Genomic DNA, 72,089 nt, shown 5'->3' on the forward strand with positions numbered 1-72,089 from the left:
TAACAATTTGGATACCCTTTACGTAAGGTTCCCATTCCCTGATTATCTTTTCTAGGACAATATTGAAAAGGATTGGGGATAGTCCGCCCCCCTGTCGGACTCCAGATTTGATTTCGAAGGGTTCTGATACTTCGCCCATGAATTTCACTTTGGCCGTTGTTCCTGTAAGTGTCCTGTGATTTTTCGTGTCTTTCGGTCGATCCCATATTCTTCCATGATTTTAAACAGGGTTCCACCGTCCACTGAATTATTTGCTTTCCTGAAGTCGATAAATGTAACTACTGTGTTTCTGCATTTCCTCATTTGTAATGTTGTCTTTAAGCACCAGATCTGTTCCGCACATGAGCGTCCTTTTCTGAATCCGGCCTGGTATTCACCAATTAGTGTATCTGCTTGGGATTCTATCCTGTTTAAAAACGCTTTGGAAAGGATTTTGTAAGCGACTGGGAGCAGGGAAATTCCTCTGTAATTGTTCATGTCTGTCTTGTCGCCCTTTTTGTGCAGACTGTGAATTAGAGAGCATTTCCATTCCTCTGGTATCTGCTTCGTTATCCATATGTCTGACATTATATGGTGTAATTTCTGCATAAGTATAGGATCGTTTAGTTTCCAGAACTCAGTAATGATGCCATCTTCTCCTGGCGCTTTGTTATTTTTCAACTGCTTGACTATCTCCACAATTTCTTCAAGATCCGGGACATGTGAGTCTGGGTGTGTGAATACTGGAGAAGAGAAGACAAGTTTTTCTTAGGGTGGTTCGCAGTTGAGGACGGAACTGAAATATTGGGCTAAGATTCTGCAGCTATTTTTCGTGTTGGTTTCCAAAGTGCCATCGGGTTTCTTGAAGCACAAACTAAGCGCTTGGTATCGCTGTAAGTTTTCTCTGAAAGTCTTACAAAAATTTCTTGTATTATTTTTGATGAAATCCTGCTGGATTTCAGAGAGTCTGTTGTTGTCACATCCCCGTTTTTCTTTTCTAATTATTTTTGAGGTCTGTTTTTGGGTTTTAAGAAAGTTCTCCCAGTTTTCTTCAGTTTTGTGACTGCTAAATTTTTTCCTTGCAGTTATTCGGTTGTCGACTGCCTCATCACAGGTTGCATTCCACCAGCGATGTTTCCTGTTGCGAGGGGGTGGTCCTAATTTGAGGGCTTCATGAATTTTCTCTGTTAGTTTCTTCCAGTCTGTTGATTTTTCCTGATTAATTTGCATGATGATTGTTTTTTTGTTGAGTTGCAGATATTCCGGATCTGGTTTGGTACTTTTGGGTGGCCTTTTTAGCATTCTGTTGGGCTGGAATTTTGTTTTTATTTGGAGAAGATGATGATCTGATTCAAAGACACCTTTGCGGGTTCTGATGTTTTGAATTTCTTTTCTGTTTTCTTTGGAAATTGCGACATGATCTATTTGGTATTCACCCTGTCTAAGACTGGGGTCCATGTGGTTAATTTATGTGCAGGTTTTTGAAACTGGGTACTCATTATTTTTAGTCCAAAGTTTCTGCAGAAGTCGATTAGTTTTTCACCATTCTTGTTGGTGTGTTTGTGTTTGGTGTGGGGTCCAGTGGTATCTCAGATTTTTTTTTCCTTCCCTAATTGAGCGTTAAAATCGCCTACTAAGATTTTCACATGGTGCCTAGGTACTTTATTTGTTGTTTCTTCTAGTGTTTCCCAGAAATTGTCCACTGTTTCAGGGTAGATTTTATTGTGGTGATTTGTGGGGGCGTGCACATTGATCAGAGTGCTTTATTTATACAAGCTTCCGTACACTATGGTGGATGAGCTCCGAAATTGCTTTAGAAAGCAGTTCTCCTTAACCCTCCCAATACACTCGAAATTACTGTCCTCAATAACTGATATCCATCACGGCCAATCTGATGCCATTATTAAACCGCACAATCCGGCTCCTTTAACAATTCTCCAATTATTACTTAATACGTTTATGAACAATCTAGTAAATGAACTAATTTTTAAAAATCCACTATATACACTGTGAGTTTTGAATAAACGAAACCCCGCCTGGTGTATTGTAGAAGTCGGGACCTAGAACTGAAGGTTCAAAAGGATCAAGTTGTGTAATATTTGAGAGAGCATTTGTCACAGATAATGCATTTTGTAATCTTTTGGTAAGTGACATGTGAACGCGATGTGTCGAACTCCACGCGAGCCGAAGTGGTATCTCATGGCCATTGATTGACAGCCAGCAGCTTTTCTCTTCGCATCTCCGTGTACTCACGGCTTTACTTGTAATGCGCATAGGAGCTTACATTGTATCCTGTCTACGGCTACGTGGCCTTTTCTACATTGGTGTTTCCGACGCTTCTGTTGGTGCCACCGGCGACAAAGCATCTCTCATGACACTGCACCCTTTAATTTCTAACAGTACAATCGCGCTTACGCCTTCATGGCATCCAAATACTAGAAAAATGCCCAGGAAATTATCTGTGGCTCCCAGTCACGACCCCTCGCCCTCTCCGGCCAGAATTTTTCACAGTGATATTTGTAACTGTCATAGGTTGATCTACAAAAACCGTTAACGAAACTAAAATTTTCTGACTAAGAATTACAATCGTGATGAAAAAGTACATAAGCCCAAATAATACAATTACGAAAGTGTTCACAAAAGGAGTAAATTGTTGTGCACAGACACACGTACATAGTAGCAAACATTAGTGTCCATGAAATTAAGATTAACGCATGTGGAAGTCTTTATGACATAGGAATGCTAGATTTACTCTTTTAACTTTTCTTGTCGTAAGTTCTTTCTAGTTTGTTTTCATAACGTGAGTTGCTGCAAGAAAAACACACAGCACATAGTCTGTGAAATTTCCTGTTAAAAAATTAATTTCGCCAGAAATATCAGATTTGCACTGCACTAATTGTTGTAGTGTCTTGAGTAAAGAGTACGGTCGGTAAAATTGTGCAATAGAATTCTTCAATAACAAGACTGTACACAATACAGCACCAAAGTCTTGCAGAATCTTTTATTGAAATGATAATTGTGGAAGACCCAGTGTGAGATACAAACTGTTCTCATTCACTGACATCGACAAAAAAATCGACATCGACACAAGCAGACTAGATCATATGTGAGTAGGCTAGAAGCAAACTCAGAGGAATCTGTGTCAATCTATTAAATTCTTCTCTGACAATTCAAAGCCAAAGATATACCAAAAACAAGCTGCTGAGTCTGAAGTCCTATATTTTACACAAAAGTATTCCTTTCACTGCAATTGAAGAGACCTACGGTCTCTCTGTTGTGAAACCGTGGATTTTGTTTTGTTTTAGCCCTACCACAGTGCATGTGTCCAAGCAGAAATTTTAATCATACGTACAATCAAGGAATTACGTAGAAGTAAATGTTGTAGCATGTTACATACGTGGGCAAACATAAAAGTTACAGAATCAGGTAACAGTGCTTAGTCAGAGTTTTACAAATCGTAATGCTTAACAAATGACATAATGCCACAAGCATTACACATAAAAACAAGTAAGATCATTCCTTATCAGAAAAATTAAATAATCTCAGTAAATAAGCACTTACAGATAATGACATCATCAGTGAAAGAACCATGCGATAAATCTCAGCTACAAAAGGATATATCTGCCTCATACAATCATGAATTAATGTTTTTTCTGCTTAAAACTATCTTACATACCGTGAAACACATCTACAATAATTGTATCAAACGAATGCTACTTTCTGCAAATTTTTCGACTCCTCTAACTACTGGGAAGGAAAGTAAATGAGAAAGGAGAGAAAGGGTTCATTTTGTTGTGCACACCATGCTATTTGTTCCTGTTGAAAAACATGTGTTTGTGAAACACACCATAAGTAAGATTTGTGGCCACGAGGGTATGTAATACACGTATGTACTAACTAAGAAATCTCATCTAATAAGTATTTGCTTTATGTACTCCAAAGACATATCAGGTGGAGGGTGAACAATACGGAGCTGGTGTTCAAGGATTACTGCTAAAATATCATGGAATAAACAGAAATAACGTGAAACAAAACGCTGTTGACCTGCTGAGAAAAACAACTGTAAAATTAGGAACATTAACACAAGTAGAATTTCTCATAACCAGAGTGAACAGTTGTCTACAACAAAAATAGAAAAAGAATCGTTCAAAACATCATGGCCGATTATATAAAACATCCTCTCCACAATCTTATCTACAGCCTCCTTTCTCATTACATGTGAAGTCCCTTTCTCAGGCAAAAAAGTTACTAATCTGAAAAACTACGATGTGTTTAAGTTACCCAAACATATTCGCATCTGCCTATACATCATCAATACATCGCTTAATAATATGTCACGTTCGTACCGTCATGTTGTATACACTACTATAGCTCCTCCAATACGTCAACATTCATCTTGAAATCAATATAAATGTACCTAACACGTTTCGTGACTTTGCTAAGAAACGGTGCTTTTGCCGTAATTCCAACTCAGTAGTCCTTGCTGAAAATATCGAATTCTTCTAACATTTTAACAACTACTTGAAAGAATTGTTACCTGATCTGTACAAGCGTCCAACCTCACTTACCTTTACCTGTAAATTCCACTGTATAACGCAGTTTTCCTGTAAGAAAAATTATTTGCGTGTTTTCGTATCTGTGAAACAATATTTTATTTGTTCATCATTTGTTTCATCTCCATTTCATTTTGTTTTCTTCTCCTTGTTTATCTCTAAAAAATAAATTAAATGACGCCCAATTTGTGAAATATAATCTGCAACATTGAAGCGAATTGTCTCAAGAGATGCTTGTGAGGCAGAAATACAATCATAAAACAAACCTAAATTTGTTCTCTAAGGCGGGCTCATCCAACAATTGCGCCCGGCGAGCGCGGCCGCGCTCCGCGGGCTCAAGGCAGTGTATGTTCAGTCCCCCATCCACGACCGTGTGTCGCTAGCGTCGGCATAGGAGCGAGAGAGATTGCTACGGAGCGAGTGAGACCGCACAGCGCTGCTCTGCGCTGGGCTGTCCCGCGGTCGGATCCAACGGAAGCAAAATAACAGAGGAAGCGCACCTTTGCAAAAGAGGCCGATGAGCGGTAAAACAAGCAAACCATTTACTGTTTAGGTAACAATTGGTGTTCGTGTGACAGAACAATATCCAAAGCAAGAACCAAAGAACAACTTAGTTGTGTTCAGACACACAGGTTGATTCTATTAGTATTGTACATGCACACTCGTCATATGTACAGCGGGCGTCCTCCGAATGATATATCAACTTCTTAAATGAACTAGTGTCATAAAGATTCTATTTTAGAAATAATTTTTCGTGAGGGATATAGAGTCTCATTCTCACTATTAGTACATACAGGTAAATATTTTTTGTTGTACTTCGTGCTACTCCTTTTCGTGTCCTTTTTCAGAGTTCAGACATCGGATCCTTACTTTGCTGTTTTGTACGCAATAATTTCAATTGACCAAGTTTGAAAACATTAACAAAGATAGAATTAAGGTTATAACGATCTTTAATTCTTACAGTCAACATTGTTAAAAAAGAAAATTAACCTTTTACACGTTTTTATTTTTCTAGGAAATAATTTTTCCTACGTTCGGTACAATATTCCGGGAGACTGTTAACCTCAAAGAATTATTGAAATTTTTACCGCTAAGTAGTGAACGGTTCTTAATTTAAGCAAGCTTGAAAAGGAAGGAAAAGCTCTCACAAATATGCGTGGAACCAAACATTGAGAGAACTTTGGCCACGTGCTAGCACAGAAGAGGATACTTCTGTAATGGGCAACAGCTGTTAAAGTCATCCAAAATTTTACAAATAAGAAAGCCGTCCTTCAGGCGGATATCGCACTGCAGGTCAATCACCTCTCATTGAAACATTTGTAAGAGGCCCTCTGCGCAAAGGGGAAACAGGAGGACAAATGTATCTAAGGGCCCTTGATGCTCAACTATCTCATAAATTTGTTTTCAAACTCTTGTTGTAATTCGCAAATGATTTAAATACAATATGAAAAATCTACAACTTCTTTAACGCTGTCTAACGAAAGCAAGAGTCCACAGTACTCCTCGCACTGCCGTTTTTCCCACAAAGTAAGGTTTTATTATTTTTTTGTAATTCTTGAATCGTCTGCACTACATCAACAACAGAGTGATTTTCGCTTTGGAGTGAAATGTTCAAAGAATTCAGACGGTCAGTTAGGTCTCTCAATAAAGCCAAATTCGCAACCCACTTAGGATCACGAAGTAATTCTTCTGGACGTCCCTTCATTTCCAAAAAGGTATTGAGTTCTTCCCTCAAGGAGAAAAACCGATGAAGTACCTTGCCTCTGCTCAGGCATCTTACTTCGGCGTGGTAGGGGATGGCCGGGTATTCCGCTTTGATATCAGCCAGAAACTCTATAAATTGGCGATGTGCGAGTCCATGCGAGCGAAGATCATTAACTGTTCGAACAACTGTGTCCATAACGTGTTTTATGTTGACAGTCTTCACATAAAGTTCCTCCTTGTACGAGTTTATCAGCCACGGACTTCCGCGAATAAAGAACAGTAGATTTCAGCCATTTTTGACTTGACCTAACGCAGGAATCAGGTGCGTATCCCTCGTAGCGCAAGGGCTCCATCCGTTGTTACACTGGTCAGCCATTCACATTTTAAATCCATTGACTCGACCACTTTTTCCACGGCTAGAAAAATATCCAAACCAATGGTTGTGTCTTTTAACGGAATAAAGTCGAGAAATTCTTTGGTGACACGCACATTGTCATCGACACCCTGATGAATATCACGAGCTGAGATTTGTTCACAACGTCTGTGGACTCGTCAAGAGCGATAGAAAATGAAACCAAGTTTTCCGCTCTCTCCCTTAACTACCGCTCATTATCTGAGGCCATGTCTTCGACCCGGCGAGCAACAATTTGAGGCGAAAGAGCTACTTTTTTCAAATTTTTCCTTGAGGTTTGCTGGACAAATACAAGCTGCCGAGTCGACCAGGCAATCCTCGATGAGATTCCCAGCCGCAAAGAGTTTCCCTGCTTTCGCAATTGCCAGCAAGCATTTGTAACTAGCGCGCAAACTTGGTCTACTTGCTTTCCTGCTCCTACCACGGCAAAAAAACTTACTATTAATTTTGTACAATCCCATTTTTAAAACACTTTTATCATTTTCACAATTAATAGTTTCATTCATTGACACCCAAATAAAAAAACTAACGAAAAAGATTGGGTTTAGGTGCATTTTCCCATAGTTCCTCTGAAAAGCGGTCATAGGCGCTAGTTAGGACAGCGAAATGTGGTCTCAAAATAAATTTTTATTTACTGGAATATTTGCGTTTTAATCAATTGAAAACACAAATCACAACATATATTTTCCCGTCCATCAAGACACAAATACGGAAAAACAAAGAATGTCTTTCCGAGAGAGCGTTTGTGACGGCTTTTCAGAAAGAGAATTTTTTCTTATGTCTGTGCGACGCGATTTAATGCAACCTAAATATAAAAATTGACCGAAAAGAAATGTCCCTTGTTGGTGACAATCTGATATTCGGTAACTGGCACATTCCTAAGTAATATATCAGATTGTAAAATATAGTTTTTTGTCATTTTCATAAATAATAGAGAGTCATACGATGCTGCTTGAAACTTTGTTACAGTTCTTCAAGCTCTGACTGGCGTTCCTCTTGCGTCAAATTTTCGAACTGGTCTTCGTGACAGATATTAAAGTGCCGTTCAATCGAGTACTTTTTGGAATACAAGAGTTTCCGATGACATACTGAACATTTGGCATGATTTTGCACAGCAGTACAAAAGAAATTAATTTATAGCTTGGGTTTAAATAGTGGGTTCGCGGCGCTCCTTTTCTTCGTCCGCCGCTGTTGACCCATCTCGATCCACTGTATCCTTAAGCTGGGATCGCGAGGGGCGTGAGCACGAATGTGTGCCACGCTTTCGTGCTTGATTTCGTGCCATCACAGGAGTGAAACCATCAGTCGTGGGGCGTGGACAGTTCACAGGGGTGGTGTGTCAACGAAAGCGTGATTCGGTTGATCACGCGAAGCCGGCCATGAACAAGTTCCTTATCGAGAGTAGTTCTGTGGTGAGTTCGGTCTTTGCCACTGTTTTGGCACAGAGAATGAATCGGTTGGTGGAACCACAAGAAATACGGAAGGAAAGACGATGGTGGGTCAGGAACTGGATACTTCAAAGAACATCGAGGGCATATTATTTGGTTGACATGGAACTAAGAAACCATTACCCTGAAGATTTCAAATACTTATTACGAATGTCTCAGGGGCAGTTTGACTACCTTTTACAACGCGTGTCGCCTCTGATTTCAAAATCAGATACTAATATGAGACAATCAGTAAAAGCAAAAAATAAACTACAAGTAACTTTACGCTATTTAGCCACAGAGGACTCTTTTAAAAGTCTGGAATATTTATTTCGTGTTCCAAAGAACACAATTAGTGAATTAATACCTGAAACCTGCGAAGCGGTCCACAAGGCACTTATGGAATACATACAGGTATTACAATAACATATAGTATACAACTTTTTCGTTTATTATTTTATTTGAATTGTCAGCATAGTAATGTACGAGTATTTAAGGAATAGAAAGAAACAATAATACGGAAATAGTTGATCAGCAGAATAATATTGATCATTAAAAATGTTACCAGCATAGAAAGAAAGTAATCGTTTGAGTAATAAAATAAGATCGACCTATACATTTGTAAATAAATGCTCATCTGAGAAATCAGCACTCGTATTTGATTCTCTCTCACTGGGTAGTGTTGATTGCCAGCCAGCTGCCGGTGGTGGCACATGTCGTCAATGATGATGTGTGTCGCTTTGGATCTGAGGAAATTCCCTCTGGATTCCAGCGGCTATCTGATTTGGTGAAGGCTGCCGGTCTTGCTTACGAAATGAAGGCAGAGCTCACCATCTGCAGCATCGTTGACACAACCGACAACCTTTGGTGTAGCGCCGGATAGAGGGTCTGAATCAGAGGCTCAGACGGTTTAGCGACCGTATTGGCTGCAGATTCTTTGACTTGCGCCTAGGGTGGTTGGGTTTCGGGTTCCGCTGAATAGGTCAGGAGTTCACTACAATCAACTGGCGGCTACACGGGTAGAGGAGGCTGTGTGGAGTGGACTGGGCGGTCTTTTAGGTTAGAAGGCCTCGGGAAAGTACGAGGTGAGCTGCAATCTTAAAGGGTGCATGGCAAAGTCAGGACGTGCTTGGATCAAGGAACATTCGGAATTGTAGTTGTAAATTGTTGTAGTTGTGGTGGGAAAGTCCCTGAGCTTCAAGCGCTAATAGAAAGCACAGAAGCTGAAATCGTTATACGTAAAGAAAGCTGGCTAAAGCCTGAAAAAAGTTCTGCAGAAATTTTTACGAAGTCTCAGACGGCGTTCAGGAAAGATAGATTAGGCAGAATTGGCGGTGGAATGTTTGTGTCTGTCAGTAGTGGTTTATCTTGTAGTGAAGTAGAAGTAGATACTCCGTGCGAATTGGTATGGATGGAGGTTTACTTAACAGCCGAAGTAAGTTAATAATTGGCCCCTTCTGCCGACCGCCAGACTCCGATGATATAGTTGCTGAACAGTTCAGAGAAAATTTGAGTCTCGTAACAAATAAATACCCCACTCATACGATTATAATTGGTGGGGACTTCAACCTTCTCTCGATATGTTGGCAAAAATACTTGTTCAAAACCGGTGGTAGGCAGAAAACATCTTCCGAGATTGTCCTACATGCTTTCTCCAAAAATTATTTCGAGCAGCGAATTGTGAATGGTTACGAAAACACACTTGACCTCTTAGCCACAAACAATCCAGAGCTAATAGAGAGCATCATGACTGACACAGGGATTAGTGATCACAATACGGACTCCTCAAGTTTTTAAATTTCGCAATTACTTCTTTCGGTCCGAATCCTGGAATTTGCAGCGCATCACTAATTCTTTTGGCATCTCGGTCTCTGTATTCTTGTCTGTTTACATCATACAAGACCTGCTCAGTAGCGTAAAGTTCCAGAAATTCTAAAGTTTCACTGTCTTGCAATTTGATCAGACGACCTTTATTGGCACTAGTTGCCATCTTTTTGTTCGTAGCACTAGATGTTGTAATCTGACACAGCCACAGACGAGGCAAACTCACGCCTGAAAATCAGACACGTTTGATAGGAAGCGTGAGAGCTCACTCTTGCCCGTGACGTCACAGTGAAACTCACATCTCTTCGTTCACACGGGTAGTGTTCCACGACAGCATGTCTCACTCTAGTGTGTCACGCCCCGTGGAAACCCGGCTTTATGTCTGTTGACTAACGGCTCTGTGTCGTATCAATGCTTTTGACCACCGTTGCTCGCGCGGCATGGCGAGGCGCGGCGGGCTGACCGCAGGCTCAGCTAAGCGACACGGCCCCGCCACTGCAACTAAACGAATTCACCCCGGGACGCTGGCCTTGGGCGATCGCGGGCGCTAGCGCCCCAAAAGCACTGTTTTCACGAGCCTGCTCTAAGGCTTCTGCTTACATCTAACAAGATAATTGAAAAGATGCATATGTACAGGTTGAAATAAAAATTTGTTTTGTTCTGTATACATACAAATCTTTCAAAATGTGATAGAAAAATGCTCTTATTGCCTGCATATCTAAAATATTTGTTGGATATTCGTCATCTTTATTTGAGTGAGAAAAGTCATTTAACTGTGTCGTGTATTAGTCAATGTCTTTGTTTGAAGTCAAGAAATGTATTCTGTTGATGTCCTGTTCTCCTCTCGACAAGCTTTGTTCGAAGTTAAATGAAATGTGAGCATCTTTATTGTACAGTAGTATGCAATAATTGTTGAAATCCAATATTGTTTAGTGTTTGTTCAGAAAATCGATACCCAATATTGCTTCTGTCTAAAGTAGGGATGCGATTAGAAAGTCTGCGAATAACGTGTGACCTTGTGACATGAATTCAAGGTGTGTTTGTCATATGACATCAACACCTCTTTCTGCAACAGGATAAAGTAGGACAAGTTTCTCCGAAATTACATACGTTGAAACCTGAACCGCTGAAAACTGTGACGGGAGAGCCTGAGTCTAAACTGCATTTAAAGTGTGTTTTTCTAATTGTATATTAATGAGAGGGTGGTAAAAGTGTTTCTGTGGCTCTTCTTTCTCGCGTAATAGCAGATCTCTATTATCGTCTTATCAGATCATGTTCTCAATAATGTTGTCTGAATGCGTAGTATCCTGTGTCGTCTCTGCGAGCGCATTTTCTGTCACTTGCACCTCTAGCTATTGTCGACCTCCGCTGTGGTGTCTCTGTGTGCCAGGTGATGAAACTTCAACCATGTGTACTGTTCTTCGTTATTCCGGATCATTCGGACAATGCTGCTGTGGATGGAAACGGCTGTCTTGTTCACTTAAGGAAAGATTTTGTTGGTTATTAAAATTTCTATTTCTCCAGTCTTGTTATTTCCCTTACGATAACTGATATTTTGATTCTAATATTGTCTCTGTTGTCGTGTGAGTTCTGATGGTATAATTGTTATCTGTGATTGAGTAAATAGCTATTCCTCTGTACGGAATAATATCCTGAATTATTATTATTGTGTGTGTGTGTATGATGACAACTGTTGATGTGAGGAATGGGTCAGGTTGCCTCCAGTGTTGAATGTCTCCTGATTGTTGCAATGAAAATTATAATTCTGCTGGTAAATATTCTGATATGATCCATTAAGTTCTCGTTGGTATAATTTTGTTTTCGATTCCGTCTGTCGTTGTCAAAATGGTTTCGTCTGTTGTTGAATGACCCTGAATGGCCTATGTTGTTCCTGTCCTCATAGTTGCGGATTTTACGTGAAAAAGTGTTATTCCCGTGTTGAGTTTATGACTCATAAATCTCTAGTAATTGTAAAACGTCTCTGAATGCGTGAATGTTGACTGTCTGGCGTCACGTCAGCAGCGAAATATGTAACGATCTTGGAAGTTTCAAAATACAGAGTTGGATTCACGCTGATGGGTTGTAGGGCTCTAACAGATATTATTTTATTGTAACATGTGTTAAAAAAATTGTGTGAGCGTTTGAAATTGCGAGTTTTCAAAGTTTGGTAAATTTAGAGATTTGTCCTTGACACTACACTGTGTTGTCTCGCGCCAGTACGTTGGAAGGAATGCACTCTGGAATTCTTCAACTGAAAAACACTGTCGTGAAATCGCTCTCATTTACATTGCTGGTTCTCCTTCCAAAAAACTGCCAATGAATTCTAATTTGCGTGTGATTGGGCAGGTAGGTGGCAATAAAAAACTAAATTGCTGGTCCCACTGTAATTGATGTAACTCGTTTGCTCCATTTCGACAAATTTTAAGTTCAAAAATGGCTCTGAGCACTATGCGACTTAACTTCTGAGGGCATCAGTCGCCTAGAATTTAGAACTACTTAAACGTAACTAACCTAAGGACATCACACACATCCATGCCCGAGGCAGGATTCGAACCTGCGACCGTAGCAGTCGCGCGGTGCCGGACTGAGCGCCTAGAACCGCTAGACAAAAATTTTAAGTATCCTTACTGATAAAAAATATTTGTAGTCAAAGCTGTCGTGTTTCTGCGTGTTTTATCTGTTGGAGGAAGTGCGACAATGTTCGTGTGTTTGTGCATAGTCTCTTTCTCTGAAAGGCTTGCTAAAACGTTACTGTGGAATACTTTCCATTCCGCGTTCGTTACAGGTTTCTGTGCAATTGTCAGTACAATACTGAGAAGTTAAGTTCTTCAGCAGTTCAGCAAGATGGCCCTGAATTTTTATCACTTCTTGCTTGTGTTAGGGCATAGATCACTTTTGTGTCCGTTTCTGTTTGTTGTATCTGTTCTGAATGTGTGCGTGACTTCTTTTGTAATTTGGTTACGACTCCGCTAGGAACTACGTTTTCGGTCTTAGCAATAATTAAAGCTTTGTCTTGGTGGTATGTGCCAGTGTTTGCTTCAAGTCTTTTGTCTACCTCAGCCTCTCATAGCGAAAAACGTTGTTCTCACTGTGTGTGTGTGTGTGTGTGTGTGTGTGTGTGTGTGTATGCGCGCGCGCGCGCGCGCGTCGCGCTTGTGTGTTGCTGCCGTTTCCTCGACCCTAGAAGTTACATTCTGAATTTCTATTTTAATTTTTCTGGTTCAATTCCTTTCAACTAAATCTGAGTTTCCTTTTTGTTGCTTCGCTAGTTTCTTTTGGCCAGATTTCAGTAAAGTGTGAAATTGTTTTGCCATTGTTTTGTTATTTTCTTTTAATAACTGCTGAAGCAATAGACCGAGGTCATTGTTCTGCATAGAGTTCTTAATGTCTGTTGAGTGATGAACCGCTGAACGACTGGTACTGTCTGAAAAATTTTGCATTGTTTGAGTGGTTGCGGTTTTCAACAGAGCTGAATTTGCAACATTTAATCTGGAGTTTTGGCTATTCTAAGAGAAAAGAATGTTCAAATTTGCAAAAATATCGTTACCTGGATTTTGAATTGTGTATGATTCATGAGTGTCGGTATTAATTGTACTCTGACTACCCGGATGGGACGTAACAGCGCCCTGTATTATTGCGTCTAAATTAAGCTCACCGTTTTTAGTAACTATATGATCCGAAATCACATTTTAGTTGTCTGCTGAATTTTGCAAATCAGTTTTCTGCGAGATGTTTGTGATACGATGCTTACTACTTCCAGTAAAAAAACAATAATAAAAAAAAAATTAATACAATGTTCAGATCAAATGATCAAAAACGTAAAAGTAGGTCTCCCTAATTGCTGGAAAGAAATATAGTTTGTTAGTAAGTGGCTCAGCCATGAGGCACAATTATGAATAATAATGTAAGACGAAAGCAGTGCACTTCACAGAAATTCCCTGACGCTCTATCCTTGCAGGAAGTTATCTTAATGAAAGCAATATGAATGTTGTTATTCATTAATTCTCGAACACTAACCGACTTCAAACGCTTTCATACATATACCTTCATCTTTTCGACTGCCACACCTACATTGACCAGTAAAATAGTTAGAAGCGATAAAACGCTAGCATTTTAAACCAGTTATTGAAGGAAAGTTAAAGGAAATAAGATTTCAAGATTTACACACTTTTACCATTGCAATAAATCACAAAAACTATCACCACACATGTTCACAAACAAAAAGGCGTTGTTACAAATTTTTCATCCAGCGGGAACACTATGGAATAAGTATCCAAAAGAAAATTCCATCAACTCTTGCACGATAATCTGAGTGATCGCTTGTCAAGAGTATTGAATACAAACAATAACTACACAAACAACAGAAGAAGGAAAGTACTTGATCAGTTTACCTAATGAATCAAAAGTAACTTGTCAAAAAATGTGGAAACTCAGAAATAATATATACCCAACGAAATAATCAGAATCGCCGACATGATAACAAATGCAACATCAGAAAGAGGTACAAAAAATTAAACAAAGCTGCCCTTGACAAAAGAAATGGCTACGTATCGAAAATGGTCTCTTAACTACAATTGTTGCGTTGAGGAACTGTAGAAAATTAACTTTAAAGGAAAAACCCTCTGGGAGACAGGTAACTCATCCCGACAATGCGAATTTCTTCAGGTCTCATGAGCGTTGCTGATGGCACGTATTGCACACAGTCTTGTTATGTTCCCAACACACACAGGTCCCTCACAGGTTCCGCAGTTGGTTTTCATCATTCTTCTCAGCTTATAGCTGCAGTCTCTGCAAATTCGGCAATTTTTAGGCTGAGAGGGCTGGCTTGGGATGCGGTCCTTTGACCTACGTTGGGAACTGCTGGAGGAGGGGTGAAGTTCCTTTTGTTTCGGGCTCTGTTCAAAGGTGTTTGTAGCTCAACACGTTTTCTATTCTCTGCTTCACGTGCCCTACAATATCTTTTCTTTCAATGAGCCATTTTCAGACTTAGATATTAGCCCACCTTTAAATGAGACCAAGATGTATTGGAAGTTGTCCCCAGAGGACCAAATTGTGGTTAACGAGTGCAAAGCTGCTGAGAAACTCTTCTTCCCATTACTCGTGTGCTGCGCATTTTTCACGCCAGTATATTTGGGATGGATAGTTGATTGTTTTCCCTTCTGCTTATTTTTCCCGAAAGACGTTTCCTTTTCAATTTGGGTCACCGTTGCCTTGAGTGTTTCTTCAACCAGTCTGGTGCTGAGTGGATAGTGTCATCGGAAACGATGTCTCCTTCGTCGATGAAGATATGTCAAGATCTGATTCTACTGCACCCATAACTCTTAGTACTGAGTAATTAGTCAGGATCTTAAAAAAAAATTAAAGTTAGGGAATAGGTCCCACAACCCAATTGACACCAAAACGTTCTTTTCAACAAACATCAATCGGAACCCTACTAAAATTTGGTCCCTCATTACTAACCGTTCGCTGTATCGACGAGTCCATTTTCTTCGTGAGTACTACACGTTAGTCTATTCGACGTATCAACATTTACGTGCACACCTATGCCTTCGTCCGCAGCTCGTGGTCGTGCGGTAGCGTTCTCGCTTCCCGCGCCCGGGTTCCCGGTTTCGATTCCCGGCGGGGTCAGGGATTTTCTCTGCCTCGTGATGACTGGGTGTTGTGTGCTCTCCTTAGGTTTAAGTAGTTCTAAGTTCTAGGGGACTGATGACCATCGATGTTAAGTCCCATAGTGCTCAGAGCCCAGCCACCTATCCCTTCGTCTATTCGACACTGTAACTTTGGGACGAAATGTGGTGTGCCTGATCGTAGAGCGGCTTGGGTCATTGTCATCGTCGGAATCACACAACCAACTGAGCCTCCCCCCCCCCCCCCCCCCCACGTACAGCTGCGGGGTCGGCGTGTCACCCCCGTTCGCAAAAAGGGAGAAACAATCTGCCCATCCAATCGACTACCAATAGTATTCTAGAGTTAAATGTTCTGCTTACTTAAAGTTTCAACATAGGAATTCGTAAACTTCGAACATACGAATTCAACTGCGAAAATGTGGTGCAAAATCGGACTGCGAGAAAGTAACTTGAAAGTATCTATCTCGCTACCGTTTTGTTTAAACATTCGTAATGGCCAGAATACAATCTGAATTCTACAAAGTGAGTAACTAAACTTTTAAACTAAATTGGCCCCAGAAAAACTCAATGTTGCCTTCTTTTTAAAGGCAGGGCAGAGATGGTCTAAGCAAGCCTCCAGGCGACACAGTATCTCTGATGACACTGCGCTCTTATAATTTCAAACAGTAGAAAGGCGCCGGCCCGAGAGGCCGAGCGTGTCTAGGCGCTACGGTCTGGAACCTCGCAACCGCTACGGTCGCAGGTTCGAATCCTGCCTCGGGCTTGGATGTGTGTGATGTACTTAGGTTAGATAGGTTTAAGTAGTTCTAAGTTCTGGGGGGACTGATGACCTCAGAAGTTAAGTCCCATAGTGCTCAGAGCCATTCGAACCAGTAGAAAGGCGCTTACGCGTTTATGGCATCGAAATGCTCACGAAATCATCTACAGCCCCCTTCTCAACATGCATGCCCATTTACCGAGTTGTATTTACGCCTCAGTCATAAATTTGTATTTCTGCTTTACGCTTGATTTTGAACTTTGTAGTTGTTAATGATAAAATCTTCGGTGTCTTTAAGCCGCCTCAATTCCTCTTCAAACTTCAATTTTCCATGTGCCGAATTCACTCCCTGGATCCACCGGTAGACGAAATTTATGGAGGAAATATGACCCGATCTAACCACTCATCATCATGCCATGCCTCTGGTGCACTTTTACTATGAGATTTCATCTTTCTGGATTGCAGAGCTTTTATTGTTATCCGTTTTCAACTATGAAGAATTTAGTTTCTCGAAAGGTGTTTGCATCTTATATAACTACATATTTTTAGTCCAAGCCATGATTAGCTCGATTAGATTAATATCGCCTGTGTACTGGAGGTACACTAGAGGTAACATGTTAATGACTGATGAAATCTTCTCCTGTTATCAGTCGAATAATAGCTTTATCTTGAAGCAACATTCCTGTATGTTTCCCATGAGTTATCCTTATGCGAAGTGCCAGTTTCCTGTAAAATGTGATACATAAATTCTGCATTACACACTCTTGCTCTCCTAAAGAAGCCATGATCGGTAAAATCAGTGTTTCGTGAGGTATTCATCCCAGCCAGTGACTGCGGATTTGGTAGCAGGAGAGAGAGGTTATCTGCAGATTGAGTGGTAGTTTTGCTCCATCTTCCGGTCAAATGACTGCATTGCTCTTACCAGAAAGTTCTCTTCGAGTTCTTCTTAATGCAGCACACCATAGACAGAACTTAGCTATAAATCTCTGACCCAGTTCCCAAGATCATCATTTACTCCTAGCTCCAGAACATAATGGCACTACACAGTACAGTTTTCGCTTCAAAGTCGATGTTCCTTAGATCACATAAGAACTTGTTCCGGGATTCCACATTCAGTCAGTGCAGACTAGGGATATCCGGTGTTAGAAAATCGTCGATGCTGATCTCGAAGTCATCATCGAAGCATAGACGACGATAGACGATATATCAGTCCAAAATATCGATGATTCTTCCATCGTTAAGTAATGAACTTATAGAAAGGTGGAAAAACTAACATGCAAATACATCTATCATCATACTTATTTGTTAGTAAATAGAGAAATTGTCGACTTATATGTCGTACAACTGTATGTGTCTCCGTCCGAACAGCTGTTAAGGCCCAATGCTACAGACAGATTTCCGTGTTAACTCTGCCGTAGACGTCTGTGGATGCAGATATGGGGGGACGTGTGGTCAACACACTGCTCTCCCAGCCTTTGTCATTCTTCGTGCCAGAGCTGATACATCATATCAAGTAGATCCCCGGTTGGCTTCAAAAAAGCTGGTTCAACACTCTTGCCAATAGCGCTCGGTCGGTCTTGACGGTCGCCCATCCAGGTGCTAGCAGGATCCGACAGCGCTTAACTTCGGTGATCCAACAGGAACCGGTATTACCACTGCAGCAAGGCCGTTGGCGACTGTTTGTCTGGAGCCTGTAAAAATTACATTTTAGAGACAAATTTCCACTACATTCTATTGCGTTGTTGACAGAGAATATAAGTTGCATTTGGGGCCTTTGAGCCAGCCACGGTGGTCTCGCGGTTCTAGGCGCGCAATCCGGAACCGTGCGACTGCTACGGTCGCAGGTTCGAATCCTGCCTCGGGCATGGATGTGTGTGATGTCCTTAGGTTAGTTAGGTTTAAGTAGTTCTAAGTTTTAGGCGACTAATGACCACAGCAGTTGAGTCCCATAGTGCTCAGAGCCATTTGAACAATTTTTTGGGGCCTTTGAAAAGCTAGCGATGTGGCTACAAATCTCAAATATTTAAGTACATTTTTTGTAACTTCGAGTAGGTAGTACCGGTGATGTGATTCAGTATTTCTAGAAAAGCTTATTTAAGAGTTAGAAGGCGAATTTTCAAATTGTAAGTGAACTTTGATGGCGGGCCGCTTCCATTCCTGCCTGAAAATTTTTTCTCCAGGTCTACTTTAAAACATTCACTTCATAGGATTCCTTTGGTTTCTCTTTTATCTCGTTTTACCCACACCACATGTCACCACGAAAGTATGAACTGAATGAACAATGAAGGACATGAGTCTATGCTTAGCTACAACGATGGCCAAAGATCCTGCCGTAGGTCGTTCAAAAATATCCCCCCCCCCCCCTCCTCTGTTCCGTCTCGGCCCGCTCGAGATGGGTTGTACTGATGACGTTATGTGACATGTTGAGAAAACAAATCATTTATATGACAAAAAATATTTACAATGGTACAAGTACCCCGTTATTTATTTATTGTTTTATCAGAATCAAAGGTTACTTTCACTGAAAGTTGCGGAACTTTGTTGTTTCACTCATACCAAATGTAGATTTTTTAAATATTCATTAACATGTGCAACCTTTATTCTCTGTTAGTTATTATGTTTCATAGATGCTTTAAGTTAATTATTCATGTAGTACTGTTTCTGCAATATATTCAATCCCATGATCGTGGTGTAAATAATGCAGGCATAGATGTGTTTGCAATAGAGTACACGTTGAAAGAATGAGTTGCAACTACAAACGGCCCAAATAAATCGGCAAGAAGGTTTTCACTGAGAACTGGTCTCAAAAGGGAAAGAGTGCGCAACATCCTGAGATAATGTTTGAACCTTCTGCCTTATAAGCTTCAGGTACTTGCAAAGTTGAAACCAGCTGACTTTCTAAGTTGTTTGGTGTTCTGCAGCACCATTATTGGAGTTCACTTAGCCAAGCACAATTTTGAAGAAAACTCGTAGTTACTGATGAAGCACAGTTCGATTTATCCCTTTACGTGAATAATCAGAATGTGAGATCATGGACTGAACAAAAACCATATGACATTCAACAAGTCCTTTACATAGCACAACTTACTGTATGGTGGACGATATGAATATAATGAATAATAGGACCTTTATCTTTTTTTTAAGTGTGAATGGTGTCACTTTGACTGTTAATGTCGATCGTTATATAAGTGCTACAAACATCCCGATCTTGTGGTATCGAGGTTTGGCGACACTGAATGACCTCCCAGTTCCCCGGGCTTAACTGCTCTAGACTGATTTATGCAGTAATTTACAATGTAAAGTCTTTGTCAACAAACCAACCACTTAGAAAATCTGAAAGCAGCCATAAGAAAAGAAATTCAGCTGATAATCAAATGTGCGACTTGCATAAGTTGTCGGCGAAGGTGTTAGTTCATAGGCAGGAGTGCATACAGGATTCAGCAGAGGGTTTCCACTACTCTACTGCTCCATCCGAACAGGCATCGGAAGGCCCATTGATACTGACCGACCGCCGTGTCATCCTCAGCCTATCGGCATCATTGGATGCGGATATGGAGGGGCATGTGGTCAGCACACCGCTCTCCTGACCTTTGTCGGTTTTCGTGACCGGAGGCGCCACTTCTCAGTGAGGTAGCTTCTCAATTCGAATCACAATGTCTGAGCGCAACCTGCTTGCCGACAGCGCTCGGCAGACCCTGACGGTCATCCATTCAAGTGCTAACCAGGCACGACAGCGCTTATCTTCGGTGATATGACGGGAACCGGTTTAACATTGCGGCTAGTCCATTGGCAGCAGAGGGTATCTAAAATTTGTAATTTTTAAAAAAGAGCAATGTTCGTCATTTTCTGATCTTAGAGCTGCAGTTTTGTTGCAGAAAGTTCAGTATGAATGAAATCACACTAAACAAAAATATGCACGTTTACCAATTGTCACTGAGTACAAGGAAAGGAAATGCATGTAAAATGACTGAACCGGTTATGGTATGCCCAATATAATATTTATTCAGTTTTATGACTAGCTGTTTCAGATTTTATAACAAATAAACACGTCATGCAAGATACATCTAGGTCTGAATAATTTTCTGCACCACCAAAACACGTCTCGAAAATCTGCTGTTACAAAACTTGCATTAAGTTACTACATTAGTCGCTGAGTCCGTGATACAGTTCTCCGGCCGTAGGAAGCACGTGTTTCTGCCGCGGTGGTGCTGGGTGGCGCCTCTCTTAGCAGATGGTGGTTGGTGACACGGTGGTGCCGCTGGTGCTACCGCTGGTGCTACCGCTCGTACTCGCAGTGGGGGCCACAGTGGTGCCGTTGTTGCTGCCGATCAGTGACTGCAAACACATACCGCGTATAGTGTAATATACACTGACTCATTTCCTTACCTATACAAATAAATAAATGAAATATATTTGGAACTTGAATTAATTCTAGCTTCTGGCGAAGAGAAGGCAGTAGCGGTACTAGGGCAGAATAGTGGATTGCTGTGTAAGACCTAGTTGACAGCATAAGCATCAGGCTCTCAGATTTGTGTGTGACCTTCGAGTGGAGTGAGAAGAACACATATATCTAGTGCCTTGTACATGACGGATTTTGTATGTACGAAACTGCATTCGCGGTTAGTACTAATCACCTGCTTTCGTCTGAATCAATATGCTGCGGAAAGCCACCGTTTTCTAATAGAAGTGTATGGGAGAACAGATTCTCTCGGAAACAACGCGCAGCGATTGGTGTATCAAAGACAACGATTTTGAGGTGAGTGACTAACTGCGTCCTGGTCGGTGCGGTGTGTCATCAGCTGCTGCCGTGGAGTCGGACAGTAAATGTTGAACGCTACTAAGCACAATTATTCAATCTGAATCGCGCACTAGACAAAGGTGCGAAATATGGTCAGACTCATGAAAAAGTCGTTCCACATGATGAGAATGCCATGCCGCTTGTTGCAATGCGAGCGAAGGCAATATTGAAGGGACTACAGTGGGATGTCTTAACCCTGAAGTCATATTCACCAGACATGGGCCCTTTATTTGTTTCCGTATATGCAGCGTGACATTTCTGAAAAACACTTTAATTTTTAACGAGATCGAAAACTACCTCATAAGAACCTGGAATCTTTATCCCGAAATCCACTGTGACTCAGAATGTGGGAAAAGTTGGAGCCGCCGAAGAACAGTACTTTCAGTAAATTATCATATACCCTACTATTAAAATAAACACAACAGCGAGAATAAATTCAAGTGCTCAATTTGTTACGAAGGTGAACCATTTCTTGCATCGCTTTCTTTCTGCTCTAAAAGGTCCCATTAACTCTCATTGAAAATTGCATCGATTGGAAAGGACAAATACGTATTATATAATGTGATTATTATTATTGTATATATCATGTACATCTACATCTACATCCATAGTCGGCAAGCCACCTGACGGTGTGTGGCGGAGCGTACCTTGAATACCTCTATCCGTTCTCCCTTCTATTCCATTCTCGTATTGTTCGTGGAAACAAGGATTGTCGGTATGCCTCTGTGTGGGCTCTAATCTCTCTGATTTTATCCTCATGGTCTCTTCGCGAGATATACGTAGGAGGGAGCAATATACTGCTTTACTCCTCGGTGAAGGTATGTTCTCGAAACTTCAACAAAAGTCCGTACCGAGCTACTGAGCGTCTCTCCTGCAGAGTCTTCCACTGCAGTTTATCTATCATCTCCGTAACGCTTTCGCAATTACTAAATGATCCTGTAACGAAGCACGCTGCTCTCCGATGGATCTTCTCTGTCTCCATTATCAACCCTATCTGGTACGGATCCCACACCGGAGAGCAGTATTCAAGCACTGGGCGAACAAGTGTACCGCAACCTACATCCTTTGTTTTCGGATTCCATTTCCTCAGGTTTCTTCTCAGTCTGGCATCTGCTTTATCGACAATAAACTTTATATTATCATTCCATTTTAAATCACTCCTAATGCGTACTCCCAGATAATTTATGGAATTAACTGCTTCCACTTGCTGACCTGCTATTTTGTAGCTAAATAATAACGGCTCTTTCTTTCTTTCGCAGCACATTACACTTGTCTACATTGAGATTCAATTGCCATTCCCTGCACTATGTGTCAATTCGCTGCAGATCCTCCTGCAATTCAGTACAATTTTCCATTGTTACAACCTCTCTATATACCACAGCGTCATCAGCAAAAAGCTTAAGTGAACTTCCGATGTCATCCACAAGGTCATTTATGTATATTGTGAATAGCAACGGTCCTACGACACTCCTCTGCGGCACACCTGAAATCACTCTTACTTCGGAAGACTTCTCTCCATTGAGAATGACATGCTGCGTTCTGTTATCTAGGAACTCTTCACAACAACAAATACAACACCAGTTTAAACAAAAAATTTACATGATAAACTATATACACTCCTGGAAATGGAAAAAAGAACACATTGACACCGGTGTGTCAGACCCACCATACTTGCTCCGGACACTGCGAGAGGGCTGTACGAGCAATGATCACACGCACGGCACAGCGGACGCACCAGGAACCGCGGTGTTGGCCGTCGAATGGCGCTAGCTGCGCAGCATTTGTGCACCGCGGCCGTCAGTGTTCCCCTGTTTACCGTGGCATACGGAGCTCCATCGCAGTCTTTAACAATGGTAGCATGCCGCGACAGCGTGGACGTGAACCGTATGTGCAGTTGACGGACTTTGAGCGAGGGCGTATAGTGGGCATGCGGGAGGCCGGGTGGACGTACCGCTGAATTGCTCAACACGTGGGGCGTGAGGTCACAGTACATTGATGTTGTCGCCAGTGGTCGGCGGAAGGTGCACGTGCCCGTCGACCTGGGACCGGACCGCAGCGAGGCACGGATGCACGCCAAGACCGTAGGATCCTACGCAGTGCCTTAGGGGACCGCACCTCCACTTCCCAGCAAATTAGGGACACTGTTGCTCCTGGGGTATCGGCGAGGACCATTCACAACCGTCTCCATGAAGCTGGGCTACGGTCCCGCACACCGTTAGGCCGTCTTCCGCTCACGCCCCAACATCGTGCAGCCCGCCTCCAGTGGTGTCGCGACAGGCGTGAATGGAGGGACGAATGGAGACGTGTCGTCTTCAGCGATGAGAGTCGCTTCTGCCTTGGTGCCAATGATGGTCGTATGCGTGTTTGGCGCCGTGCAGGTGAGCACCACAATCAGGACTGCATACGACCGAGGCACACAGGGCCAACACCCGGCATCGTGGTGTAGGGAGCGATCTTCTACACTGGCCGTACACCTCTGGTGATCGTCGAGGGCACACTGAATAGTGCACGGTACATCCAAACCGTCATCGAACCCATCGTTCTACCATTCCTAGACCGGCAAGGAAACTTGCTGTTCCAACAGGACAATGCACGTCCGCATGTATCCCGTGCCACCCAACGTGCTCTAGAAGGTGTAAGTCAACTACCCTGACCAGCAAGATCTCCGGATCTGTCTCCCATTGAGCATGTTTGGGACTGGATGAAGCGTCGTCTCACGCAGTCTGCATGTCCAGCACGAACGCTGGTCCAACTGAGGCGCACAGGTGGAAATGGCATGGCAAGCCGTTCCACAGGACTACATCCAACATCTCTACGATCGTCTCCATGGGAGAATAGCAGCCTGAATTGCTGCGAAAAGTGGATATACACTGTACTAGTGCCGACATTGTGCATGCAATGTTGCCTGTGTCTATGTGCCTGTGGTTCTATCAGTGTGATCATGTGATGTATCTGACCCCCGGAATGTGTCAATAAAGTTTCCCCTTCCTAGGACAATGAATTCACGGTGTTCTTATTTCAATTTCCAGGAGTGTAGATTGAACAAACATTAAACGGATAAGACTATGTAGGAATATCGGTAGACACAATCCAGTGGAGAGCCCTATCCAGAGCTTCATATAGATTGTTGACGCAACCAGGGAACACCTGTTCGGACACTCATTTACAATGTTGCCAATTGAGTAAGTGACACCACAGCCACAAGGAGAGTCAGTGTAAAAGCTCCAATTGGGCATGTTGCAGCTGCACATGCCTTCCTCAGTGATATTTCTGTTAAGCTGTACCCATATCTTCCTTGTATGATGAAACATTGGAACTTCAACAGACGGGTTGAAAATAACTCGCGGTTCTGGGTTTTCGTGTCATGCCATTCACGTTTCCATTCAGCGTTGAATCCAGTCGACAGCATTTGCATTTCCCCTTCATATTCTTGTCTTCTGAATTTGAATAGTTTCCTAGGCAGCGAGAGACACATTTTTACAAACTTCCCTGTGAATGTTGTGGAAAGCTGCCTTCGACGGAGGTTAGCGTGACAGATGTTCGACAGTATTGGCAGCTGGCAATGTGTTGCTATAGTTCTCATAGCTGAGTGCAAATGAACTTCAACTATCTTTACATGAGCGCTCCGGAGACAAATTCATGCGTAGTGTTTTGCAGAGTACACCAGCGCGTGTTTGTACCCTCTTAGAGGTGTTAGAAATATGTTTACGATATGTTAGCGTTCTGTCTTAAAGTGATGGAATGGTCTTTTGGCTTCTCGTTGCATTTACTATGACAGGAGGATAAAACTGTCGGCTGATCATTGTTAATGCTAGATCTCTAGAGAGGCGGAAAAGACATACTTCTGTTTAGAAACGTTAGCTGTAGATCGGTATGTCTTAAAATATTTATTGTGATGCTGTTTCTTAGGTGCTCTTCACATTCAAAAAGATCTTAACTCTGATTTCAAACTGCAACAACATCTGCGTATTGGAATTTCCGGGAGGTCAAGTTCGGTTAGTTTGTCGCGTAGAGGTTGAATAACACCAGAGCAAGAACAGAGCCTTGAGGCAATCCATCACTGGGCACAAGTCACCCGCTCTTCTTATCACCCTGATGTGCTTTAAACTGCAGATCGATCAACATGTTCCATAAGACGTCACCTAAAGATTTACAAGGTATTGTTTACAGCTATTTCAACACTAGGCTCTCGCGCCTTTATGTCGTAAGCTGGGGACAGGTCAATGAAAATAAGGCCAGTACTGAGTTTCTTTTGGTAGGCAGTTTCTGTGCGAATAGTCAAGGAGAGCATTTCTCGCGGTAGCATTTATGTGGTCTAAATCCGTCTTGTTCAAATGGCAGCACAGACAAAGTCATGATGAATACTGCTGTAGATTGTTTCCTGCATTCGCAAGGAAACAGCCACTGGATGCAATAGGTGCACACCGTAACCCGGAATATTCGCCATGCTGAGTAATATACTGCTCTCTGTTGATCAGCAAAACGAACACGTGTGTGCGACTTACCCCTTCATGGATCGCCAGGACACCGTCGTCCTCGGAAGCCAGGATCTCGATGGTGGCTGTACCGTCTTCGCCGACTGTCACACTCTTTCCGGTGCAGCTCATTCCATTCACGTCACCAGAAATAACGTCGCAGTAGGTACCAGCAGGCAGGCAAGTCTGCGCAGAAAGAAAATGAAGAACTTACTCACAGGATCCTGCATAATTACTATTTATTCGCAGTCACTCTTAATAGCAGATATAAAATATTGTAACACAGGTAGTTGACAGTGTACCCTCACGCATACATTAATTTTACCATATGGTGTAAGTGCATAAAAGAATGTTTCCAAACGTATTAATAATTCATCACATACATTTTCCGGGTGATTTGTAAAAGGGAATAGGGGAGTGTATTTTTGTGTTTCTAAACAGGTTAATCATCTTATTGTTCCTGCGTGAGTGGGATACACGAGAAATCTATTATTTTCCCCAAGGAAAATTGCATTCCCTAATGAATACATTTTATGGAAAGTCTGTGACAAACTGCTGTCAATGTTTCTGCAAGACAGTGCCAGTTTCGACAGAAAAAAATCCTGTTATAGTTTCACATCATTGTTTGTGGACTATTAACTGAAAGCATACGTTAGTTTATTATTTGAAAAAAGGGAGTAAATTACTGTGATTATCGATGTGCTACTCTTAAAAGTTCAAAGATAACACAACCTATTTACCTGTGTAATCGTAACTACAGCACACGAATGTCATTGAAAGACATCACGTATATAAATGAAATTTAATTAATGTGTAAATCGTTGTTTCGCAATGGTATATATTTCAGAGGTCCATCGCTGGTTTTTTGGTAGCTTAGTCTGAATGAGCTGCGTATTTATTAACAATATATATTCACGCATGCATATAGCAGCAAAAACAGGAATATTTTCTACAATAGGACCTCACCTGGATGGTCGCTTTCAGGTCGGAGGACTCCTCGTCATTGATGGCAATGAATCCCTTGGTACCTCTGCAGAAAGCGATCTGCCAGTCGCTGCCCGACCACCAGTTGGTCACCTCAGTTGCTGTGAAGGAACAAGCGAAACGTTACTATGACTATCAATCATATTCAAGCACATTTAGTGAATGCGGAATGAAATAGCAGAATATTTTGTTTGTTTATTTTACATCTCTATTTCTTGTATTTGCAGGCCGTATTCTTCCCAAACAGCGCGTACCACTCTTGGGCGTGCATTGCTGAAGACACTAGCACTGCATTCAGGAGGAACGTAAACAAATCCCCATTCCACATTCCTGTGTTATGTTGGCCGCAATTTCCTGAAATCATTTCAAGAATATGCAGGAACAGACGATCCATCGAAGTCCCATTCTGTTCGGTCCCTCGTTTGCAACTAACACAGTCCGTAGTCTTGGCGCAAAGTGTTTAACCAGCATAGTCATAATCATATTCACAGTCCCTAGGTACGTCAAAGTTCCTGGGTTTGTTTCCAATTACTGCGTAAATTTCGAATAAATATCAGCAACAGTGGGGCCGAAGACTTCTGGCATAAGAAATCACCCTCGATCTGCCAACGGCCTTGTCAAAGAGGGCACAGGAGTTGACAGAGGTTCAGGCCACACTCTTGTCCTTCGAGTGGGGAACTGCTACTAAAAGGATGAAGAATCAACAATGATCAATGGCAAGTAGAAGGAGAAGTCAATGGAAATCTCTGCATTAAAGACACATAATGTTTATGCACAGAACACGTGGTCTGTAATTGAAAAAGTGCCATCATGCTCTTTCCATTAGCAAAAGGTTCCAGGTAACTTCCCCATTCGGATCTCTGGAAGACGATTGCCTAGGTGGCGGTAACCACGAGAGAAAGATGGAATGGCTAATGCCGGATTCGGTACTTGGAGTGTATGAAGTTTCAACATGGAAGGGAAGTTAGAAAAGGTGAGCAGTGAAATCCACATTCTCAGTCCAGATGCTGTGACGGTTGATGAAATGAAGTGGAAAGAAGATGAAGAGTTCTGATAAGACGAATATGCGGGAATGTCAGCAGCAGCAGCAGCGGAAAATAGGAAAAAATGAGTAGGGTTTGTTACGAATCGAACATGGTAGAGAGCGAGTTACTGTAGGTAGGTCCAGTGGTATGGTTCTTCCCGACAGAATCGACACCAAACCAACGCCAACAACCATATTTTATATATAAGTTTTAGCACAAAGTGAAGATGAAAAATGGAGACATTATGTGAGGATATTGAATGGGTATTTCAGTATGTAAAGGGAGATGATAAAATAATAATCATGGAGGATTGGAATACGGTAGTAGGGGAACGAGTAGAAGGAATTACGGGAGAATACGAGCTTAGGTGAACAGTAATGGGAGAGGAGAAGGTTAACGGATTTCAGCGTTAAATTTCTGCTAGTAATAGCGAATAGACTGTTCAAAAATCACAAGAGTGGGAGGTGCTGTTGAATAACATTGGAGGAAGGAAGAAGGTCCAGATGCTTTACATCATGTTAAGGCAGCGATTCAGAAATCACATACTGGATAGTAATCCGTACCCAGGACCAGTATACACTGGCATCACAATTTAGTAATGACGAAGAGTAAAATGTAGTATTTTTTGCGTCCTTCAAAAAACTTTCACTCCACAATGGAGTGTAAACTGATACGGTACACGTGCAACATTTTTAGCAGCTCAGTCCGAGTATGCACCCTTGCAAAGAGATATGCCCTTTGTATATTAAGGTCTAAGTTCTTCTCACAGTCTATTATGAATTCTTATTCAGTGTGGTATTATTGCGCGACGTTATTGGAGATGGGAGACAACAATACCTCGACCTCGAACATGACAGTCTCTCCGCAAAAGACGTCAGGCATGTCACCTCCGAAATTAATATCAACCAAAACAGCCTCATGCTAAAACCCCATACCGTACCACAGAGCGTTCTGGTATTTGAACCAGACAGCGTGTGATCCAGAGGTCCAGTAGTATACTTTGCAATGCCACATCTCATTGTGAAACAAATTATGGAGATGGGAAGTTTCTCCTAAGTACGCGGCCCGAATAGCAGTCTCCATCTGGAGAATCTCAGTGCTAGAGCCTATTAACGTACTCTTCAACCGAGGGAGGTGTGAAGTGCCTAAACTAGCGAGTACTCAGCTAGCACTCCATGTTAATAGCACACAAGTCATCAAGTCGTACCTACACAGTAATGACGCACACAAGTCATCAAGTCTTAGCAACACAGTCATGAAAGACCTACGATTACCGTTACACCAAAGATACGTTTCAGTACAGCTGGTTGTGGATCAGCATCGTAGGAACAACTGAGAAACTACTGACTATTGGAAAAATATTTAACAGTTCCAGTTTGGAAAAGCCGTTATGAACTGGAGGGAGAGTGCGACGTTCACTACGTAACGTAGACTACCGAGACCAGCTGACGGCAAAAATATAAGGAAGCACAGCGACCGGTCAACATTGTGTTGCCCCCTTGGGTGTGTTTATGTAGTTCAGTTTTATTTAGTAGTTATCGACGTTGATATTTTCTTCGTAACGTACAAACTGTGCCTAGAACTGTGGCACTTGGCACTGAATTTTTAGGGAAAATTAACGTACGCTGTTTACTAGAAGGGCGAGACTTTCACGAGGAGTGCGAAACTGTGAAATATTTTTCGATCACGGTGGGCCACGTTCAAGCTTTAGACATTGGGTCCTTTGGAGTGGACGATCTTACCTCCAACGACGTTCCTGAACTCGGCCATGTTGTAGATCTGCCTCCACCGATGCTCACACACCCAGGGACTGGCGCACGAGCCGTCTTCGTTGAAGGTGGGCGAGATGATGTTCTGGTTGCTGTCCTGTGGGGGACCCTCGTCCGATGAGCTGAACTCGTAGCTGGACATCACTCGGGGCAGACCGTAGTTGTAGGCAAGCATAAAGGCCACCGCTATCTGCAAAATACCCGATATCATGGAATGCTGTCACTGGCCTTATATTTGGGAGGAATGGGATACAGAAAACCACCACAACATTCCGATTAGTATGTCTTATTGTTTCTACACTGCAAGCGTAGTTCCATCACCGACACCATTTTGTTGCTTCGCCATTGCTCTATTGAACTGATGCGACACGTATGGAATTCTCGATCTCGCTAACACAGGGCGATTCAAAAGATTGCGTACAAATGAAAGGAGCTAACAGACGAATCGATGTACAACGACTTTGGAATGGGAACTTACGGTCTTGGAAGTTTTGGAATATCACAAACAACAATGACAATCAATGACTTTCGCCTCAAGTTAAGGAAAGATAATGTGCTGTTTACTCGATAACATAGTCAAATAGAGGACATTTTCAAACCTGCGTCCATCACATCCAGTACAGACATAACATATTCGCAGAAAATTCTGGCGCACTCTTCCAAGTAAACCAGACAGCGTAAGAACGTTGTTGGACTTCGAAACTATACTGGCGAGAAGTGCTTTTTCGTCGGAGACGTGTCACATTCACAAGGCCTCCGATATGCTCCCACTGAAACTAAATAAATCAAAAGGCGTCACATTACGGGACCCAAGTGGCCATGCAATTGGACCACCCCTCGGCCCCCACATCTGGGTAGCGTGTATTAAGTACGTTACTTATTTGCACACAAAAGCGTGCAGATGCTCCGCCTAATTACAGCTGCTTACAAAAACAGTTCATTATCTTTACGAAATTTAAGATGCGTGTTCGTTTATTGCCCTTGTTGTTCCTAACATTACAAAAAATTCACTGGCTCAGGATTAGTTTTTATCACCATATCCTGTTCCAAAGCTGTTATATTTCGATTTCTTTCCCTGTTTCTTTAATTTGTGTGCAAGCTTTTGAGTGACCATGTATATTAAACCTCTGCCCCATTATAAGAACTAACGCAAGTAATTTCTCTCTCTGTGTTTCGCCCTCCAAAAGAAATTTTCAGAAATTAGTAGACCGAAACTAACTCAAATATTTGTCTACTTACGTATTATTCAGAGAATGTACATATTTCACGGCTGTTCTCGTAAAAACATTGTCAGTAAATCACTAGAGTGTCAGTCAGCTGTACTACTTTCACAAATCCTTATTCATACTTACCGAGGTTTCACTGACGTGTTTTTCAATAATGTGATGCACTATCATTTGTTAATGTAAGTTTTACATAAGTTTTCATCCTGTCCTACTAATTAAGCACTACTTGTGTGAATATCCCTTCAGTAACACTGGGATGCAGAGAGCACATCAAACAGGAAACACAATGGTGGACTTTCTTCCTCTGTTTGTGGAAATGGGGTCATTCTGGCACAGCAGTAAAGTGTGGGATTCTGAAGTAGAATCTACATCTACATCTACATCCATACTTCACAAGCCACCTGACGGTGTGTGGCGGAGGGTACCTTGAGTACCTCTATCGTTTATCTCTTCTATTCCAGTCTCGTATTGTTCGTGGAAAGAAGGACTGTCGGTATGCCTCTGTGTGGGCTCTAATCTCTCTGATTTTATCCTCATGGTCTCTTCGCGAAAATGACTTGTGATAACGAAGTGACCAGTGACTAGTTTTCTAAATATTACTAAACCACCAACAGGTTGCGTTAAAATGGCTTAAAATAATTATTTCCTGTAGTTATTCGTTACGTTTCATACCTTGTACATCTTGGGGCTCTGGAAGGTGAGAATATCACCGGCGCCTCCGTGACCTCTCTGGTTGTCATGATTATCCACAAAAGACAGAGCACTCATTCCAGCAACCATACCCCAAGGTTCACCTGCCAAGAGAAACAGTACCATGAAAGGCAAGTTCCTTAAGTTCAGCTAAATATTCAGTCTGAGACAACAGCGTCGTGAAACGTACCGAAGTTGCTGAGGTCCTTGAGAGGGCTGTTCCTCTTCACGGCAGCTGACAGCGCTTGCCCGAAATAGAACTCAGTGATTCTTCCAATGGACAGGTATTCATTCTTGGAAACAGCCTCAGTACCTGCAAGAAAATTGTGACTCGATTCAGCTACTTTTGAGTTCTATTGTCAAACCGTCTGTCAGTTTCACAATGATGTTCGTAAGTTACCTGGATCGATGACTTCCTGGTAGATGAAGGGACGCAGACCCTCCGCAAATCCGTGTTCGGTATTGAGGTTGTTCAATCTTCCATAGATGTTCTGCAGATCAGATGGCCACATGTGTTTGGCAGCGTCAATCCTGCGCAAACGCACAAAATAGCACGAGTTCTTCGCTCTGTTTGTAAGGTGGTAATCTAGTTTTGAGAAAGAGACCCTCACCTGAAGCCTGCGACACCGGCGTCGATGAGTGTGTTCAGGTAATCCACAATCTTGCCCCTCACGTACTCCTGGCTCTGGTCGAGGTCGTGCAGTCCAGTGAGTTCGCAGTTGCGGACCTGAGTGTGAAAGGAACGCAACAGTGGTAAGCAGAGCGCCTGTGATTTTTACACAGAATGACTACTTAAATGCGAGGGCTAACTGTGGTACTATTTCACTAAAATGTTCTTGAACTCGTTAACGTAAAAAATTATTAAAAATCGGTTACCAGTGCCGTATATTACTGTGTTATCACGAAGGCTGTAACACATGCAAGTGTAGATATTTTTATTGTTGACTGAGAACCATGTATTGAAGATCACTACGTCAGTAGTTACTTCATTTGCAGTTATAGCTGTTATGAGTAGCATGGTGTTAGGTTGGGTAGTACCTCCAAGTACAGGTGACAAGAACATGCCGTTAACGCTTATTTTCCCCTGGGCAGCAGGTCAGGAGTCGAAGCGTGGACAAAAAGGCAACCGATACTGACAGTCATAGGCCACTTAGTGGTGGAGTTATAGACATTGCAGAAAACATCAGGTAGTACATTATATGACCTGTTTGTGGGAAGAAGGTCGATGCAGGGAAAAAACAATCAACACACTGATGTGTGTATGTATTAAGGTAGCACGTTTTAAAAATATCTTTCCTTATACCTGTTACAGCCTTTACAGCACAGGACACAACGTTACCGTTTGCTTTGCAGACTTGGACTGTATGTATAATCAGTTATTATTCTAGTATAAAAGACCATATATAAACGTTATACTGGAATTTGTACAGTATTTCTGTTCCGTACTGCCGTTTTAGTGTTCAGGCCAAACAAGCCTGTTAAACAGAAGTTCCTTATATCCTTCAAAATGACAAAATTACTATAAAAATATAAACGTACCGGAATGTCAATTGCTCCCTTAAATTATCCATACCTCTTCATCCTCTTCCGTTAATGTTATGATTAAGGTTCGAGAGCATGAGCTCATTCTTGTTTTTCTAATGCGAAATATGACATATCAGGTTTGTAATTTTCAGTATGAGTACAATACTGATAGGAACGTGCGCAATCACCAATAATCCCACTATAATATGGATTAAATGACGCTTCTTAAAATAGAAAAGGATACCGAAAGCTAAGTCAGATTCGATACTGGCAAAAGTTTCCAGGACGCATTTAATATTATAGAAATCAAACCACTATCTTCTGTAGCTGTGTGGCGTATTATAACGACATTGCACTGAATTATACAAACTACATTGCAGGACATTTCACGTCTGTGTACGAGTATACAGCCGGCTAGCTACATTAAGGTGCTTCGGGAGTACAGCACTGTTATTCTGCTACCTCTCCTGTTCCGTCAGCATATGGTGCGTGCAAAGAGTGACTCTGATTTAGTTTCCCTGTTATCTCAAATTACTATGACGTTTCACCATTTTCTAACCGTAATGGCGTATTTTTCAGAGATGATGTTACGTTGCGTAAGACCTGCAGAGATGAAATAAATCATGTCGTGCTGCGGTGTATTTACTGGATTACATTTCATCTGTGGTCAACAATAAGGGCAGTGCCGAGCTAACACCTGCAGAGCACGACTGCATATCAGTCTTGCGGCGTGACGAGATTTAAACGCTCTTGAAGCTTTATACGTTGAAATAATAACTGTCATCATGCCGCTTCTTCGACGTTAGCTAACATTTGAGACATTCGATGCTTTTTTTGTATTAAAAGTAAAATTGTCTTCCGACTCGAACTCGGGACCTTTGCCTTTCGCGGGCAAGTAGATTAGATTAGATTAGATTAGATTAATACGTGTTCCATAGATCATGAATACGACACTTCGTAATGATGTGGAACGTGCTCTACGAACTGAGCAAGCAAGACTCACGCCCCGTCCTCATAGCTTTACTTCTGCCAGTACCTCGTCTCTTACCTTCCAAACTTTACAGAAGCTCTCCTGTGAACCTTGCAGAACTAGCACTCCTGAAAGAAAGGATATTGGGGAGATATTGCTTAGTCACAGCCTGGGTGATTTTTCCGGAATGAAATTTTCACTCTGCAGTGGAATGTGCGCTCATATGAAACTTCTTGGCAGATTAAAAGGCAAAGGTCCCGAGTTCGAGACTCGGTTCGGCACACAGTTTTAATCTGCCAGGAAGTTTCATATCATCTCACACTCCGCTGCAGAGTGAAAATCTCATTCTGAAAATTATCTTCAAATCACTAAAATTATATCAGCCAATACATAGGCACTGCACATACGACATTAAGCCGTTCTTTAACAGAGCATTTAGTCAATTTACGCATGAGAATTTATCTAAAATTTCGTTGGTGAAACCGTCTTGTGAAACCGGATGAATCTCTTTGACAATACCAAGTATTAATGAAGGCCGGTGAGACGACTGTGACACTTCGATTCTCAATATACTGCTAACGTGTTATAGTACGCTTGCTACATTTTTCTCCTGGATTCTGGAAGGAGAGGCGACTCACGTTGTTGGCGTCCTGGTAGTTGTTGACGGTGCACGGGGTGTGGAAGTGCTCCTTGGTGTAGGGCACCGCGGGGTAGTCGTAGTTGGCCGTGTCTACGCTGCTCCCACCAGTGGTGCCGACGCCGTCCCACGTTCCCGTCATGTGGTTAAACACGGCGTCCACGTAGATACTGCAAAAGCAACCGCATTCGCTCAACAACCACATCGTCACACTGCATACCACAGACTGTTTCAAAAGAAAATGTTGTTGTTGTTGTTGTCTTCAGTCCAGAAACTGGTTTGATGCAGCTCTCAATGCTACTCTATCCTGTGCAAGCTTCTTCATCTCGCAGTACTTACTGCAACCTACATCCTTCTGAATCTGCTTAGTGTATTCATCTCTTGGTCTCCCTCTACGATTTTTACCCTCCACGCTGCCCTCCAGTACCAAATTGGTGATCCCTTGATGCCTCAGAACATGTCCTACCAACCGATCCCTACTTCTGGTCAAGTTGTGCCACAAACTTCTCTTCTCCCCAATCCTATTCAATACTTCCTCATTAGTTATATGATCTACCCATCTAATCTTCAACATTCTTCTGTAGCGCCACATTTCGAAAGCTTCTATTCTCTTCTTGTCCAAACTATTTACCGTCCATGTTTCACTTCCATACATGGCTACACCCCATACCAATACTTTCAGAAATGACTTCCTGACACTTAAATCTATACTCGATGTTAACAAATTTCTCTTCTTCAGAAACGATTTCCTTGCCATTGCCAGTCTACATTTTATATCCTCTCTACTTCGACCACCATTAGTTATCTTGCTCCCCAAAAAGCAAAACTCCTTTACTACTTTAAGTGTCTCATTTCCTAATCTAATTCCCTCAGCATCACCCGACTTAATTCGACTACATTCCATTATCCTCGTTTTGCTTTTGTTGATGTTCATCTTATATCCTCCTTTCAAGACACTGTCCATTCCGTTCAACTGCTCTTCCATGTCCTTTTCTGTCCCTGATAGAATTACAATGTCATCGGCAAACCTCATCGTTTTTATTTCTTCTCCATGGATTTTAATACCTACTCCGAATTTTTCTTTTGTTTCCTTCACTGGTTGCTCAATACACAGATTGCATAACATCGGGGACAGGCTACAACCCTGTCTCACTCCCTTCCCAAACACTGCTTCCCTTTCATGCCCCTCAACTCTTATAACTGCCTTTTGGTTTCTATACAAATTGTATTCGTACCTCAGTTGCTTAAAATGCATAGAGCTATGTTCTTTACCTGCAGCTAAGTGAAAGGTTTCTCATCTTTTATTCTTGAAGCATCTTCAGTAGCCTGTAATTAATGAATTATACAGCAGTAACATACCTCTAACTACTACATAATTCATTTAACCCACATATAAAAACAGACATGTATTACAGGCCACTGACGATGCGCCATAAATAAAAAAACGCGTATGCTAAAAAACAAACTGACTCATTTAGTCGCAGAGAGGGGGCCGGCCATTGTGGCCGAGCGGTTATAGGCGCTTCAGTCTGGTACCGCGCGGCCGCTACGGTCGCAGGTTCGAATCCTGCCTTGGGCATGGACTTGTGTGATAGTGCTCAGAGCCATTTCAACCATTTTGCAAAGGCGGATCATCGGAACATATCTCCACTGACATATATGATCATGCACTTATAGTTTTTTGTGATGAGTAATTTAGACTTGTCCCTGCAAAACTGCTGGTTTCATTAAGAAAAATTACACTTCAAGACAGGTAAAGTCATTTATGTTTCAGCGGAAACACTCCATTTGTAACACAGAAATTTAGGTATTATCGTGTATGTAAGTTTCCTAGCATGATTTTTATCGATTCCGAAGTTAAATAATGTAATCCAAAGGGATGGACGATTATACGCTGTATCGACTGCCTGTAGCACAACGGTCAGCGTTCAGATTCAGCAACAAGCACTATTAATCACAAAAGGCGCAACAGAATGTGAATTGAGCGCACCATTCTAACTCTGCGAGTGGCACATATCAGATATTATTGCAAAGAATCCTAAGACAAAGCAACTCCCCTACGAAAGAAAGTTCTTACAGACCGTCGCTTCTGCTGCTGCTTGTCGGTTCTGGATTCTTACCAAACGCGATTACCGGAAGCTGACGAGAGGTTTCAAAGGAGAGTTATATGATCCATCACAGGTTGTTTAGACACCGAAGTATGAGTATAGAGGGAATAGCCTTAGTCAGAAAATTCCAAGAGCTGGCGTTTCAACAAGAGTCAGTACTTTTCGCTTAACAACACGGTTTTGGCTTAACCACAGTAGCTTGGGGTAATTTGGTCCGTTCCATCAGCGAATGAAATAGTAGGTGTGGGAGGCTGAGAAGGCGTTACTGTAGTGCACAAGCTACAACGTTTCATGGCTCCCTCATTACAAAAGTAGTTCGTTATATAGACCCCACTTTCGATTTCCAGCCCTGTGGCGCCTTGCCACACATCTCGAGCTTGTGAGGGCGTCCTCTTACCGGATTCCTGCGGCGTTGCAGCGCTTCACCATGTCCCTGAACTCCTCCTCGTTACCGGAGCGGGTGACGAGTTTGTACGACGCCGGCTGGTACCTCTCCCACCATGGTCGGTTGCTTGCGGTGATGGCCAGGTTCTCGCTGGGTGGTGACACCTGGAAAGAGAATTCCCTGTATTGTTATACTTGCGTTCAGAGCTTTCTAAGTTGGACCAGGAGGAGAGAGCAATACCTGAAAAACTGAAAATGCATTTACATTATCATACTGAAGTCGGCGGTGACAAATTATGTCCGTTGTACCTCTCAGTCCAGTTTCTAAACGATTAGAAACATACATGAGTCTCCTATTATGAAATTTAATTATGTCTGATGCTTCAGTTTATGAAAATATTTTCGAAGACTTTTCTTGCGGCACTTATTAAAATTTAGATAGTGTCGTAACTTTGTATCGTATCTTTGGTTCAAACACCTCACAGGTACTACGTATATTAAAATAATGGAAGGGCACTTAAAATACACTGAATAATTCGCTATTTGTTTTTTATTTTTCACTTTGTTTATTCTTCACTTTCCGTAATTCCTTGAAGTGAGAACAATTTTAGCGTTTCCAGTGCTGCTACGGGAAATGGTAATTAATCCGAAATTCCGGACTGTAAGATCAACACAGCCTGTATTCTGACAACAGTCATAGACAGTTTCGGTAAAATACATACTCAGTAAGGTATTTCCTTCCTTTACTTCACATTTTAGCACGTTTTTTTGTAGATTTTGTCATGAAAATATAGTAACTAAACAAAACGATAGGTACAGCTGTCCACAGCTCGTAGTCTAGCAGATAGCGTTGCTGCCCCTGAGTACCGGGTTCGATTCCCGCCCAGGTTGGGGATTTTCTGTGCCCGCGGACTGAGTGTTTGTGTTGTCCTCATCATTTTATCACCATCACTATGATGATGGGCTAGTGATAGCGGCTAGATTGGACTGCGTAAAAAAATGGAGTGTGAACAAATTGGGACTTTGTACGGTCGCTGGTGACCACGCAGTTGAGCGCCCCCCAAACCAAACATCATCACCATCATTGTAGTTATAGCTACTTGATCCCTGTAACAGACAGTAATTCCTAATATCGATTTACCGAACCTGATTTTTCCAGACTGATCATGATAAATGTCAGAGATTCATTACGGAACTCAAACAATCAAAAGGAGCAAGTTGTAAAACATCTCTTACCGAAATAAATTCTATATTATCGGTAGATAGAGCACGATGTGCCGTAGGTCAAAATGAGATGTGCGGGTTGTAATTATTCTGGGTGTATTTGAACGTCAATAGAGGCGACTCCCTCTACTTCCAATATTATATACAAAACAGAGCAGTAACAAACCTTGAAAAACTGTAATATTTATTTAGTTAGTGACGACAAACTAAACCTTGTGTGGCATTTACAGAGGCGCAAGTGTTTCAATTTCGTGATTCTGCGGAAGCCAGAGAGCCAGTTTCACTACTTTTCTACTGAAGGAACTTTTAATTTCCCCGTTCTGTCTGTCCCCTTTCCATAAATATAGCAAGAGACATGGAAACTGGTTCCTCTTTTTTAGTATGCGGAGGCGCTAATCAAGTAATGTCGAAGTCGGCCCGTAGCGATGATAGGTTGCCAGAATATACATATCACTGTTAACGATATGACTAGGAACAGTATGACTTTTTTGTTACAACTTTATGTTGGAAAGCCAGTTATTATATGGTTGAGAAATTTAACACAGTGAAAGAGCAGGAGAAACGAAGTCTGAAACAAAATTAATAGCTGAAGGAGTAAAGTGTGTGGGGAAATACAGTCTGCTTCTCCTAAATAAGACAAAGGATATCGAAACGGCTGCTTTGGTTAAAATAATAAGGAGGAAACGGTGCACGTAGGAAAACAGAATATTAAGTGCCACTGAAAAATATATAAAATGGAGTGACTGAATTACTCGAGAAGCGCGGCAAGGTTGAACAAACCTGGAAAAAAATGATGTAAGTGAAGAAGTAGGAGAGGGAAAGTAACGTGGGGCTCATGTTAACACATCCAGTACTAGGTACCCTCGTGGTGCATGTGACAACAGTTGTAAACTGTTGGTATAGACAAAAATAACTCTTCTCCTTCTTGTCAGTAGCGTTTACCACTTCTAAGTACGCCCCGGCAGCTGAGTGGTCAGCGCGACAGACTGTCAGTCTTAAGGGCCCAGGTTCGATTCCCTGCTGGGTCGGAGATTTTCTCCACTCAGGGACTGGGTGCTGTGCTGTCCTAATAATCATTATTCCATCCCCATCGACGCGCAAGTCGCCGAAGTGACGTCAAATCGAAAGACTTGCACCAGGCGGGCGGTCTATCCGACGGGAGGCCCTCGTCACACGCCTACCGCTTCTAACATGGGCTGCTCTGTACTCGCGTTCTGGGAAAGTTATGTTTATTTACCCTTTCGGCCGAATGCCTTCCCTGTCGCCCGTATAGAGAAAGTATGCTCATTCTTCTTCCCAATGCTTGTTGCCTCCTGCAGTGCTTGGTCAAAGTAGAGTTTGAAGGTTGTGCTCTACCATAGCAATGCGTGGGTGCGGTACTGATTTGCCTTCTTTAATAAAAACGGTTTAATTACACTGTAGCGGTCAACGTACAAGTAGCAGCGTGATAGGTCCAATATGATCGAGATTGGCTATAGTTTCACACGGGGTAAAGTCGTGTGCGTCCTCGTCTGCAAACTGTGTAAATTTGTCCTGTGTGTGATCGTATTTTGTTTCTGTATGGTATTTCCTGATGCGAAATACGGTAATCAACTCAGAAATTGCCTAAACGAGTGTGGAAAACAGCCTACAAATCATAGGCTGGGATGTGCTCCACTAACGGACTTAAATCCGCCACGCGCGTATTCTATCCGGAGCCGACTTAGCTTCTTGTTTCTCCAAATGTACCGCATTGCACTTAACGATATACGAGGTGGTAATAGCACGGATTACAGAAGACAAATTGTGGTGTGCGTACTGTAAGACCTTCGGTACACACACCATCAGATTTGACTTGTCGCTCTAACGAAGTAGGCGAGTGTCAGCAATATGTGTCGTGGTCTCATCGTGGCGTGTTTATCTTCTGCCGTTTAGAGTAGCAGATTGACGGTGACCAACTTTAAACAGAACTTGATTAATATTCGCACACATTTATTAAAATAATAAACAACATAGATATTACGTAACTTGATTCTGGATGCTATTTACAACTGACAATCTGAAGTTCCTTTGGTCTTGGTACATTCATCTTATTCTCAAATGTCTCTGATACTTGACAAAGTGTCTATTCATTTACGTTCATGGCTATGTACAGGAATATGGTAATCTTGTTAGCTGCAGACTGAAACTTGACTATAGACTGGTACAGACTAATGCAGACTGACTAATCGGCGGTCTGTACACTCGTTATAATATCTCGCGCGTTCATGTACCACTGCGCGAGTGTGATCCGCGAGGAGAAAAGGTTCTACGTTAGCAGCAATCTCATTGGCTGGGAGACATATTAATACGCGGATCGGCGGAAGCAGAATTTGGTCCATCTCTTAGGCAGCCCCATCTCGTAGTTCGGAGACGGACGAGCGCTGCGCCTGTACTTTTGTGCTTCGCGGGGCGCGCTCTATTGGGAAAGTTGTGTACGCGCTGACTACGCGGAACTATGTACATAACACAAATTAAGAGGGAGGGAGCATTTGGTTAGTGGGTTAGCTATTGACTGAACGATACTACCTCATCGTCAATACGGAGAGAGTGGTTTTGTAATCAGTTAGAGATAAAGTATCGACTGAAAATTGAAGGTATGATGTACTACGAATTCACAATACACATAGTTAACCCCTTCTCCATCAAACAAGCCCAGATGAACTCAGAGACCACGTTGGACAGCTAAAGCAAACTGAATATTTCCCTTGTGGGCCACGGTTCACTAACTCATTCATCCTTCCCTGTGTTTGCTCTCACCTGGACACCGCCGTAGTTCTTCGGCGACAGGAAAGTCTCGCACTCGTTGGCAATGTCGGTCCACTTCCACTCGAACAGGTGAACCATGACACTGCGGCCCTCCACCACATTGGGCTCCCACTGCGCTTTCGCGCAGGCCACGAGCGCCGCCAGGACGAGAAAACCTATCATGGTGACCAGAGGGGCGATGGCGTCCAGTTTGAGGCAGCCGGCTCTTATATAGGCCGGGCGTCTGTGTGCGCAGCTGGGGCGCTCGCTCGCGCCCGACGCCGGCGCTCGCGTCGTGGCAAACACATGTGGCGCTGTAAGCACCAAGGTACTGGTAGCAGTTGTGCCTATGCCGCTGATTCATTGTGTATTTTGACTTCACTATTCTCTACTTTGAAATCTCACAATTAGGATTCCAGTATGTTCCGACAGCGAATTCTGAAAACTTACAATGGGAGGCCACGACGATGGGATTCAGATTTACTTCAGAGTTTGTACACATTTAGTAGGCCATTAAAACAACATAATATGTAAGCAGTAAGGTGCCCTACTCTGGAAATTTCGAGAAATAACGTGAGAGAAGTTTTACGCTTCTATTATGTGTCCTACATATCTCTATGTATGTGTCATGGCCTTCCATTGTCAGTATGGGCACTCTCCACTGTGTACAACCATTTATCACACGTTATTTTCGGGATCAGGAAAATCCTCCTATTTATTTTGTAACTAAGAGCCCAACAATTCTAAATATCTTTCTCTCTCTGAAATATGTTCTCAATATTTTTGAATGTGCGTGCGACCTTCTGACGGTGAATCAGGGCTAAGACTACCGTATCGCCGACCGGTGTGACAGAGCGGTTTTTCGCACTACAGTCTGGAACCGTGCGACCGCTACGGTCGCAGGTTCGAATCCTGCCTCGGGCATCGATGTGTGTGATGTCCTTAGGTTAGTTAGGTTTAATAGTTCTAAGTTCAAGGGGACTGATGACCTCAGAAGTTAAGTCTCTTAGTGCTCAGAGCCATTTGAACTACCGTGTCATCTACAATCTTTTCATATGCCCCGTTAAGGGAAATTGTGTACAAATGCATGTGTCCAGTCCGAACCGGTGTTCTCACCCACATACTTGACGTAAACGGAACTGCTCCAAGAGCTCTCTAAACTTTCAGAGTGGCGTTACTCTTCTCACATCCAGTTCTAGTAATGAAGTGAGTTGAGCTGAAAACGTGGCTACTCCATGGACCCTAAGAATATCACTGAAAGATGAAACTGAGATAATTAAACGTGACAGGTTAAAATCTCGACCCTCCGAAACTTAGGATTTGGGATGTAGTTTTCATATCCAATTACAGACATAATAACAACAATGTATATTCCATGAACGGTACAAAACGGTGGTCATACCTAATGCGGCATTAAGGTGTGAGCAACTGTCTCCTCAGTAATGCAGTATCATTGTTGTTAAGAAGGCTTCTCTTTCCTCGTTAGCTTCTGCCTGCAGTTGACTATGTATGATACGAGTGCTGTAGAAGATATTTCATCGATGCAGCATACCTTGTGTCCAAATTCAGCACGGATTTAGAAGGCGTCGCTTCTCCGAAACTCAGATTGCCCTTTTCTAACATGACATCCTGCAAACCATGGATGAAGGGAAACAGGCAGATTCCATATTCCTAGGAATCCGAAATGTATTTGATACGGTGGCCCGCTATAGACTCTTAACAAGATACGAGCATACGGAATAAGATTCCCAGGTATGGGATTGGCTCTAACACTTCTTAAGTAACAGTAGCCAATACGTTGTCCTCGATAGCGAGTGTTCATCAGAGACAAGCGTATCGTCAGGAATGCCTTGTTACGACAGAACCGCTCTTATCCTCTATATACACAAATGTTCTGACGGAGAGGGCTGTTTGCTGGTGATGCTGTGTTGGGGACGAAGATGCTGTCGTTGAATGACTGTAGGACGTTACAAGATGTTTTATACCAAGATTATAGTCGGTGTGATAGATAACATCTTGTTCTAAATGTAGAAAAAAAAGTTAACGCAGATGAGTAGGGAAAACAATCGCATAATATTCGAATGCAGCATCAGGAGCGTGCCAATTCACACAGTCAAGAGGATTACATATCTAGGTATAGCGATTCCGAGAGATATGAATTGGAATGAGCCCGTCAGCTTGGTCGACTTCCGAATATCGGGAGAATTTTAGGAATGTGTATCTAATCTTTAGTGGAGATAGTGTATAGCACCTGTTGCGACCCATTTCTGAGCACTACTCGTGTTTGTGGGATCCTCAGCTTATTGGATTGAAGAAAGACGTCGATGCAGTTCAAATGCGTGCTGTTAGAGTTAGCCGATAAGTTCTGTCAGCAAGCAAGTGTAGCAGTGATACTTCGTGCACTCTAAAGTGTATTCCTGTAGGGTAGAAGACGGTCTTCTCGTGAGGCAACGTTGAGAAAGTTTAGAGAACCGGCATTTGAGGCTGACTGCAGAACGATTTTACTGCAGCCAACGTACATTTAGCGCAAGGTCCATGAAGATAAGATCAGAGAAATTAGAGCTCGTACGGAGACATACAGACAGTTGTTTTCCCTCGCTCCATTTGCAGGAGGAGATCAGGAAATGGCTAGCAGTGGTACAAGGAACCCTCCACCATGCACTTCACGGTGGCTTGCGGATTGTGTATGTAGATGAAGCTGTAGATATCAGTCTTGTACCATGAGGGTAGTACGGCAGTTAAGTTTAAAGAATTTTTCACTCTTCAGAATGAGTTTGCTATTCATCTCTGATGCATTACAATGCTTTCGTATCACTTCGTGAGTTTTTTTATAGTATTTAATTTTACAAGAGGTCTGTTGTCTTGGAGAAACAGACAGAACTAACAAGAGAAAATTCTGGGCATTCACAGAGTAATTATTTTAGTGCAAATCAGTGTTACTCCAGTAATAGATGTTTCCAGACTTTCACATTTTCTGGGCACCGCCAATTTCTTGAACTAGCAAGAGCAGCGCTATTTGTTAACCAAACCGAACGAAATCCCATCACATATATACGTCGGCAATATGTAGTCAAACATCTGATAATGATTAAACAAGACGCGGCAAGCAGTGGAACGAAGAAAAACTGTAAATAAAAACTGTTTGAGCGAAAAACTGTGGCCTTCAATTACCATATTTTTCTCCTTCATTTCAGCTTCGGAAGTTATCAATGGAGGTCATACACAGATTTAATCCGAACTGGCAGACACCTATGGAGTGCAGGAACGTAGCTAAGCCAGCGACAATACAGCACAAATCAGGTAGGTAGACCACCGTGATTGTCTTCATGTTAGATGTTAATATGTCCATTATCGTGACTGGGACATTTCGTGGTGATCACATTATACCTACACTATGGAGAGACAGATTGATTTCTGATATGCGCCTTCAAAGGCACATGTCAAATTTACTCACTGACATACTTAGAACTGTTCACGGAAGTACAGTAACCAAGAGCGGAAGGTCAAATCATTTTCCAGCAGATGCTGGTTTTTAAACTTCTATGATGCCGAAGAGTAAGAGTCATATTGTAGTACTTGATTTCTCGAGGTTCTAATCTGTGCTGACGGTCGGAGTGGCCGAGCGGTTCTAGGCGCTACAGTCTGGAGCCGAAGGACCGCTACGGTAGCACGTTCGAATCCTGCCTCGGGCATGGATGTGTGTGATGTCCTTAGGTTAGTTAGGTTTAAGTAGTTCTAAGTTCTAGGGGACTAATGACCTCAGAAGTTATGTCCCATACTGCTCAGAGCCATTTGAACCATTTTTTAATCCGTGCTTCCAGGACGTCATCAGAGCGTTGAAGATCGCTCACACCCCTCACCCACGTTCAGATGTTTCAGAAGAGTTCGTAAGGTAATTTTAACCTCGGGGGCTTTCGCTGTTCGATCGCTACAGACAATGTTTCTGAATGAGGTAGATTGCTTAAGAAAATCGCTTTTAAATCAGGCTGTGTAAAGCGCCAATGAAAAGAACGTCCCTCAGATTCACTGGTGTGTAAGAACCTTTTAACATTAAGATAATTATGTTTGTTCTTCTTCCTTTATATGTTCAGTTACACGTCAAATCCCACTTTATAAGAAATAACTGAAAAAATTTTGACATTGACTCATCTGACTTTTTTAACAACACCGTTTCAAGAGAAAGTATTACAAATTATGCGCAATAATACATGTGTTTTAAGATGAAGTACTCCGTACGTGATAAGAAAATTTGACAACCAATAACGTGTTTAGAAGTTTGAAATGTGAAGTTCACAATCACAAATGGATACTTGTTTAAATGTGTTTGAAGATGAGGTACGCCGTACGTAATAAGAAAGTCCGCCAAACCAATAATTTAATTAGAAAACAAATGTGTAGTTCACGAGCACAAATTGAGACACTTTTTGAAAGCCCCTTTCCATCTACTTAAGATTACGGGCAGTTTGTTAAGTCATCCGGACTTATTTCACAATGCTGGCAAAAAAGTTCATATAACCTTTAAGATTTGAGTAGGCTTCAGCTATTAAGCTTTATCTCTATGATTATGCTATTTCGAATGAAGCTATTGAAAGGTGCACATATTAGGAGAAATAGTTATCGGCATTGTGTGAAATCCCGGTACTCTGTAGAATGCCTCGTTAATGTTTAGAATGCCTGATGGTTTTAGGAAACAATGAAATGTGATTCTTTTGTGAAAATATTACACACTTTTACTAGACATTATACAAAATGACCAGTGCCATTTACGCAAGGTGTTAAAAGGGCATAAGGTATGAAGCCTTTATTAATAAATACGCCATTGAAACTGAAAGAACAAAACCACGAAATAAAGCACAGGACATTTTTACTGGAAAACATTGAAAGCAGAATTGAAATTGAAGTACTTGTTACAGTAAGTATTTACTTTTCTTCTTTACAAAAACACTTTACATTTTGACAATTTGATCTTGTACTTACATTTCACCACTGGCAAAACACAAAGCGTAACTAGCATGACACAGTCATTGCAGCAGGGAAGGCTAGAGTGACATTTTGAATTACAATTAATTTTCTTTTTTGACACAAAGCTACATCATATTTTCGAATTTCGTGTTGCACATACTCCTCACGGATCCATGGCTGCTTCCTGTGGACTGAGAAGTAGCTGCAGATCGCAGGGCTATTCATGGTCAGCGAGATGGACTTTGAGGAAGAATACGGTGTTTGGGAATATGTATATGAGGTAAGGTTTAATGAATAGCAATGCCAGTCTGTAAAAAGATAATATATGTTTAACAGAGAAAGGTTAGGTAATAGTGTGCATTTTTTACTCTTCAGTGACTTGAATATTTTCCTTCTGTTCATGTCGTCATACTATGCTTATGCTGCAATATTCTTTTTATCAGATTATTGTTATTTATTTTATTTATATTTTACGGCCTCCACTGGACCATTCTAGTCAGTTATACAAAGGTTTGTAAAAGTTGTTATTCATGAATACAATAAAGTTCAATAATAATTCAATAAGACAACTCAATAATACTGTTCTTATACAAGAATTATCATAATTTATTGTTTTGCCGTTCTGTCTGCCCAATATTTCTTCATTCTATGAGATATTTTGTTGCACTGTTCGTCTGAGATGACCGTTCATGTAGCCCTTTTAATGATCTTTATTTATAGTCTGATTTGTATGTCTTGCAGTAAACTGATTCTTTGGGTTTTTTTTAGTTAATTTGCTACAATTTGGAGTTCTCTAGTGTCTTCCTTAATTTCTGTAACCCATTTAATGCCGCTCTTTCTGTTCCATTGTTATCGTATTATTACTTTACCAATTCTGTTTCCCAGTGTTCTCATCAGATGTCCAAAGAATGAGATACGTTTCTTCCTGGTTGTGCTCATTACTGGTTCTATTTTCTTGTATAGTGTTTCTTTTGAAGCTGTTCTCCAATCACATTATTTGCTAAATATATGAAAATTCCTATAACTTCTAGGTTTTATATTAATCACAATTTTGTGTGACAGTACATAATATAAAATTTCTTAAGTTGTTAGGGATGCTATTTGTGTGTCGAATTTCTGCTAAACTTTTGCCAGTGTTTCATAAAAAGGTGTACGTACTACATGTATTGTACGAATTCAAGATACATATCTATCCAGTATGCTAGTTTATTGTCACAATACAAAGCGTAGTAGAATTTTTTAGGCTTTTCTTTAATGGTACTACAATGAAATACGAAAGACAGAGAAATGCAATCCAGCATTGTTGAAGGCGTGAAAAGAAAAGAGCGTATAGTGTACAATGTATAAGAATAAACATAATTTTGAGACAGAAAATAATTTTTGGTAGAGAAGTGATAGAGTAAGAGCGTCTGGTGCATTTCTGGTTCTGAAAAGAGTGGTTATATGTGATGCAGTGGGGCAGAGTAAGAGATGAGGTACATATTATGAATTGAGGAAGAGTAATGAGAATATATGTGGTGAAGTACAACGAACGATTTCTCCTGATTTTTGTGTGGTAGGATATTAAAAAGGGATAAAGAGTGCAAGGTATGTAGAAAGCTTGGAGGGAGGTATTATTCATGACTTAGTAAAGGAAATATTGTCGAAATCGAAAATGTGTGCCTGGAAATCTTCATTCCGGTACTTAGAGTGGACTAGACGATTGTTCTAGTAGACGCAACGGAGAAAATGATAAAAATTGTGATGTATGAGTTTGAAGCTCTATTGTTTTGGTATGTATCTAACAGTAAATTTCGTGACAGCTGTGGGCCATGTGAACATTATTACAGACTATTTGCCCCGCTAAATGCTTGAGGTCTCCCTTGACACCGATGGCCTCTTCCAGTACGGTAACTGTCCGTGTCACAAGGCCAGAAGCGTGCTACAGCAGTATGTGGAGCATGAAAGTGAACTAATGTTTTGCCTTGGCTGCCAAATACTGATTTCAAACCAATGGACCTCGTGTGGGACGCTATCGGGCGCCAGCTCCACACCTGCAACCAGCCGCCTGTAATTTGCGGGAACTGTGTCACGTATGCCGAGAAATATGGTGCCATACACCTCCAGAAACTTATCGAGGACTTGTGACATCAACGCCATGCAGAAACACTGCTATATTGTGTTATAAGATATGACCAACACATTATAAAGCTGGTGGCTGTGATTTTTTGGCGCGTCACTGTGAATTCGATGTACGAATATCTCCTGAGAACCTATGATGATCATTGGGGCAACACGCCAGGGACTTTCCTAGGGAGACGGGGAATATTTTAACATGCGTGTGGTACTACGTCAATCAGAGGCACTGTGATAATCCCCAATGTGTTGGAGAACACGCAATCCGCGAGCGTGATCTGTGGGTGTGTACGAGTGTGTGGTGAATAGCCAGTGACGCGAAACCATGGACAATATAGAAATTGACCCCATTACTATGGTAAAGCAAGTCGCCACTGGAGCGCAACATAGCTCGGATGGCATATTGCTTGTGATTTAGAAGCAATAACTGCTGTTCATGAGGCGGCTGTGGCTGTGTCTACTGTCCCCACACTGCTTTTTAAATACTTATAAATATTTACGGTAAATAACCATATGTAGGGTTTTGGAACGATTCTAGAGGAACAGGATGAAACTGAGTCAAAACCTGTCGAGAGCATTGCTAAAAATGAAATATTTATAAATGAGAAGGTAGTAAATGAAGTTTCAGAGCAAAGTGAGCTCACAAGTGCTGTAGCTTCCTGTGTTGACAGTGTGTCTGGTTCGGTGAATGTTATGCAGGAAAGGAATGAGGGTTCCAGAAAAGTCATGTCGCTGTGGAATATTGAAGTATGTTTATTTCCGTTCCTCAATGAAAGTGAAATAAAATCGGATTTGAGCTATAACGGTGTTACCAAGGGAATAGGAGCTCTTCGGCGACTAGGGACTAGCGTGTTTCAAGATTTTGAACATGGGTGCACTTCAGCAGCTGTGCATGGAAGAGCTTCAGTGAATTAGAAATAACAGCTAACCAGTTGCAAAATACAGGTTTACTAAACCTTAATAATTAGTGAGTTTGGTGTGAGAGGTTATCAACTGATACTGCAACATGTTTCAGTCATGTGGTACCACACGACAAAGATTTAGAATCCAGCTGACTTAAAGTGAGATATAAAGGTGAGTTGTAGACTGAGACCAGTTCACAGCTCTGTGTCAGAAAGTACGGAGGTGACGTACTTTCTTATGTCGTGTATACTATGTAGATAATTTAGTGTTCTGCGGGTAAGCACTAGATAGTATCAATGTATAAACAGGAAGCATCAGTGTAATTTTATGTGTCAGGTATTCAGATGTATACTAGTTTGACCAGATCTTCCATGCATTAAGATTTCTTAAGTGTTCTCGTTTGAAAATATTTTCAGTGTATATGTGTTTTGGCCAGATGTGCCATGTTGTAAGATTTCCTTTTTGTTCTCTTCTGAACAGGTTTGTCATGTGTTATGTGCTGTGTAATTTGTGTGTGCTTTTGAATTAATTTTATATATGAATTTCAATGTGCCAGATATTTACATTTTACGTGTTTTCCTATGCCTGGTATTTTTGGGTTCTCTTCTGGATTGATTTTCCAACTGTTTAGATTTCCTCTCGTTTGAACAGATTTTCGATATGCTCTCGTTTTGCATAGATTTTCGCGCGTTCAAGTGCGCTCTTTTAAATAAATTTCCATGTGATGAGAATTCCATGTATTGTCTCTGCATAGACTTTATATGCATTAAGATTTACTAAGTGCTAAGTGGGCAGAGTCAAGTGCTCTAGCAATTTCCTCACATATGTGGCAACGTGTTGTAAGGGAAATGGTATTCTTGAAGGAGAATATTGGTAGTTGAGTGTACAGTGACCTGTTAACCTTGACGACTAATCAAGGATGAGGCAAGATTTCTCCACATGCTTTATGCAATTTATTCTTCGAGTATATTGTCTGATCCGGTGAATATGTAGTGCTGAGTCGCCACAATTGCTTCCTCATTTGTTGGAGATGAGCAATTCTGATGCATAGGTATTGGATATACCAGTATGTTTTGTGACATAGTGAACCGATACCAAATAACGATTTTTGAGTTTGTTGTGCGTCTTTAACTGTAGTATATGGACGTGTGTAGTTAGCACCGAGCTTTACTACATGATGTGCAGAGCAACTTACGTCAGCTATGTTTAATTTTCTTCCGATAATGATGTGATAACTTCTTGTGAATGACCGTATCCTTTTAATAGCGAGCAGTGTCTGTCTTTCCCTCTCTCTCTAGGCAAGGTGCAAGCTGTTGTGAACAGTTATGTTATTTTGAATTTTGAATGTTGACTCTTTCCTTGTATGCTGAGAAGAGAATTTTGTCTTTTTGTTCGCATTTGGAATGTTGAGAACAGGTAAAGGTTTTTGTTATTGATGTATGTGGTGAATGAATGGAGATTTAACAGTGGTTATTTGATTCCTAAATTCGTTTTGTGTGTCTTTGCCTTGGTCTTTAAAACCTGTCGAATTTTTCCATCCATTAGAGAGAAATGTACGCAGAAATCTTGCGAATGGCAATTGGGAATACCTGTGGAATGGCAATTGGGAGTAGCTGTTGTCCGTTTCGTGTTTGCAGAGTCCGGCACCAAAACGTATAACTTGATACGCGAGAGTCTGCTCGAGTAGCAACTTGTCTAGATGTAATTTAACATTTAGTTTTCTGTGCAAAGCGTGATTGTTTTGCCATTTTTAGTGTACTATGCCTCACTGAGTAAGCTACGAATTGGCTTTTGATTGAAAGAACTTGGCTTGCATACAGGGAAGACCACTGATTCCAGCTTATGAATTATCGATTAGCGAAAGGGATGAATTTTGATGAGAAGAAATAAGTAAATGCCAGCAGCAGAGAGAGCTAGGAGGCAAGTTTTGAGTACCTGCCTTCGGAGGGCAAAGTACCTACATAGGAAAAGCCGAAGATTATAGCAGCAAGTGGATTGCAGAGGTAAGGTTGTTGATTACGGTATATTGACAATTTTTTACTTATGGACCGTCTGACAGCAACTGAATAAAACACAATTTTAGTGCCATACGCGTTTCGCCTTTATTTTCTGCAAGGCATCAACAGTGGCCTGGAATGTATACATATGTTAGCTCTTTAATTTACAGTTTTGTCACTGTGCCTATAGGTTATAAACAGTTCTGTTGGTCAGTATTTTCTATTAAGTAGTAATGTTTTGAACTGTACTTAGAGATTGCGTGGACGATTTCTTAAATATAACGCTCCCGTTGCATTTTTGGTGTTGTTCTTCTTCTTATGAATGCCAATTTGCGGTCTTTTTCCCCACATTCCACAGCACTATGAACTGAACGCTAGTTTCAGTGCAATTTTTTGCTGTCTATTGCCGACTATCAATGTTTTTGCCAAAGATCGAATGTTATTGCCAAGTTTCGAGTGTAATTATTGAAGTATCTGTGATCTGTTCGTATATGCATTTGTGTGTGTGTGTGTGTGTGTGTGTGTGTGTGTGTGTGTGTGTGTGTGTGTGTGTGTGTGTGTGGGTGGGTGGGTGGGTGGGGAAGAGTTTTTTTTGTTTTATGTTATCATTTCCTTTATTAAGTGTAGTAGGGATCCTGCGCTGATGTGTGTTTGTTCATTTATCAAATGTTTGTTTTCTGCTGTGGCTTTCTGGATTTGCAAGTTTTCTTGCGTTTGTATAATATATTTGTCATGGTTGCTTATTCTCATTTCTTGTTCCATGTTTGTAGGATGATGGTTATAGTATTTTAAATGCTCAGCAAATGTGAAATGGTTTGTTTCATACTTCCAACATCTGATATGTTCTTTGTGTCTTGTTTCAAAATTCCTGCGTGTCATGCCTATGTATACTGCATCACAACTTTGGCATTCAAGTTTATATATTCCTGATTGTTTGAATTTGTCCCTCTTGGTAGTTGGCTGGCTTAGGTGTGATGGGAGGGTTTGCCCAGGCTTATATGCTATATTGAAGCCCTGTCTCTTTAGGTAATATTACACGCAACTGAGAAAGACAAATTTAATTGTGGTCCACATCTCCCACATTAAAACGCATCTGCAGATATCGAATTCAGTGACAATTTTATGTTAATATCGTGACTACACATTTGTCAGCTTGCAGTAAAACTCTTGGGTCAATATTTTGCAGACTAAGCGTCAATATTAAAATTATGTAAGTGCACGATAAAATTTTTCGGCTTCTCACAACAGAAAATGTACATTTTCTCCACAACTAACACAAAAATAATATCAAAGTTTTTGCACAACGTTTGCTCACGAAAGAGCTTCCTCACAAGCAGCGTTAGCTGCTCTCTAGTGGCACATTTGTGAAATGCACCACTGATCTATCTCGCAAAGTGGTCTAAATCTAACGGATTTACTTTATACATACACACGTATGTAAGTTGTAACTTGTATAGGAAGTAATTATAAATTAATTTCTAAGATCTGAGGCTGAATCATCGTAAGGAGTGGGAGGTGTATGGCCGAGTTATGAAGAGAAGCTAGAAATTTAAAAAAAAAAATCTAAATATGAATACTACCTATAATTCTTGTAACTTAGGTGAAGCCATACGGCGCCTGTTGCTTTTGTCAGTCCAATATGTGGTCATGCTCACTAAGAAACCACTTGTGTCGTGCGGATTGCGAGTTGGACGCAAAAAGCGACGCAGTCACGCATCATCTATGAGTGAAAAGCTAACCAATCTACAAGCAGAACAGGTTCCATCCAGCAGCAAATCCCCAGCGTGACATACGTCGAAAGCAACATCTCAGATGACTACCAGCTGACATCACAAACTATGTGACTGAGAAGTCTTATGCTGAATTAAGCTTGCACACGAAAACGGATTTATAGAACTTGCATGTATGTTCTTCTGTCAAGTTGATGTTGGTCTCCTTTGCACGTCTGCCTACGTATCTCATCGTCACCTCCAATGTGACATGTAACTGAAACTATGTATCTGATTAGAGCAACAGGCTGCTTTCTTGATACATGATCCAAACACAGTTTTTGACATTAGTATGTGTGCACTCATCATACTGGAAATACGTGTTTATGTGACCATCTATTCTGGTAATTGGCCGGCCGCGGTGGTCTCGTGGTTCTAGGCGCTCAGTCCGGAGCCGCGGGACTGTTATGGTCGCAGGTTCGAATCCTGCCTCGGGCATGAATGTATGTGATGTCCTTAGGTTAGTTAGGTTTATGTAGTTCTAAGTTCTAGGGGACGGATGACCTAAAATGTTAAGTCCCATAGTGCTCAGAGCCATTTTTTTTATTCTGGTAATTAGTTAGGTCATCTAGTAATAGCCTGAGGTTACAAACAACATCTGTGTTTCATATTTACGTTAAGCGGGTCTCAGGACTCACGATACAGACCAGTGTATGTGCTCTTACGTATTAACACCGTATCTACCTCCGTAGTCTGACATTCGAATCATTTTGTGCTGTCTACCACCACAGAGACTTAAAAGAATGTCAGATTGACCTTCACCGCCATCTCAACCTTCAATGTAGCCACACGCGTGCCAGAGACGGATAACCTAAAATTCCACCTTACTCCAGTCTGATTGTGAGATTGAAAGTAAGTATGTTACAACGCATGTCGTATTATGAAAATACTGTTACATTCTCAAATGCGTCTGAATCCAAGTGAACAGGCTGTTTATGTTTCCCCGTGTGTTTACTGATTATCCATGCTAACACCTGTCAGAATTGTATTGAGACATATCAGGTGTCCCATATCATTCCAACTGCACATGTCCCATGCCATTACAGAGCCTCCACCAGCTTGAACAGCCCCCTGCTCACTTGCAGGACCCATGGATTCATGAGGTGTCCAAGTGTGTCTTATGGGACCACGTACGAAATAGTTTGTCACAGAATTCATTGAATAGTACGTCGAGTTGGCAGAAGTCATGGGATAGCAATACACACATGAACTGATGGCGGTAGTATCGCTTACACAAGGTATAAAAAAAGTGTATTAACAGAGCTAATGTACAAATGTACTTGGGCGATTCGTGTGAAAATATTTCCGATGTAATTATTGTACTGGCGTAACCACAAGCGCCGAAACGAAGATAAAGAACGCAAGAGAAGAGAAAGCAGTGAAACGACGTCGGCCAATGCTGCGCTGATCAGGACAGTACGACGACAAGAGTGGCGTCTACAAGAGGAGAATATAAGCACCGCTCCTGCCCGCTCAGTATCGAAACAGTATACTGACAGGCCCAGCAGAGAATGCCACGATAGCAGTTATTAGTCATCGACAAAGAGTGTGTCAAACTTTCACGAACGTTGCCTGTGGCAATGAACATTATTGGTTGCATATCATCCATCGCTTGAGACACTTGTTGTAAACACATGTTAAGTATTGTGAATCTACTTTATTGAAATAAAGCTATTAATGTTATTAGCTTGAACTGTTGCATAGCATTCCGAGAACGCAACATCCCGTAGGCATCCTATACGCCAAGACTGGGGAGGTGGCGAGTGGGAATTGCGTGTATATTGTACTGGCGCCTTAATACTCTCTTGTCTTTACTTTGCAGGGCCGCTCATTGCTTTAGCAGTTTCTTGTCGTTTTTGCTAATTCGTGTTTTCAGATTGGCCTTGAAAAATTTTCTTTGCTTTTTTTGAATGTTTGTTGCATTTGTGTTTTCCAACATGGTCACCCCACCTGTCCCCACCCCTGCTCGGGCAACACAGCCGCAAGCATTAGACGCCACATAACTAATGCAGATGTTTCGCACTACTCAACACGATGCAACAGCTACTAGCCAACGCCGTGCGTCAGACGGAACAAGCTCCGCCTACTACAGCCTTTTCGACAGTTTTGTTAACAAGAAAAAGAATTGCTCGAGTGGTTGTCACAATTTTAAGCCCACGTCATCGCCCACAATGTGTCAGGTGCTGTGGAACTTCCCTTATCTATTATCAACAGTAGGAAGTGCAATGTTTAAGCTCCTACAATAACTGTTCCCTAACGCCACTCCAAGTGAACTTGCTTATTATGACGTGATAGCGTCACTGACTCACTACTGTGACCAACAAAAGAGTATGGTAGCAGCTAGGTATCAATTCTTTATTTGCAAAAAATGGTCAGAACAAACTTATCGTGAATGGGTAATAGATTTGCAGGGTACAACAATGAAATGCAAATTCAGATGTGCTTGTGGTGCTTTATATTCATTTGTTATGTTGCGTGATGCGATCGTGTACACTGTACCCGATGTCAAATCAGAGAACAAATTTTGAAACAGTCCAATTCATCATTTCAGCATGTAGTGCAAATACTAGATCAGAACGATTCCGGTGCCTTGTCGGTTCATACAGTTCAGCAGCCAGCTATTTGTCAGGTTGAGTCCCTTGCTTGCGATCGCCCCATTCCACGCAAGCAGCATGCGCTAGCCACACCGAGCATACAACCATCCACGCCATGTAAGCAGTTCGCTAAACTGGCGGCTACACATTGAATTTTTCCCAGATGTTACTCACAGCACAAACGCCAAGACTGCTGCTAAACACAATGTTACGCTTGTGGTAAGAAAGAACACGTACAATCTGTTTGTTTGCGACAGAACAAATATAAGAATTTGGCCCACTCACAAGAATCTAGTCACAAGGTCCATGTCATTCATGCAGTATATTCCAGGTCGGCAACAGTCAAGAGTGCAGTTTCTTCAGTGATCTGCCAGTCAGACTAACTTTTTGTTCAATTACATCTTGGTGAGAAAGTGGATATTTTAGTTGGACACGGGTGCCTCTGTAACATTTCTCAGTCGTCACACATATGAACTGTTAGACTCCCCATGGCTGTCTACAACTAGCAAGCAACTGATGGCTTATAGTGGACAAGACAGTCCCGTTCTCGGAACATGTATTTTGCCTGCTATCTATTGCTACAATCACACGAGTGTGAGAACGTATTTGCTCATGATTCTTTTAATTTCTTTGGCTTTAACATTCACAACAATGTGTTATCAGTGCCTGCATGCCATGCAAAAGACAGTGCAGATAGCTTGATAAAAGAATTCCCGGAACTCTTTTCTGAAGGTTAAGGAAAGGCTAACAATTTTGTTGCACATACTACTCTGAAAGACAATGCTCAGCCGAAATTTTGCTGGGCCAGATCTGCTCCCATTGCATTACAAGACAAAGTCGCTGCTGAACTTAAAGAATTGAAAGATAGCGCAGTTATTGCAACCATATGAGCCAGTCAATGGGCAAGGCCACTGGGTATGCTCCCCAAGCCTTCAGGTCGCATTCGCCTTTGTGTTGACTTTACGTCTACAGTCAACCCACAAACTGTCATTGCTACTTATCCGTTGCCAAGCCCAGAGGATCTGATGGACAAAATAGGCGCTGGACGCTACTTTTCCAAAATTGATATGCGCGAAGCGTATCTTCAAATAGAGCTCGATGAAGGATGTCGAAAGGTTTGTCTAGAAAATATTCATTTGGATATGTTCAGAAATTGCCGGCCGCGGTGGTCTAGCGGTTCTAGGCGCGCAGTCCGGAACCGCGCGACTGCTACGGTCGCGGTTTGTATCCTGCCTCGGGCATGGATGTGTGTGATGTCCTTAAGTTAGTTAGGTTTAAGTTGTTCTAAGCTCTAGGGGACTGATGACCACAGTAGTTAAGTCCCATAGTGCTCAGAGCCATTTAAACCATTTTTTTTTTTGTTCAGAAATTTTCGTTTGCCTTTTGGCAGTGCTTCCGCACCCACCATTTTCCAACGGTATTTGGAACAGTTGACTGCACAAGCGCCAAACTGTACAAACTGTTTGGACGACGTTGTCGTAGCACGTCGTACACCTGAAGAACATATAGCAAATTTAGATGTTTTTTAATCTTATGTTATCTGAGGCAGGACTAAAGTGTAGTCTGGACGTGTGCGGTTTTCTTGAACCTGAGATGCAGTATCTTGGTCATGTCGTAAACAGTCAAGGTGTACATCGTCTTCAGTTGCGTTTGTTAGCCATATGAGATTTGGCAGTTCTTTGCAATGTCACAGAATTGCAGTCAGTTTTTAGGGAAAATGAAGTATTACATTCGGTTCACACCGAATGCTCCGCAAATAGCGGCTCCAAAGCATCGCATGCGTCGCAAGAACGTTCCCTTTGTCTGGACATATGAGTGCCAAGTAGCTTTTCAGGAATCCAGAGATGCATTGCTCAGTGATCGCTGCTTAGTTCACTTTCATCCTGAAAAACCAGTTGCATTGCTAAATGACGCTTCCTCTTACGGAATGGGTGCAAATAATTGGTGATAAACACAGGCCTATTGCTTTGGTATCAAAAGTGTTGTCCAAAGCTCAGTGTAACTATTCACAAATTGAGAAAGTGGCATTGACTATTGTGCATGGTGTCACCAAATTTCACCACTACTTGTACGGCAGAAAATTCTACTTAGTAACGGATCGCAAGCCCTTGCAGTCCTTGTTTCATCCCATGAAACTGGTTCCTGCACGAACTGGCCCAAAATTGTTAGGATGGGCTTTGTTGTTGTCTCAATACCAGTAAGAGATTGTGTATCGTCCGACAGCTCAACGTGGTAATGCGGACGCACTTGAGCGTCTTCCGATTGGCCCTGATGCAGACTTTGACGCTTCTGCTGCATCTTGTTGTCACATCGATGCTCTTGATCCTGAATTGATTCAGTCTTTTCGGGTGAACTATAAGAAAATTAAAGAGGCCACGGAAGCTGATCCAGATTTGAACCTTTTGCTCAACTACATTCGCACATCTTGGCCTCGTTCCTTGCATTGCATAAAGAACTCTGTAGTGCGTCGATACTTTGCACGTCGGTATAGCCTCGCTGTACAGAAAGGTGTGATACTTTTTCATAATGCCAGTGGCTAAAATTTTGCAAGAAAGGGTTTTGCAGTTTCTTCACCTAGGAGCTGGGGGATTGCTCGTACGAAACAGTTAGCACGTCGACGGTGTACTTGCCAGGGTATGGACGCCAAAATAGAACAGATGACGTTACAGTGACACGCATGTGCGGAAAATCAGTCCGCTCCGCCACAAAAAATTTCATCTTGGCTCAAGTCGCAATCGCCATGGCAACGCAACGTGTGCACATAGACTTCGCGAGACCTTTTTGGAACACTCGCTGACTGATTGTTCCTTTTGCTGTGCCAATGAACTCGACAACGTGACGTAGCACAATTCAGACGGTTTCATCGATTTTTTGCCTAGAAGGTTCACGTGAAGTAATAGTGCCAGACAACGGCTTTCAGTTCACGTCAAATGAATCTGAAACATTCTGTGAACGCAACGGCATACAGCATCTAACTAGTGCACGATTCCATCCAGAGTCGAACGGCGAAACGGAACTTTTTGTCAGAACACTCAAGCACCTGATGGCCAAATTTCGCCCCGCACGTACCAGGTATCAAGCACTGCAACTGTTTCTCGCCTCATATCGTTCACATCCTCGAGACGGACCATTGCCGGCGGAACTGCTTGACGGCCGCCGTCATCGGAGACTGCTCCGCCTGCTCCACCCTCCTCAGCATCAAGCGCCGAAGGAAGCCCACATGCATCGCTTCACGCGCCACATGATATTGTCTTTTACAGGGCTTTCAGCGGCAGCAGACGATGGGTGCGAGGCGAGATCGACCGTCGACTTGGCGCTTGCGTGTATCTTCTTTTAGGCTCAGATGGCTTGTAGCGCCGCCGTCAAAATCAACTTCGCCTCTGTCATGTACACGATGATCTTTCAGTCTCTCTTCCCCTAGATCCGCCGATGCAGAGGACAGCGCGGCCACAGCAGCCGCCAGAGGGTGTCCTCACGACACCGCAGGACTGCCACGAGACGGGGCCTTCGCCTCCTCCGCCTCTTCTCGTACTACCGATGGAGCTGGAGCCGCCCATTCCGCTGCAGTCGCCGCCTTCTTCATCTGGTCCATGGCAGCAGGAAGTGGACGCGTCCCCTTCTAGTTGTTGTCTGGAGGACGTTTGCGTCAGAGCGCAGGCCGGATGGCGGAGTACGGCTGGAAGCTTGACGTCCCCTGTAGCCACAGCTTCCGGCTCAGCGATGCACTGCTGTGGTCGCACTCTCTACACGACGACGGTCTGTTGCTTTGGGGGATAGGGGAAGAGGAATGTTCTGGCGTAACCACAAGCGTCGGAACGAAGATGAAAAACGCAAGACAAGAGAAGGCGGTGAAACGACGTCAGCCAATGGTGCGCTGACTTGGAACGCACAACGACAGGAGCGGCCTCTACAAGAGGAGAACATAAACGCCGCTCCTTCGAGCGTCGGCAGCCTCCACAAGAGGAGAACAAATATGCCGCTCCTGCCAGCGTCGGTCGCTCAGTATCGTGACAGTATACGGACAGGCTTAGCAGAGAACGCTACGATACCAGTTATTAGTGATCCACAAAGTGTGTGCCAAACTTCCATGAACATTGTCTGTAGAGAAGAACATTACTGGTAGCATGTCGCCCATCGCTGGCAACACTTGTTTTAAATACGTGTTAAGTGTTGTCAATCTGCTTTATTGAAATAAAACTACTAATGTTATTTTCTTGAATTGTTGTATTACATTTCGAGAAAGCAGAATCCCTTAGGCACCCTATACGCCATGAGTGGGCAGGACCCTACAATTATGGCAGCACGACGGTAATTAACAGACTTCGAACGCGGAATGGTAGTTCGAGGTAGACGTATTGGACGTTACATTTCGGAAATCGTCACGGAATTCAATATTCCGACTTCCACCGTGTAAAAGGTGTGCCGAGAACACCAAATTTAAGACAATACCTCTCACTACGGACAGTGCATTGGCCGACGGCCTTCACCTAACGACTGGGACATCGTATGCAGTCCCTCTTTTGGGCTCGTGACCCAGTCAGATGGGTGCAGATTTCGGTAGGTAAGAGCTCATGGTGGCGCATACCTCAAGAAGCTATCGACGCAGGCTGTCAGCAAGGCACTCCATAATAGTATGGGGCTGTGTTTACATTGGATGGACTGAGTCACTGACTACTGGTGATGGTTGACTACTTGGAGACTATGGTGCCATTCATGGGCTTCATGTTCCCAAGAAACATGGAATTTTTATGGATAACAATACGCCATGTTACTGGGCCACCGTTTTCCGTAATTCGTTTGAAGGATATTCTGGACAGTTCGAGCGAATAACTTGTCCATCCAGATCGTCCGACATGAATCCCATTTCACATTTATGAGACACAATCTAGAGGTCATTTCGTACACAAAACCTTGCACCCGAAACACTTTCGCGATTGTGGACGGCTGTAAAGGCAGCATAGCACAAAATTTATGCAAGGCACTTCAAACGGCTTGTTGAGTCCATATTACGTCGATTCACTGCGATACGCCTGGCAAAAGGAGGTCGGAGACGATTTCAGGAGATATCTCACGAGTTTTGTCATCTCGCTCTATAGTTAGATGGTATACCGATGCGAACCTTCTCCTTGCATAATGCGATTCATCACTCTGTTTCTACTAAAATGCGCCCCACACGGCATCGTTTCATTTTCCGTCATTCCTGTAAATACCCAATAAAACGTTTATATGGATGACGACCATGTGTGCACTTTGAACACAAAAAGGGTCACAATTTGGAAACGATTTAATAAACTTAAAGTTACATAACGTCCATGGCGTCACATTCCTTTTCTCCGTCGAAGAACTAGCATTATTCGTCCTGCTCATAATAATAATGGTTCAAATGGCTCTGAGCGCTATGGGACTTAACATCTGAGGTCATCAGTCCCCTAGACTTAGAACTACTTAAACCTAACTAACCGAGGACAAAACACACATCCATACCCTAGGGAGAATTCGATCCTGTAACCATAGCAGCCGCATGGTTCCGAACTGAAGTGCCTAGAACCGCTCGAGCACAACGGTCGTCATAATAATAACAACTTTTTAATTATGGAGCCAGCTGAGTACATTAAGTATCATGGACTTGATTAATACTACACGCATGCGGGAATTATAAATACGATCCAGACGAATGTTAATGCGACGCCATCAGTCATGGAGGATAGATCAGAGATATATGACCGCCACAAAATTTCCGATTCATTACAAAAAAATGACTGTGACATTCTTAAAAAAATGGTAGTGAAAAGCTTTGTTCAACATTAAGACTCCAGAGGTGCGGCTTTCATATTACCGTTCTAGCAATTTTTCCTATTTAAATAAAACAGCGACGTCTGTTTTGTTTCGCCGCCACCAGAATTTCCCCCAGTTCAATATGTTACTGCAACCTCAAAGTAAGCATTTTCACCTCACTAATTTAAAATTTTTAACAACTGCTGACAGCCTACATTGCCTTTCATTTTGGTTTTAAAATTATTAGGCAGAAAATTACAACTCAGCTTGGTTACACGATAAATAATTTACAAATTAAGTTAGTGCACGGCCTAGCAGTGACCACACACGCTATCGAATAAACTAACTGTTGTGTTACTACTTTGGAACCGCGGGGCTGCTAAGGTCGCAGGTTCGCATCCTGCCTCGGACATGGGTGTGTGTGATGTCCTTAGGTTAGTTAGGTTTAAGTAGTTCTAAGTTCTAGGGGACTTATGACCTAAGATGTTGAGTCCCGTAGTGCTCAGAGCCATTTGAACCATTTTTTTGTTACTACTTCGTTTATGTATTGCCAGACTCGTTCATATGCCTTGAAAATGGGAAAACCAATCAGTGCTAATACTGAAAATGGTGTAGATTGGACCGGATTTTATAACCAGCTCCGGCGGAATCGTCTTGGTGAGAGAAGCTAGAACAGTTCACTGAAGGTTTATAATGTTTGCTTATCAGTGAAACAAAGTGTTTTGTATGTAAGGAAGATAGGACTACAGAAATCAGTCGCACTTCCATTGGTTTTTTATTATTTTTGCATAGCCAGATTTCAGCTATAAATAGTCATCATCAGTGCTAGAATACATGGAAATTACAGAATCAGCACTAATTTACATAAAACAATAAGGAAAGCACCGCGAGAAGCAATAGAAACGGTCCATTTTTTTTCAACATACCATTTGAGTGAGTTACAATAAAAAAACCTCTCAGCAGTACATGTCATCATACGACTTTACTGGTGTATAGGCAGAAGGAAACTGAGGATTTTGTTTACAGCAAGTACAGCTAATTCAGTTTATATCATGTAGTGTAAGTAAGGATCTCCATATTCCAAAATCAGGTAACCCAGTTTCTTTCTGATATAACAGTTTCAACCCACTTTTTATTAGGCAAAATCAAGAAGCACAGTACGTTAGCATGTTCGTGTTGTCTCCAGTCAGAAGACAGATTTGGTGCAGCTTTCCATACTACTCTATCCTGTGCAAGCCTCTTAATCTCCGAGTAATTACTGCCACCTACGTCGTTCTGGATCTGCTTATTTTATTCCTTCTCTTGTCCTCGGTCTACGATTTTTACCCCCACGCTTCCCTCCAGTATTAAACTGGTGATCCCTTGCTGCCTCAGAATGTGTGCTACCAACCGATCACTTCTTCTAGTCAGGTTGTGCCACTAATTTCTCTTCTCCCCAACTCTATTCAGTGCCTCCTCATCAGCTACATGACCTACCCCGTCTAATCTTCAGCATTCTTCTGTAGCACCACATTTCAAAAAGTTCTATTCTCTTCTTGTCTACATTGTTTAACGTCGATATTTCGCTTCTATACATGGCAACACTCCATACAAATACTTTCAAGAAATCTGTACTCGATGTTAACAAATTTCTTTTCTTCAGAAACGATTTTGTGGCCATTGTCAGTCTACGTTTTCTATCCTCTCTACTTCGACGGTTTTGCTGCCAAAATAGCAAAACTCATCTATTGCTTTAAATGTCTCATTTCCTAATCTACTTCCCTTTAGCATCATCTGATTTAGTTCGACTACATTCCGCTATCCTCGTTTTGCTATTTTTGATGTTCATCTTGTATCCACATTTCAAAACACAGCCCATTCCATTCAACTAGTCTGCCAAGTCCTTTGCCGTATTTGACAGAATTACAATGTCATCGGCCAAAGTCAGAGTTTTTATTTCTTCTCCCTTCTTTTGGTTCCCTTACTGTTTCCTCAATATACAGATTGAATAACATCGGGGATAGGCTACAACCCTCCTCAACCACTGCTCCCCGTTCGTGACCCTCGACTCTTGCAAATGGCATCACTGGTGTCTGTACAAGTTGTGAATTACCGTTATTTTACTCCTGACGCCTTTAAACGTTTGAAGAGAGCATTCCAGTCAACATTGTCTAAAGGTTTCTCTAAGCCCACAAATGCTATAAGCGTATGTTTGCCTTTCCTTAACCTACTTCCTGTGAGTACTCGTAGGGTCAGTAATGCCTTTCGTGTTCGTACATTTCTCTGGAATCTGAATTTATCTTCCCTGAGATCGACTCCTAATAGATTTTTCATTCATCTGTAGAGACTTCATGTCAGTGTTTCACAGCCGTGACTTATTAAACTGATGGTTCTGTAATTTTCACAGCTGTCTGCGCTTGCTTTCTTTGAAATTGGAATTATTATATTCTGCTTGAAGTCTGAAGATATTTCCCCTGACTCCTACATCTTGCTTACCCGTTGTAAGAGTTTTGTCATGGTTCATTCTTCCAAAGATATTATTAGTTCCAACAGTGTGTTGTCTACTCACAGGGCGTTTTTTCGACTTAGGTCTTTGAGTGCTCTGTCAAATTCTTCATGCAGTAGCATACCTCCCATCTCACGCTCATCCATGTCCTCTTCCATTTCCATAATATTGCCCTCACGTACATCTCCCTTATCTGTTTCTCCGTCTTTGCTTAGGACTGGTTTTCCATCTGAGCCCTTGATATTCATACAGGTTGTTCTCTTTTCTCCAAATGTGTACTTAATTTTCCTCTAGGCGGCGTCTGTCTTACCCTCAGCGATATATAATTCTACATGCTTAAATTTGTCCTCTAGCCATTCCATCTCAGCCATTTTGCACTTCCTGTCGATGTCATTTTCGAAAACGTTTGTATTCCCTTTCACCTGCTTCATTTACAGCATTGTTATGTTTTCTCCTTTTATCGATTAAATTCAATATCTTTAATGTTATCCACGGATTTCTACTAGCCCTCGTCTTTTTACGTCCTTGATCCTCTGTTGACTTCACTATTTCATCTCTTAAAGCCAGCCAGTCTTCTTCTACTGTGTTTCTTCCCCTTTTTTTGTCATTGGTTTCTTAATTCTCCCTCTGAAAGTCTCTACTACCTCTGGTTCTTTCAGTTTATCAAGGTCCCATGTCTACATATTTCTACCTTTTTTAAAGTTTCTTCAGTTTTAATCTACAGTTCATAACCAATAAATAGTGGTCAGAGGGCGCATCTGCTCCCAGAAATGTCTTACAATTTAAAACCTGGTTCAGAAATCTCTATCTTACCATTCTGTAACCAATCTGAAATCTTCCGGTGTCTCCAGGTCTCTTCCACGTATACTGCCTTCTCTCATGATTCTTAAACCAAGTGTTAACTGTGATTAAATTATGCTCTGTGCAAAATTTTACCAGTCGGCTTCCTCTTTCATTTCTTTCCCCAACTCCATATTTCCTTACTACTTTTCCTTCCCTTCCTTTACCTACTACCGAATTCCAGTACCCTATGACTGTTAAATTTTCTTCTCCCTTACCTACCTGAATAATTTCTTTTATCTCATCACACATGTCCTCAATCTCCTCCTCATTTGAGGAGCTAGTTGGCATATAAGCTTATGCTACTGCGTTGGGTGTGGGCTCCCTGTCTACCTCGGCTACAATAATGCGTCAAAGTGCTGTCCATGATATCTTATCCGCGTTCCTACTTTTTTATTCATTATTAAACCTACTTCTGCATTACCAACGTTTGATTTTGTATTTATAATCCAGTATTCACCGGACCATAAATCCTGTTGCTCCTGTCTCCAAACCTCGCTAACTTCCACCATATCTAAATTTAACCTGTCGATTTGCCTTTTTAAATTTTCTAACCTACCTGCCCAATTGAGAATCTGACAATCCACGTTCTGATCCGTAGAGCTCCTGTTTTGTTTCTCCTGATAACGACGTCCTCCTGAGTTGTTCCCCGCCCGTAGATAATAATGGGGGATTACTTTACTTCCGGAATGTTTTAACCAAGAGGATGCCGGCATCATATAATCACACAGTAGAGCTGCATGTCCTCAGAAAAATTATGTCTGTAGTTTCCCCTGGATTTCAGCTGTTAGCAGTACCAGCACAGCAAGACCGTTTTGGTTGGTGTCACAAGTCCAGATCAGTCAATCATCCACACTGTTGCTTGCCATTGCTACCACTGCAAAGGCTGCTGCCCCTCTCCAGGAACCACATGTTTGTCTGGGCTCTCAACAGATACCCTCCATTGTCATTGCTCCTATGGTATGGCTACCTGTATCGCTGAGGCACGCAAGCCTCTCAACCAACGGGAAGGTCCATGGTTCATGGGGGAGGTATATTAGCATATCTCCTTTTAAAAGATATCAAGCAACGCGGATTTTCGATGCATTTATTCATATGTGAAGCGATTCGCTAATTTTTTGCAAAACAATATTAATTGCTTCATACAACAGTTCCCTATGTAATTATTACATCACATTCGAAACGAAAATTAAAAATTCGTTGTGGGTTATGCTGAATCCTGGCATCATCGTTAGTACCATAGCGTTATGCGATCACGAAATAATTCGCTTAAAATAATATAATAATTCATACAAATGTTTTTTGAGACATGTTAACATAACAGTAAAATACTGAAGCAAACGTGACAAGGCTACTCTAACCAGGTACAATTAATAAAAACATACTAATGCCTTCTATCGATGTAAATTTCTTACGTAACATATGGAGTAACTCCAGATGTGGAGCGTATCTTGCAAAGAACAATGTAACACATTGCCTTATATTTGGCCTGTTAGGCACACGGCTGAACAATGTTTTAATTGTTTGATAGCAAAACCGATGTAGCATAGGACAGTACCAACAAAATGGAAGCCAAACCGATACCCTGATAACAGTAACTTACGTTCTCACATACTACCATCCCTACAGTTGCCTTATTTAAGGGAGGCCAACATTTCGAAATTAATTTCCTTTTGGATCCTGACGTCTCCTCCCCTGACGCAGGAAACCGTTGAAAAACTCCCGAAAACGGCTGCTCTTTATAAGCACTTACTCGATGGGCAGGTGAGTGCCAGTTTACCTAACGTGAAAGTATATCTTCATCTCTTCCAGGTAGTGCATGAATCTGCTCTGGTTAGCTTTGTGCAACAACCTGACAGCCGATCTCAGGAAGAGAGGGGGGGGGGGGGGGGGGAGGGAGTGAGTCCACTCTCAAACAAGTGTGCAGCGGAGGTGGAGCTCTCAACTATATTACGCCTAGTCAAAACTACATACTTACCAAACCTCATTTCAACTCTCCTACCTGCCTGCCATTTCAGTTTTCTGTTAAATGTATTCTTAAACTTCGTCTACCTGAACAACAAAAGGAATTAGGCACCGTTCAGCACATTGCCAGAGTGAACAACTTCCCTTCCACTACTTACATACATTAAAAAAAAAATGTAAAAATACCGAAATGTAAAAGAACCTTGTAGGTAACAGTAAAATGGAAGACGTAAATAACAAATACATTTGCTTGCCTTACCATAGCACCTTTAGCATAAGAATAGCATCTCGTTCCAAAACGCGAAACGTAAAAATTTTCTTTTCAAGTACAAACAACCTTGGACATATTATGGCTAATGTCGTTGATAAAAGAAATGTGTACCACGAATCATATGTGTAGAGGATAAAATTTCTACATTGTGATGCCTGTTATGTGGTCCAGACAGACTTGAGATGAGTATTGGTGAGAATATAGTTTTAGATAAGCGGAATCCAACTTCGCTGCCTACTTGTTTGAGACTGGACACATTCCCCCCTCCCGAGGTCGGGCGTCAGGATGTTGCATAGAGATGGAAAGGGCAGATTCATAGACGTCCTGGAGGAGATGGAGACATGTGCATCTTAGGTCAGCAGGCGATCATCTTCTCAATGAGCAAGTGCTGATAAAAAGTATCCGTTCTTGGGAGCTTCCCGACAGTCTCCTGCTTCAGGGCAGGAGCCGTCACGACAAGGATAGAACTAATTTCGAATCTTTCTTTTCTTTATTATTATTTCAGCATCGCGTCCACCCCCACCCCATGGAAAGGAGGATGTCAGCGGATAAAGTATGCTGCACTTCAGCCACATGAGATTAAAATTTTAAAAACGTAACATAATATGACGGTTCAGAAATATAAAAGTTTTGTAGCATAAAAAGACAGATTGGCAGTGGCGTAAGTTAAAAGGCTGATTTGGTAATTAATTAAAATATAGACACAGATGAATGTAAAATGAGTGCCAAATATGAAGATGTAAAAACAGATAGACAGTTAAAGGTAAAAAGGAAAGGGTGATATGTTGACTGATTAAAAGAGATACGTAGATGAGTAAAGAAATGAGTGGATACAGACTGCCAGGGGCAAGGGTATCATGGTAACGTAGCATTTAAAGGTAGAGCTCAGGAGCGGGTTTGTGTGTGTCGATGTCTGGAAGAAGGATGGGGGAAGAGTGGAAAGGGATGCAGTACCAAACCTGACTTAAGAAGTGGTTGGAGAGGATTTTATCTTTGGTGTCTCTGAGTTTCGTACAGTCAGGACACAACTCGAGGGGTTCTGCATTGATGTATACTTGAATTAGCAGCTGCAGCATAGGATGGCAAGAGACATACTGGTCTTTGTAAGTACTTGAATTCTGCGGGATTTCATTGAATACTTCGTAGTGTGTGACGTTTTCTTGTATTGCGAGTGAAGTTTTAATATTTTTAGGCGTAAGTATTCTTGTGCGTAGGCTCAGTTGTTACGATAACTTTTTTATGCAGTAGTTTTCAATTTCAACTTCTCCAAACATTGACAGGGCTAGTCAAGAGCGGCATCGAGAGGCAAGGAAAAATACCAGCTGAGGGGATCAAATTGATTCAGAGGAAGCAGTGTCGGCGGGAGGCGTCAACAGGAGTTGTGTTTACTGAAATCCAGAGAACAATAGCCGCAAGGCAACAGATCGAGACTACTGAGATTTTCGAAACGGAATCGTCAGCAGCACAGAGCAGTTCCAAGTCTTTAATTCACGGATTGCGCGGCCCCTCCCGCCGCAGGTTCGAGTCCTCCCTCGCCCATGGGTGTGTTTTGTTCTGAGCATAAGTTAGTTTAAGTAGTGTGTAAGTCTCTCGACCTCAGCAGTTTGGTCCCTTAGGAATTCACACACATTTGAACACTCTACCAACTATGGAAACATGTGGGATATTTCATAGTGCCGGCCGCGGTGGTCTCGCGGTTCTAGGCGCTTCAGTCCGGAACCGTGCGACTGCTACGGTCGCAGGTTCGAATCCTGCCTCGGGCATGGATGTGTGAGATGTCCTTAGGTTAGTTAGGTTTAAGTAGTTCTAAGTTCTAGGGGACTGATGACCACAGCAGTTGAGTCCCATAGTGCTCAGAGCCATTTGAACCATATTTCATAGTGGGGTAAAAACATTGCAGAACAAGCAACAAAAACAGATAGAAAAGCCGCGGACGACAGGATACCAGCCGAGGAAGACTGGAAATAAGCCACAAAAATAGAAAAGCACAAAAATAGATAGAAAAGCAAAAAAAGACACGTGTTTAGGAAAGAGAAGGTAGCGTTACGGGGGGAATTCGATGATCATATTATTAAACACGTAAATGGAAATGTGTCTGAGCTCTCAAAAACAGTCGAAAACTACGTGATCAGGTTGGTCTAGGCTGAGGCAACTCTAAAAAAATTGGAGGAAGCTAAGTACTTGCTTTCTCAAGCAGTACACGCTCTGGAGACGCGATTCTGAGAAATTGAGTTACCTTACTTAAACAAGGTTTTCAGAACCTGAGAAGAAAGTGAAAGCCAGAGTTCCAGAGCTGTTGGGAGGGAAACGTATCTGTATAGCTGTGTCCATTAAAGGACAGGCCTTTGAAAATAAACACTTATTTCTGCTAACGAAATTTCTCACCTATACTGCAGGCAGGGATCTGTATATCAGGACTCTGATAGGGCAATTTAAGGATAGTTTGTGTAACTCCCGACCAGTCCAAAGAAAACTAGAATTTGTGAGTAGTTATATGAGTGTTGAAGTGAACGCGAAAGTTTTGCCAGTCCCCGGACGCTGAACAACCTTTGCAGCATTCCGAATTGAGGAAATAGTGTTCCGACTGAATATCATAATGGCCTCTCCTCTAGTAGCAACATGCTTCCAAACTTGCCTTCAGTATCCTGAAGATATTTTAAAACGAAATCATAATACTGACTACCAGTACCGTAATGGCAAGCTGACACAACTCTTCATTAATACCGTGTCAACTGTCAAAAACATCTCTTCTCTGTGTTGAGAAGACTGACCAGAAGGCATTTAAGTTAGTTTTAACAGATTTCGGCAAGTATGTACGAGGAGACAAGGGAATGTCGTTTGCATCAGAGCGAGTTCCTTACGGTAACTCATGACACAATGAGTGGATGGGTGGTACTGTAGGGGAAAATAATAACAAAGGACAGCCTCACAATCAGAGAGACAATTGGCATGGCAAAGGATCCAGGCATTACGAGGAGACAGCAGGCGATTTCCACGGAGGGAATGCGAAAACAGGAGAGTAGAATTTACTGAGATAAGGAACCCACCCGAAATCATAGTCAACAAGCTTGACTATGTGACGAGCAAAAGATGAGTGCAGACAAGGCCCACATCTTCATTATAAGCGTGGAGAAACACGATGAACTTAGAGATAACCTCTTGGCTGAGATGGGCAGTGCTAAGGGGCACTATGTACCGTCATAATTATTAATATCGGTAAACAGGGAACTTCCCGCAACACTCGACATAAGCAGCCTTGTAAAGGGAATTTTCAGAGCTTACATTCTTGGTAGAACATAGCATGTCTTTTTCACGGCAAACAACCAGCATAAGGGGAGCAATTACACGCAAATTTCTTAGAGATAAAAAGGAGAGTGCGGTTCACTTTTAGATGTGAGGGTTCCACGTTCTTCATGAATGCGATAATGATTAATTTTGCGGGTGGAATTCCTGTGAAAATATACGCGCCTGGATAGCCGTCAACGATGCACCGCCGATCCTGGGGTAAAGAGCTGCTTACCATCAACACTTAGTAACTGAAATCAGGCTCATCTGACTAGGCAAACGCTTTCCAGTCGTGTAGGGCCGATCCGTTATGTCACGACCCCAGGAGAGGCACTGCAAGCCATGTTGTGCTGTTACCAAAGGCACCCACTTCGGTCGTTCCAGCCATAGCCCATTAACGCTAAATTTCGCCACACTGTCCAAACGGATCCGTTCGTACGTCCCACAACGATTTCTGCGGTTATTTCACGTAGTGTTGCCATTCTGTTAGCACTGACGACTCTACGTAAACCGCCGCTGCTCTCGGTCGTTAAGTAAAAGCCCGTCGGCCACCGCACTGACCGTGGTGAAAGGTAATCGCGGAATTGTCGTATTCGGGGCTCAATCTTGACGCTGCGGATCGCGGAATGCTGAATTCCCTAAAGTTTTCCGAAATGAAATGCCACATGCGTGTAGCCCCAAGTCTGTTAATTTCTGTAGTTCGGCCATAATCTTGTCACAGATCTTTTGACGTGAATCACCTGAGTACAAATGACAAGTCCGCCAGTGCATTACCCCTTTTTTGTCACAAGAATCACCTGCGTGCAAGTGACAGCTCCGCCAATGCACTGCTCTTCTACATCATACGTACATGATATTTCCGCCAGCAGTCTATGTATGTGCGTATTGCTATTTTTTCACCTCTCCGTATATTCTTGTGAGGGGAGGTATAAATGAATAGGTGGTTACGACTTCAGAGGTAGGTGCATCTCGGCAGTTGCTTTCAGTTTTAAACTTGTCTACATGCCGAACTTCGCTGGTCGCAAAATCGCATTGGCGACGATCCTTTATTACAGAAGCATAATGTTTGTGTTTTAAATGTTTCAGATTATAGTGCTGTCATCATTAGCGAGAATTATGACCCGTGACATTCCTAAAAAATTGTTATTATTTTAAATATTATTATTAATTTGTGGTGCTTCACTTCGTTGTTTTGTTTCTGTACATTTGTCCATATGATGTATAAGGTACGTTTGCTACTGAGATAGCGAATGTGGAAGGAAAGAACGTAAAAAGATTGAGGTTAACGGCCCGTTGACGCCGAGGTCATTTGAGACGTAGCACAAGCTCGGATTATGTCAAGTATGGGGAAGGAAATCGGCCGTGCCCTTTCATGGGAGCCATATTTGCTTGGAGTGATTTGGGGAGTCCAGTTCCGCTAATCACTGCGCCACATCGGTCGCTGAGATGCTCAATTTGCCTTTAGAGGAAACCATTAGTTTTTGGCCCCTGACGTGTTGTGAAAGGGGTAGCGAATCATAGCGTTCGCAAAAGGTGCTTCTTGAGTGTGGCGAGAGAACGATTAATGGATTTCGTGTTGTGTAATAATTTATAATCCGTGGTAAGATTCTATGGAACAAAACTGCTGAGGTCATCGGTCCCTACGCTTGCACACTGCTCAATCAATCTTCAACTAAATGACGCTAAGACATCACACACACCCATGCCCGAGGGAGGACTCGAACCGCAGGTGGGGGGAGCCGCGCGAAACGTGACAAGCCGCGCTGGACCACGCTGCATTTCGAGTTCTGCGTGGTCAAAGGACACACTGTAAATCTTGTTGCGAGTGTTTCGCTCTTCCAGAAGCTGCCAAGAACGTCCTGTATGATCCAAAAGTCCGTTAACATATGAAAACACACTAATTCAAGCACACAAGCCTGAAATGATAAGTGATTTCGTTGAAACGAAACAGGAGTGCAAATACCACCCAACAGATGGCGCTGGAGAGCAACACTTCAGTGACGCAGCATGAGAATCGTGTGTAAAATTATACGTAGTGAGAAAGGGAGTCAGTTACCCAGAGTTCATTCCGTTTGATTACTGGTAGTGGGGTTACCTGAAGTCGCAAGTCTACATCACTGGGGATGCTAAAAACAGCATCCGACGTCAGTTTCTCACAATACCTGCTGACGTACTGTACAGTAGTGTTCACAACATTTTCCCTTTACTACCGGTAACGTTAATGACTGACGGGCCACATATTCAGTCTTTGTTACAAAGAACATG

At 42.1% G+C, this 72,089-nt stretch overlaps 1 protein-coding gene across 1 annotated transcript; it reads right to left on the bottom strand.

Annotated features, from left to right (window-relative positions):
- Positions 1–20,259: 20,259 nt before the first annotated feature.
- Positions 20,260–41,066, bottom strand: LOC126332601 (alpha-amylase-like). Its single transcript, XM_049996621.1, has 11 exons — positions 40,876–41,066; positions 36,887–37,038; positions 34,383–34,551; positions 31,862–31,977; positions 31,651–31,781; positions 31,441–31,563; positions 31,233–31,354; positions 29,308–29,524; positions 26,523–26,641; positions 25,587–25,742; positions 20,260–20,618 (listed from the first exon to the last, which is right to left on the bottom strand). Exons 1-11 carry the CDS (start codon positions 41,044–41,046, stop codon positions 20,508–20,510), a joined length of 1,587 nt encoding a protein of 528 aa, XP_049852578.1. The 5' UTR covers positions 41,047–41,066; the 3' UTR covers positions 20,260–20,507.
- Positions 41,067–72,089: the final 31,023 nt, after the last annotated feature.

This window comes from Schistocerca gregaria, chromosome 2 (genome assembly GCF_023897955.1).
Source record: "Schistocerca gregaria isolate iqSchGreg1 chromosome 2, iqSchGreg1.2, whole genome shotgun sequence".
In the NCBI taxonomy this organism is placed as follows: domain Eukaryota; kingdom Metazoa; phylum Arthropoda; class Insecta; order Orthoptera; family Acrididae; genus Schistocerca; species Schistocerca gregaria.

Excerpts from the sequence above, each read along its gene's own strand:
- LOC126332601 (XM_049996621.1), bottom strand. The coding sequence starts at position 41,046 with ATGATAGGTTTTCTCGTCCTGGCGGCGCTCGTGGCCTGCGCGAAAGCG. Across the intron at positions 31,355-31,440 it reads CAAGGACCTCAGCAACTTCG|GTGAACCTTGGGGTATGGTT; the intron begins GTACGTTTCACG and ends TTCTCTTGGCAG. Across the intron at positions 20,619-25,586 it reads TCCTGGCGATCCATGAAGGG|TCACTGATCGGCAGCAACAA; the intron begins GTAAGTCGCACA and ends ATGTGTTTGCAG.